The following is a 72,089-nucleotide window of genomic DNA, read 5'->3' on the forward strand; positions in this document are numbered from 1 at the left end:
AATTATACAAAGAACTGGAAACACATAAACCCTTTCTTCTAGATTTACAAGCAATGTTTGCTATTAGCGGGCTCTCCTGTGCCTTTGGGAAAGATGTAACAGCATTATATATTTTATAAAACAGCACTTTTTGCTTTACAGGAGTAATCTCACTTTTATTACCCTGTTTTCCCAAAAATAAGACCTAACCTGAGAATAAGCCTTAGTTATGATTTTTCAGGATGCTCGTAATGTAAGCCCTATCCCCAAATAAAGTCCCAGTCACGTGAAACCCTGTCCTCCACTATTGTGCAGCAACCAGAAGAAGATGACATGACTGTATTTGAATAAATGTAGATTGTTGTACATGAAAAAAAATAAAACATCCCCTGAAAATAAGCCCTACTGGGTTTTGGAGCAAAAATTAATATGAGACCCTGTCTTATTTTTGGGGAAACACGGTAGTTAGTGCACAAGTTTCAACTACCAAATTCTTCATATGAAAATCAATGACCATTTTTGTTTCAACCTATTTTAATTTGAAGAGCATTTTATTCTTCTGAGGACCAGACATTTTGGAGACCATTCGTCCATGCAGTTGTCATTGGTCAAGAATGACTTGACAACTGATAACAATGTTTACTTCTATGCCATGAAAACATTAGCCTGTTAGTGGCCAGATCTCTGTTAAATGGGTAGGATTGTCCAACCTAAATTAGAGAGAGTTTTGTTTTATTTAAAATCTTTAAATCTGTTTCCCCCTTAATCACTTGGCAATGGTTGAGTTGTTTCTTTCTCTCTCTTTCCCTCTCTTCACTTCCACCACTCAAACAACAACAAAAATCTATGAGGTAGATTTTAAAAACCAACAAACAACACACTGGACTTCTTCAAAACTTGTTACAGCTGATTCTATTTATTTCTTCTTTCTGGGGTTTATGTGTGCGAGTGTATGTGTTTAAGAGAAAATGAGGGAGGAGAGGGAGAAAGGAACTGACTATGAATTGTGAAAATTTGCATCTTCATCTTGTATCTGGAAGTTGGCCTGATCTGGTTCTGCTTCGTTTTTCCACAGTAGTATTATTTCATATCATGATAAATGAGAACAGGTGTCCACTCCCTGTGGCAGATTTTCACAAATGAAGGAATGAATTCATGCATTATAATATCTGAAAATGAAATTGGAATGAGAATATATTAAACATAAACCTACTTTTCAGATGATGCTGAACTTGAAAAATATGTTCCATCTTCTTCCATTTTGCATGCAAATGAGATATCTGTGAGCTGATGTTATTGTGGAGGGTATTGAAGTTGGAAAGATGGAAAGACTGGGAGCATGCTGGGCCAGATAGCATATGCAGTTTCTGACAATAAAAAGATGGACCAGAAAAGGTGGCATTTTATATAATGGTCCTTGCATATATTCTCTGAATAGCCACTGAAATGTTTGTTCTTCTCGTAGAATGAACTAAGCACAGCAGTGTTTGTTGAGTTACTAAAACCTCAGACAGAATCGGTTGGCTAATTACACTAGCAGAAGTATAATTACAGTGGCAAATTGTCATTGTTAATGAGTTGCTGCTTGTATTTCTCCTTGTCCATCGGCTCCCATGACTGGCACACAATGAAGAATAATACAAACCATGACTTGCTTACTAGTGGCAACTTGCCTCTTCAATTTATGCCGTTACACTTACATTGAGATTAAAAACTAATATGATTCTCGCCTTTATAAACTGAAGATTTTGGTGATGGTGGAAGAGTGTCTTTGAAAGAACCTTGTTTGGGAAACCTTTTAAATAAGAAGCTATTGGGGTTAAAAAAAGAACTCAGAAACCAGTCCAGATGAATTCATATGATAGGGAACATAGTAGCAGCCTGAATTGGCTAGAATCCAGAAGGTGCAATTAGAGTAGGCCTACTGAATCAGTTGGGATTTAGTAAGTCATCTCCTCCATAAGTTCCATTCATTCAATGGGCCTACTCTAGATGCAGCTTATTTTGTTTGTTTATTTATTTATTTTATATTGCTCCATAAGTGTGAGGCACTAGTCTGGTTCATAAATCAGATAAAATTGAACAGAATGAAAACAATGGTTAATCAAGTAATAAAAGTAATAAAATCAAAACAAGTTATTTCGTTAAAACATCACAACATCATGACTTACAGCTGGATCTCATCCATTCCATACCAACTGAAAACAAACTGTATCTGGTATAGCCCCATGTAGAGACCATTCCAGTGGTTCCCCCATCCCACAGCATTTGCATCTTACCTGCACCAAATGTCAGCATATTGTGAACCCAGCACTGAGGCCACAATCATTAGCACCAGCAGCAACAGCAGTTATCATAGCTGATGCAATGATTTGTATACAGGTCCTTGTGTGTTCTCAGGGATACACACACACACACACAGAGATAACAGAGCCTTTTTTTTCTCTCTCTCCTGTTTTATCACCACGCTCTCCCCAGGGCCTCATCATCATCTTGGTGATTATTTCCACATGGGTTTGAAAAGCAGAACAGATCCAACATGCTTAGCAGTCTGTGCAAGATGTACAGAGGCCAGATGGAAAGACAAAATAATGGTCCAAATGGAATCCCTTCTCTCCCCCTCCCCCACATCATATTTTTATATTTTGCACACTGTGGTGTTTTCCTGTGTATGAACAGATGTTGTAGTGTCTACAGTAAAAGAGGTCAAATCCTCTGTCATTTGAAACTGAGAAAAAGGCTTTATATATTACCTACTCTCTCAGGATATTATTTGCTGCACACTAGGATTCTTGTCTGAGGCAGGGAAGAGAGTGGCTGTGTTATTCATATGATTAGGTCTACTAGAAATTGAAGCAGTATTCTTCTTTATGACTTATGCGGGGGGGGGAGAAAATGGGTTGGAAAATAAAATTTGTCTCTTCAGAGATTTTAAAAGTGCACAGAGCTCATCTATTCGTATGAGAACTGAGACTAGGAGGGAACTCGTTGATCAGTTGTCTTTAGAGCTTGGAAGAGTTAACAATTTTGGACTCCAACCCCTGAGTCAAGTAGAATGTCACCAGCTGGGGTTCTGGGAAGCAGAGTAAGCATGACCGGCTGCTACAGCCATGGCGAGATTTATCAGCAAAACAGTAACCAATGGTACCAAGCTGGGGTGTCTCAGTCATAGACTATTTACTCAACTATCTACCAATGCTTCAAATAAGCAGTGCAAATAATTTGGCTTTGCTTGTAAAAGCTGACATCAAACTGCAATACTAGCATTGTGTTACTATGGTCACATTTCCCATAAACCTTATAAAGCAGTGATTGTCAGACTTTTGTATCTTACCTCCAACAACAATGGTTCCCAACCTTGGGTCCCCAGATGTCCTTGGACTGCAATTCCCTGAAGCTTTCACCAACTAGCCGTACTGGCAAGGGCTCCTGGGAACTGCAGTCCAAAAATGCCTGGGGATCCAAGGTGAGGAATCACTTCCTTAGAAGGAATACAGAATATGGCTGGATATAATCCTACAATCATAGAGTTAGAGAGGCTATTGTATTTCAAAGCCTTGCTTGAAGCAAAGAAGTCACTGCTCTGTCAGTTATATATTTAAAATATTTAAAATGTAGAGAAGCAAGATTTCTGTAAGGTAAGGTATACAAAATTGAAGGAATGGATAGATGGTGCAAAGATGCTTCAAATGGGCTGCTGTTCGGTTATAGCTGGTGTAATACATTTGAGTTCTATGGGGCTATTTGTTTACTTAGACATCCATTGATAAACCTTGCAAACATGATTTCATGAACTGAGACTTTTCTTATTCACAGTTATATAACAGACAACATGGGCAATTATAACAGCAACAAGATGTTATGGTTTGTTCACCGAAGACCTTGGCAACAGCACCAACACAGAAGTTGCTTGTACAAGTGTCCTTTTGAATTCAAAGTCCGACAAAAAGTCAAGAGATCTTCCTCAACTGGGTTGGGCATTTATATAGAAAAATCAGCTCCACATGTAGAATCTTTAAAACTCTGGAATTAAATATAAATTCAATTGCATCTACATGAATTCACTATGTAGATTCACCCCTGCAACACAAACATATAGGAATTATACCTAAACCAACCCTTTTCACTGGCCAACAGTTAACTGAAAGTTCACATTTTGCACTTTCCCTGCTCCCACGTGGGTTTTTTTCAGTTTGTAACTCAAATCTAAGTACTTAAGTCAAGTCAATATTTTCCTATGAGAGCGGTTCTTAAGTCAAAATGTTCTTAATTCGGGCCGTTCTTAAGTCAAGACCCCACTGTACTCCAGTCCTCAGTTATGAAATTCATGCGTGACTCTCTGAAAACGGGAGCACCTGGACCATGCAAAATGCAAAATGGTGTGTGGTGACTGGCACTTCATAATGTTTTCCTTTTTTTGGCAGACCAAAATTTGGTCACAATAAATAGCTCATATTTTAAATATGAGTCGTTTTTAAATTCAGTTGTTGGAGGACTCAATTTGGATGAATGAACTTGAGGGAATTATTTACACAAAGCTTTTAAGAATGCAACAGGATTTTGCTTTAGGTGTGTTACTCCTAATCATTCACTAGGGCAGGTGGTCTTGTTATAACGCGAAATGTTACTATACTTACAGTGAGAAGCTAACAACAGAAATCTCTTGGAATACTGATAGCTCAGTGGCTTAGGCATTTGACTGCAGAGTTAGGTGTTGGGACTTTGATGTCCCATTGGGCCTCCTTGACAGGGGCTGATCATTCATAGGGTCCCTTCCGGCTCTGCAGTTTTAGGATTAATATGACTAAGGACTCAAGGAAGTGTCACTTTCTGCAACAACCAAAAACCTGATAGTCACACTGTCTTTGGTCAGTTTAGTAAGTATATATTTAACAGATAGCATGGTTTTGTGTAATTTGGAAACGATGACAAAATAAACCACATTATCAGAATTCAGAGGTGTGAAGACATTTTCCAAGCAGCTCCTGCCTGCAGAGGGCACTGGGGCACTTTTCCTCGTATTTCAAAGTCAAGGAGTCACCTTCTGACTGAAATGTAATTTCCGTCTAATGACAGATAAACTTTTATATCTACTGGGACTCCATAAAGCCGTGCACTACAGTCTGGCAACTGAATGTCCTTATTTTCCTTTCGAGATGCAAATTGCATTTAATGTTAAAATAAATGGATGAATCAGCATGATTTCTTGTCAAGCAGGTTTTTGTATGACTTGGTGATTGCAATGGATTGACCAAGGTTGGGAAGTGCACATGTACTTTGCCAGTGTTCTTCTACACACACAGCCAGGTCTCTTGGCAATGCCATGGCTGCGTAGAATAAATTGGTTTATTGATGAGGCAGCACAGACCTTTTACTTTCAGTCTCTGCTAGTGGCCAACTCTGTTAGTGCATTGCATCTGCTACTTTGCTTTGAATGTTACTCTGGTCCTACAGAAAGAACCCTTTGGTCCTCTCCCAAGCCACCTGCAAGCTTTCCTGCCAGCAGTTGTCCTCAAATGTTGGTCGCAGTCACAACATTTCTCTTGCTCTGCAGCCATTCCTTGTGATGCATGCTGTAAGTCAATATGGCCAAAAGTGAAACAGAATCCCCCAGCACGGCCATTACAGCGTGTATTGAAGGGGGAATGACAATTATTACTCTGGAATGTCTGATGTTTCATTTTCTTATTTAAGGCCAGCCATGTCATATACCGGGGGGGAAACAATGAAAAAAGTGTGCTGCTTGTAGTGCTTAGGCATTTAGATGGTTTACAATTTTTAATTATGCAGGCCACATGTTGCCCCACCCTCATGAGCTGGGGACTTAATTTACCGACTTTGGAAGGCTGAATGAGCCTTGAGCTGGTACCTTAAATTGAACCCAGATTACAAGCAGAGTTTTGACTGTAGTGGTGCAGTTTAACCACTGAGCCATGAGGCTCCAATGAAAGAGGATGATAGGAAGGATTAAAAGCAGGTACAAGAATCTCTGTGTTGCAGGAAGAATTTTTAATGCATTGCCTCTGGCCAACAGAATAAGAGCAGCATTGAGGTTCTGCTTCAGTCAACAACATAACTTGAGCTGGCCCTGTTCCCTATTTCTAGTAGTTTCACAACAACATAAATACATAGGGAACAAAGGGTGGAATTATTACAGACTTATTACAAGCTTTTTGATGCTTGTTTTCTTTTTGCTGTAAATGTTCAGAAACTCGGATACAGATTAATAAAATACTTCTCTGTACGTGTGTGGATACAGTGTGCCAGGATATGAACAGGTTTAAACTTGTCTGATTTGGGTGGTTGTGTAGAGTCAGGACTTGTGGGGTGACAACAGCATCATTTGCACTGCTAATTGTGTTAATATGGCAGCTGTGAGCAATGTCTCTGTGGAGTGAAAGATTTCATTGTTTACTAACTTTTGCTAATTGCAAACCTGCTCATCTTGTCTGTTTTGGCCTTCTAGTTAAATCCACTGCATCTCCAGATCGTACTAGGAAAGAACTCTGACCCAAATCCTGGAGTACCGCTGCCAGTCAGAGTTGAGACTACTGAGCTAAATGGATCAAGGCAGATTCCTTTATTCCTATGACACTAACGTCCTCTTCAGTAATATCTTCTCATTAGCTTCTTTAAGGAGGTTCCAACCCTATCAAAGCAGAATAAAACTCCACACAACGGAGTGATCTCCCACCACTTGCCCCAGCTCCTGCCAACCTAGCAGTTCAAAAGCATGCAAATGTGAATAGATAAATAGGTACCACCACGGTGGGAAGGTAACGGTGTTCCGTGTCTAGTCACGCTGGCCACATGACCCAGAAACTGTCTTCGGACAAATGCTGGCTCTACGGCTTGGAGACGAGGATGAGCACTGCCCCTTAGAGTCAGACACGACTGGATGAAATGTCAAGGGGAACCTTTACCTTTACCTTACCTACCTTATAAAATCCTTAAGAATCCCCTGATCTTTGCTGATTTAACCTTGAAAGTTATCCAAGACATGAGAATTTTCTCTATGGTTGCTCCAAGGCAGGAGAGTCTCCTTCCAAAGGAATCTAGGGTAATCTGCTTCTCAACCGTAGACCATCTGTCAGCAGGCAAATTCAGGCTGGCTTTTGGCTGGTTGCTGAGGGTGCATTTAAGGCTGGGCTCTACATTGGCTTTATGGAAGCACTTTCATATTCAAGTCTCTTTTACTATCACAGTTCATTTAACTGGGTTTTGATATTATACAATATTATATAATATAATATATTAATATTAATTGTGTTTTAATGTTATAGTACCTTGTTGCATTTCTATCTGTAGCCTTTCCAGCTGATCCTGTTTTGTTAGCCATCTTGAAAACTGCAGTCCAGGATTTGCCATGAGACCACTTACGTAGGCGATGACTCCTGGAAGCTGGCTAGCATGGCAGCTACGACCTTGGCCCCCTTATAACTTCTTCCCAGCATTTCCTGTGGGCATGCAAGCTTTTTCCTGCACTTGGCTGTTTTGAGCACTTGAGTGGTCTGAGAGGCAGGCCTAGTCCATGGGTGGACAAGAATGAAGACGTTTTCACTGTGGTCCCTCTCCTGGTGAGGGACGTATTCTGGCCAACTGGTCATTCTGTTCTGGATTATCTCTCAACCACTCTCCTTTCCTCTGTGTTGGTATATGGGTATTGGGTAACTGGTTTTCTCTATTTTGACACAGCATGGTTAGGAGGATTTTTGAGGCACATGGACAAATCCAGGTCTCTGGAGAAGGACCCCAAAGGGGTGGGACCTCTTGAGGTGGATCCTCTTCATGGGAATGGGGGTGGAGTGTCCCTGCACATACCTGCCCCAATATGTTTGAAACATATCTGTTTCAAACAAAGGCCAAATGGAGAGATGTGTGTACAGACATGCCTATGTTACTTTGTAGAACTGCCTGCCTAAATTGCAGCCATAAACGACAACCAGACTCCTGGCCTCCATCTACGAGAGAAAAGTCTGGTGAATGGCCAAGAACTTCTGGACGTAACACCTAAGAGCAATTTTTCTTGCAAAAAAAACAACATCTTGCCATGTACTTTGGGACTTACGTTCTTCGCACTGGTCCAATTCTGGCAAAGTGGTATTTAATCCACAAAAGCTCATGTATTGTGTGATGATTTTGTACTGGTCTATTAAAAATATTGCCTATTTTTGCATGACTGCTATGAGTTGGACACTTGAGAAAGTGCAGATCTTTAAGCCTGGCCCCAAGTGGTGTTGCATTTTAATGGGTTTACATGATTTAATTGTTCAAAAAGTTTTGAACTATATTTTAATAGGAATGTTGGAGTTAAAATCTAGAAATTCTTCCAGTATTTCACAAAATCATATTTTTGTTTTCATTATTACTTCAGCAGAAGTAATAAAGAAAAAAAATCCCAAACCACAATTCTTAGGAAACAAGTTAAGATACTTTCAAATTTGATTTTCAAAATCTCATTTCCATGAATATGTGGTTGGCATTCATATGACAAATGTTCATCTCTCAGCAACAGTGGTACAATGTATGATTGTAATCTAGTTTGAGACGTCAAAGTCCATGAGTAATGGCGTTCATCAAAGGGCTCACTCTAACCCACAGGTTGGTCTTTCCCCCTTGCTAGTCACTCTAGAGATTAGGCCTGTGCTGCAGTACCTTTCTCAGATGAGTCATTATGAAATGATGCTTGGTTGGTTGAGACAACTTTTTCTTCTTGATTTGATGCTTGCCCCTATGAGACCACATATTTATGTGTTTCTGGTGCAATATTAAGAAATGGAAGCTTATAAAAATGTTTTGAACATCATCATCAGCAATAAATACAAACTCTCTACAAACTCTTCCAAGGCTCTAAAATGAGTTAAGTTAAATATTTGTTACATTCAGGACTTTGTTTGTTGTTGTGTTGTTTTTGCTGGCCGACTCCACCTCTTATTAGACATGCCTCTATCTTCTATGTTGGAAAAGCCATGCGTGACATTTTAATTTGATTCCAACAGCTAAAACAGTTCCACTGGGTCTCTCTTTCAGTTCAATCCCATAAAAGAAATGTGAGTTGCTACTTTTGTGAGTTATTACATAGTGGCAGAGTAGAGCCAGGAGTTGCAGAACTGAAGTGCTGGCATTTTTTAATCAGCATGGTCAATGCTATCATCAGGCACTATGCCATCCCTCTCAGTCTTTCTGGTTCTCTTGGGACTTAGTTGCAATCTTCTCAATGGCTGGCCTGCAGTGGATTTTCCACTTGCAATATATTGTTGCAAGCAAGCCTTTTTGTACAGCAAAATATTTTTTGATAGCTTAGCTTGAAAAAACAATTTGGATCCATTAACGTTAGCTTTTGGATAGACATAAAAGTCTGCTAGAATTGTTTCGTTGATACAGATCATCAACACAGCTGCTTGCATTATGGGTCTCTTGTTGGGGGTCACATATATGGGGAAGGCCATAATGAGCATCTGCATTCCTCACTTTACCATTGCACCACTGCAGTTATTATGACCCAGGGCAGGAAAGAAGCAAATAAAGCCAGATTAAAATATGTAAGTCAATTTCTTGTTACACTTTTCTCCCCCCTCCCCCCCCCATTATAAATTGTGGAAAACCTTCTTGCTGTTAAGGGAGATATCTCCAGCTTATGCCACTGTAAACCCAAGATTGTGAGGAGCAAACACAGACCATTCTGCCCATGGAGCCATTACGTATCAGATTTGCTAACAAGAGTCTTAGTCTGAGGAGTTAAGTCCTTCTATAAGGTGTCCAGGTAGGCCCAGGAAAGAATTACGTCTAAAACCTTGGAGAGCCATTAACAGTCAGAGTTGCTCATGCTGGATTACATGGTCCAGTCAGTGTTTTGATTCAATACAAGGCATCTGCCTGTGCTCTTAAGTAGGCAAAAAGAAAAGAAAACCTATGGGGTCAGAACACTTTGCAAAGACGACCTGTAGCTCTGATTTTATTGAACAGCCTGACATTAGCCTTTTTTTGCTGCTGTTTTAAAGACTACTTGGAATCAGAGGCCAGGAACGGTAGGGTAGCCAAATTAATCCTTAATATTCCTCATTTTTAAGTTGAAGCCTTTCTCCAACTGAGATGAGAGGGAATACTGGAGTCTCTGCCAAGGCTTCACAGAACTGGAGCCAACCCTGCAATCAGAATGAAATAGGCAGCCGCCTCAGGGGTGTCATGAAAGGGCTGTTATTTAGTTTGAGAGTGTTGCATTATTGATCCACAGATGTGGAGGGGTGTTGCTGGTTTTACTTTATGTGACAAAACAAACTGTCTGTCTCTAGGTAATATGCACCTTGCCATAGGCCAGTGAGGAGGGATGCATTTGCTATTTTGCCTTAGGTAGAAAAATCTTTTGCCTCTCTGTGTATGGCTCTGTATGATGGTTAAGGATATGGCCAGGGACAGGCAGGCCAAGACTTTGTATTCAGTTGAGAACTTTCCTCCTCTTGAGTTTATTCTGAAGAGAATGCTATTGAGGTAGGTTGGGCTGAGGGATTGTGACTGGCCCAAAGTCAAAGAGATTGAGGTAACAGTAACACCAGTCTAAATTTTCGACAGTGGTCTTCAACAACAGGGGGATTCAGACACTAGCCTTGCTCCCATTTTCTTTCAGTATAACTCATTTCCTTATTATCACATTCCATAGTGATTATTGTTGTGTTTAGTGTCGAAAATGGTTGTCTCTTTACAGATTTCCTTCCTTCCTTCCTTCCTTCCTTCCTTCCTTCCTTCCTTCCTTCCTTCCTTCCTTCCTTCCTTCCTTCCTTCCTTCCTTCCTTCCTTCCTTCGGCATTAAATAATGCAGCCACCAGTCCACAAAAGATGGCACACAGGATTTTCCTCCACATGCCACACCTGCATTGCTTGTGTTTTCTCTGCCTTTCTCTGCTTCTGTGCTGTAGCAGCACCACCCCACCCCATGTTCCATCTTCTTCAGCTTTAATGAAAAAATAGTAGGAAGGGCAGGTGTGGGTGGATTGACTTCATAGCAAATAGGAAATGATAGAATGGCTTTTTAATGGATGATCTTTGGGGCCCTAAGCAGCTGACCTTCATAGGGTTCATCAGACTTCTGAAGCTTGGAGGTGTAAATGATCCTATGTTGTAGAAACTTGTCCAAACTTTTTCTGATTATAGTAACCTTCTAATATCTAATCAGATAAATTTAAGGGGAGTGCCAGGTCCAAAAGCAGCGAGCAGAGGCTATGTAACAGCTTCTTCCACCTACAGAAAGGTGTACAATTGAGGTGTCTCTTTATCCTTCCTCTGAGACATTTTCTATTTGTATTCAGGCAAAACGCAACAGTTACGTGAATTCCTTTATTGCTTGTTTGGAAAAGAAAAGTTTCTGGAGATAACGGTCTCAGAGAGGGGAGAGGCTTGCGGCTGTACTTTGTCACAGCCAGTTACACAGGAAAATGGCTGTGACCTTCATTATTCTGCCTTCAGAACAATCTGAACAATGTTGTATGATAGCTTAAACTAGAAGTTAAGCTTTACAGTATTTCCTCACTCTAAAAATAAATTCAAGCAACAGAGGGTCTTGCATCACACAGAGTACATCCAAAAAAGAGAAAGCAGACACCTTTGTCTTCCTTAAATATTTGGACACAACTTTATTATAACATCCAGATGCATACATATTAACCTAATAAAGGAGGAGTGGAGAACCCGTATCCCATGGTCCACTCCGCCTACCAATGGTCTGCTGTTCAAGTACTGGAGTGCCCAGCTGCTTAGGGCATTTGGGGCTTGTACCTGAGCCCCTTGCTATCCTCTGCCTATGGCATCCACACCTCAGCTTCCCATGTTTGCCAACATTTAAGAAGCAACACACACACTCCCAATGGAGCTGCTGTTTCAGCCTTCTCTTACATTATCCCTGGCCCCTAGGGAAACAACCACTGTTCCTTTTTACACTGCTGTTCAAGCATTGCCACAACTAAGGACTGACTTTACACTGCCCTTTTTAAAAAAGTAGAAACCACTCTGGTGGAACACATAGCACTTGATTATTTTGTGACATTACATAAAACCATGTGCCATAGCAATGGCCAGTGGGATGGACGGGTATAATGTCTTGTGGTTGCTATCTCCAAAAAATAATAAACAGTTGTAAACCAGAAAGAGTTTATTTAAAACACACACATACACATACAGAGATTCAATATTAGAAGCTGTCAAATTCTCTATCATACTACTGTAAGCCTTTTTTCTTTCTGTCTGTGTAATATAAAAAACATTCAGCTCTTTATATAGGTGTACATGGTTGCTTGTTTTGTCACAAATTCCACTGAAAACACACCATTTTCACTGCTTTTGCACGTACACACAGACTACCCTTCGCTCCAGCCAACTGCACAGGACTTTTTCTATCAGATCCAATTCTTTTCTTTACACACACGTCCTTCTATACAAAACAGCATCTCTCCAGCTAAGACTCATACCAGTCAAGCAGCTCACAGTTCCATTTACAAACATTCTTTCATACCTCTCCATTATTTTAGCAGTCTCTTCATAACTGGATGGCATACAACTGGATAGCACACATCCAAGCTACAATTGTTAATCAAACCTCATGCATGCAGCTACAAACCTTTATATCAAAATATTTGTATAGTATGAAATCACAATAATTCCACACACCATGGGTTGTTTAGCTTAGGTCTTATAAGCTGCCCTGCATTTGCCCAACTCTGCACGTTGGCTATGTGACTACACCATCTGTCCCTTTATGATTAGCTATCTCACCAAAGTTTGGGCTCTGTCTTCTACTTCTTCTTTTTCTTCTTCTTATGCATCAAGTTGTGACCCAGCAAGCAGCAAATTGCAAATGAGAAACACATGTTTTAAAAAAAGCAAAAGCAAAGCGTGCTGCTTATATACTGCCCCATAGTGCTTCAAGCACTCTCTGGGCGGTTTACAAGTTAATTATGCAGGCTACACATTCCCCCCCCCCCCCAGCGAGCTGGGTACTCATTTTACTGACCTTGGAAGGATAGAAGGCTGAGTCAACCTTGAGCCGGCTACCTGGGATTGAACCCCAGGTCGTGAGCACAGTTTTGGCTGCAGTACAGCGGTTTAACCACTGCGCCACGAGGCTCTTGTTAATCTTATATTGCAGACTGATGCTGTAAGATGAATAGAAATGTCCCTCAGGGAAAGTGAAAAAAGATCCCCACTTGGCCCTTGGGCATGGAGAGAAAATGGGCAACCAAAGTCAGCATGGAAAACACCAAGGCTACAAAATAGGGGTGGATGGTTCAAGCTGCTGGCCTGGCTTGAAATGCCTAAAGGCACATGTGACTTGGTCCTTTATAGGCCAGATGCACATCAAATTGCACGAGACATAATTTGTGCATCTGGCATGATTTTGGCCTGAAATTTTCTGGGCCGAGATCTCATGATGGCCAGGATTTCCAAAACAGCAGAGGTCACAAATGGCAGCTTTAGCTGCTGCACTGTCAAAGCTAAGGGAAGAACAGACAGAGTTAATTTTTAAACAGAAGTCTGATTTCAATGTTCATTCTAATTCCATTCCACGATGTTGCATTAATGACTTAATTGAAAAGGGACAATATTCAAATGGTCCACTGAGCTTTGAAGCTACATTTTAATCGTTTTTTGTGAAATTCATTAGCAAGTTTGTAATAATGGACAATTATCACAATTTAAAAAAAAGGCATCCTGCTGTCACAACACAATGATTTCACACGGCTGGGGCCTATTTTACCTTCTCAACTTAAAAGCCTCTTCTTTTCATTTCAGTGGTGGGAGCAATCTGTTCCCTTGAGACCATAGCTAGTTTATGAAAAGAGCAAGGTATGCTCTCTACCCAAAATTTTGGGGTGAGATGCCTTCCCTTGTTTAGATCATGAATACCCCATGCCTAGGACTCTGGACTGAGATATGCGAGTCCTTACATATAATGTTTATTTCTTCTTACATTTATACCATGCCTTTTCTTCCCTCTAATGAGCTCTAGAGGGTATACTGACTTTTCCTGCATTATCTTAACAATAACCTTGTGAGGTAGGTCAGATTGAACAAGGTCCCGGGTAGCTCACTGAGTTTCATCAATCAGTGCACAGTAGAAGCTGGATTTTCCAATCTCAGTGTATAGTAGTCTAACCACTATACCATACTAGCTTTCACGGTGGCTTTCTGCATCTTTCTTCCTTCCCCTTGCCTGAGGCTCCAGGAGTTTCCCCACTGCTGCCTCGGTAATGTAGTCATGTGATTAATGGTGAGGAGGCAGTACCCTGTCTGATGATTCTATATTACTTGTATATAGACATGTGTGATATGTATGATGAGTGACTTGGTTGGATATGTGCCAGCAGGGTATGTAAAAACCAATGGGGAAGGAATAAAACATATATGGATGGGACGGTGTTCTGTCTAACTGATTTGCTGCCTGACTTTCGAGATGCTGATATATGTAAGGTAGATGTTTGTGTGTGTGTGTGTGTGTGTGTGTGTGTGTGTGAGAGAGAGAGAGAGAGAGAGAGAGAGAGTGTGTGTGTGTGTGTGAGTGAGTGAGTGAGAGAGAGAGAGACAGACAGACAGACAGAGAGACAGAGAGAGACAGGGGGCAGGTATTCAGATATTGTAACAGTCAACATTATTTTCTGTATTCTGAATTCCTGTAAGTTTTGTTTTTAAATCCCTGACAAATATGTTTCACTTTTATATTATAATAATAATAATAATAATAATAATAATAATAATAATAATAATAATAATAATAATAATAATAATAATAATAATAATAATAATAATAATAATAATAATAATAATAATAATTTATTGTCATTGTAAGTATATACACATACAACGAAATTCACAGACACCCAGAGACCAGACACATGCACACACATAAAATTCCCAAACACTCCCCACCCACTAAAAGTCCCCCACTAAAAATACAAACATCTACACCGCAGGCCAAGTTACACAGTCCAACTAATTATTCACTACTGGTGGTCTTTAAGCTCATTATTAATTGCAATTATAGCTCTGGGATAAAAACTATTGAGAAAACGTGTGGTCCGAGTCTTAATTGTTCTATATCTTCTGCCAGATGGTAACAGTTCAAAAAAGTTATAAGCAGGATGGGAAGAGTCTCTCAGGATGCTATGTGATTTCCTTAGACAGCGGGATGTGAAGATGTCATCCAGGGTTGGTAGCTGGAGCCCGATGATATTCTGGGCAATTTTAATGGTTCTCTGTAGAGCTTTTTTGTCCGCTACAGAGCTACTCCCAAACCATGCCAGAATGCCATAGGTTAGGACACTCTCAATGGTGCTACGATAGTATGACAGAAGCAAATGCTGAGATAAATTTAACTTGCCGAGCATTCTCAGGAAATACAGCCTCTTCTGTGCCTTCTTCATTAGCATGTTGGCATTTATAGTCCATGAGAGGTCCTCTGAGATGTAAGTACCCAGAAATTTAAAACTACCAACTCTCTCCACTTCCTCACCGTTTATGTACAGTGGTAAATGTACATATCTCTTCCTCCTAAAATCAATTATGAGTTCTTTAGTTTTTTTGATGTTAAGTGTGAGATGATTTTCTTTACACCAAAGTATCAACCTTTGTACTTCCTTTCTATAAGCAGACTCATTGTTCTTATTTATGAGCCCCACCACTGTCGTATCATCCGCAAATTTAATAATTGCATTGGTGTTATACAGTGGGGTGCAATCATGTGTGTACAGGGAATAGAGGAAGGGACTTAGCACGCAGCCCTGGGGAGCTCCTGTACTTAGTACCAGGGTAGAAGAATGGTGAGATCCCATCCTTACTGACTGTGGCCTATCTGTCAGAAAATCCTTTATCCACATGCATATCTCCTGAGGTAATCCCAGGTTGATCATTTTAAAAAACAACCTATTTGGTAGAATGGTATTAAAAGCAGAGCTATAATCCACAAACAACAGCCTCGCATAAGTTCCCTGATGTTCTAAGTGGCTCAATACAGTATGGAGTACAATGGACACAGCATCATCAGTAGATCTATTTTTCCTGTATGCAAATTGCCATGGGTCCAAAGAAGGTGGAAGACTAGCCTTAATGTAATCCAGCACCAATCTCTCAAAACATTTCATAACAACAGATGTTAAAGCTACTGGTCTGTAATCATTGAGAGATACCACAGCTGACTGCTTGGGGACTGGCACTATAATAGATGTCTTCAGGCAAGTGGGGACTGAACACTGCAACAAGGATAGATTGAAAATATCCGTAAAAACTCCAGCTAATTCTGCAGCACAGCCCCTAATAACTCGTCCCATGATTCCATCTGGTCCAGCTGCCTTTCGAACATTAATATTCTGGAAAGCGCGTCTCACATCTGAAATCTGCAGTACTAGTGGTTGTCTGTTGATGGTAGATTCTAGTGATGTATTATAGACAGTAGGTGCTGGAATAATGGTTGTTCCTGTTTCCACCTCAAAACGGCTGAAAAATTGATTTAACTGCTCAGCCAAAAAATCACTGCTGCTACACAGACTGTTTTTGTTACTCTGACCAGTGATTTGTCTTAGGCCGTGCCACACTCGGCGAGTGTCAGAACTTTCAAGGTGTTGTTCAATTCTCTGGCTGTACATAGCTTTGGCATCCTTAATGCCCCTTTTCAGATTAGCTCTAGCCTCTCTGTACTGTAGTTCATCACCAGAATGAAAAGCAGCATTTCTGGCTTTTAATAAAAGGCGCACTTCTCTATTTAGCCAAGGCTTGTTATTAGAAAACACTCGTACTTGTCTGGTAGTAGTAACAACATTGATGCAGCTTTTGATATAAAACAGTACTGTTGAGGCATAAGTATCAACATTGTCCTCCTCAAACAGTGCCCAATCAGTGCTCCTAAAGCAATCTTGAAGTTGCTCAGATGCATCCACTGGCCACACTTGTATTTCTCTAATTGATGGTCTGATTCTTTTAACAAGAGGTCTGTATGATGGAATCAAAAAAAGAGATATATGATCTGACTGTCCCAAGCTAGGCAATGGCTTCGTCTTATATCCATGTATGATGTTACTATATACCTGATCCAAGGTATTTTCCCCTCTAGTGGGACAGTCCACATACTGATAAAAGTTAGGGAGGACGGTCTTTAAATTGGCTTGATTGAAATCACCTGCTACCACCAGCACTCCATCTGGGTAGGCCTGCTGCTGTTTGCTGATAGCAGTTAACAAACAACTCAAAGCTGTGGTTGTGTTAGCATCAGGAGGTATATATACTGCTGTTATTATAATAACATTAAACTCACGAGGCAGGTAAAAGGGGCGGCATTTCACTGCCAAATACTCCAAATCAGGAGAACAGTGAATGTCCAGTATTTTAACATCTGTGCTCCAATTATCGTTTGTGTAAACACAAACCCCTCCACCTCTGCTCTTCCCAGATTCAACAGATCTGTCTGCTCGATGTACTCTGCGTCCTTGTAGTTCAATTACCTCCCCTGGGATGGAAGAGTCAAGCCATGTCTCTGTAAAGATCATAACGCAACAGTCTCGAATATTTTTCTGTAGGGAGATAGTAAGTTCCAGCTCCTCAATCTTGTTGGGTAGAGATATAAATATATATAAATCGAAAAGGAAAAGCTACAGCATTAGAATCCTCATGGTGGTCGCGGAACTTTCTTAGCAGTGAAAGGAAGGCATGACTACACACGGGCATTTCATTTTATAAGGTATGCAAGCAATTTTATTCTTCTAGCATTGGGACAATTTTATGCTACCAAAACAGATAAATAAAGGGTTTTGATGGTAGGGGGGAATTTTATCGACCAGAAATTGGAGAATGAGGCTGCTGCAAGGTCACAGAATACCCACCTACCATAAAATACATATGAAGGAACTTTTTTTTACACCTGGTTATTTAGTTCCTGTCTCAGAGTAGCTAGAATGGATGCAGTCTGATAGAAAGGAAAGTGTTGTTTTGCTGAGCTGGGCAGTTTATTTAATGCACCTTTAAGAGAAAAACAAACAAAACTCTCTCTTGTTGTCCCCTCCTGTCTCTTCCTGTTTTGGTGAGGAAGTTTTCAATTTGTTGTCTTCTTTTTTTTAAAGAAGTGCAACACATCTGAGCACTTAAAAATATTTTTCCACCTCCTCTTCCCCTCCACGGAACCAGAGAATATTAAATAATTAGCTGATAACCTGCAGAGGCTGTTTTTTTAGCCACTACACAACATGGCAGGTTCAAAAAGGAAGACTTGCTTTGGTTTATTACCAGCAATTGCACTTGCTGGAAATGAACCAAAATGGAGTGACCCTACCCACACCAAAGTAGTGAATGCCCCTGACAGAGGCCATAGTGCTCTGGAGGAAAGTTGGTTCACTTCAACAAAGATGCTGTCTTTCTCACTGTAGTAGTAACTGTTCTTTTGCTCTCATAAGTCCCAAAACTGGATTACTGTAAAGGTGTTTGTAATGTGTGTACTGTAAAAATTAACAGTCATATTGATTACTCAATTTTACTCAACATGTACAATTACATTTTTTTCCTCCATTATTTTACTACTGTTAAGTTTGGTCAGAAACACTGAATTAAACCTTCAGAACTAACTTAGCTCCCAGAAACTGACTTTTTGGGAATCCTTTTCTTATTTCCAGACCCTTCTTACTTCATACCTTTGTTATTGATTTCCTTGTTGTTTGATTTCTTTGTCCTGTGACAGAGGCAATAACGGCACCACGGCTGGTTTACAAGAAAAGCTGCAGTGCGCAACATTGATTTACTGTCCTCACCTTTGGTTGTTATGTCACAATTGCCTACGTGGTGGGTGTGCGCACCTCCTGCCTGAAAGGAATGGAAGCTGTGTGATTTTGTACGATCAGAGGTAAAGCCAAAAGTTCAAATTTTTCCTCAGGCTAGCTATAACAATAGGAAAGTGACTTTCGACAGCAGATTTGTACATGATAACATGACTGTTTTTACACCGCAGATGACATATGGGTAAGCCAAGAATCAGACAAACTCTTGGAGAGACTTTTTCATATATTCACAGCAGTAAAACATAGCAAGGGTAGGTGTCACTGAGAAGCAGAGTCATAGACTGTCTCCCTAACTGTCTCTTCCAGCTGTCTTAACTGTACTTTTTGCTCCGCCCCTCTTGCTCTATCCTCTGATTGACAGCCAGGGATGACGTCATCTTTTGGATTCTGTTACAAAAGGTTACAGTGGTGCCTCGCTAGACGATGATAATCCGTTCCACTGAAATCGCTGTTTAGCGAAATCATTGTCTAGCGAAAAACTATTGGTATGCATTGAAACCTGTTTAATGCGTTCCAATGGGGAAGAATCGTCGTTGTCTAGTGAAGATCGGCCATAGGAAAGCCGCTTTGCGAACCACCAATCAGCTGTTTAAATAGCTGTCTTGCGAAGCTTAGGTCCCGAAAACACCTGTTTTGCGAGAGCGGAGGGAGCTGTCAAAATCGTTGTCTAGCGAAAATCGGTTTGTGAAGCAGGGACCAAACATTATCCAGCGAAATTCCCCCATAGGAATCACTGTTTTGTGAATCACTATAGCGATCGCAAAAAGTCAATGTCTAGCGAAAAAACTGTCATGCAGGTAACTGTCTAGCAAGGCACCACTGTACTTTCCTCAGGACTGCCAAATAAGATCCTTTCTTATGTCTCACCTGAACATTTTGGAGAAAATCTACCCTTTGATCCCACTGGAGTGGAGCAGGGTCTACACCTCAACATTTCTGCCATATGAATTTGCTGCCTTTTAGTATCTTTTTCTGAAATCTTTCCCCAGGCTTCCCTGATTCTGATTACTGGGATAGATATTAACTGATTATGGAAAATCATCCAGTGTTTAGCTTTATTCTTTGGAGACCCATGAACCAAACAACTTTCAGGGGAAACCCATTTTGATGGTACACAGATGCCATATTAAAACTTTTTTTTATTTTTTTTCTGTGTGTGTTCTTTTAGTGCTTTGAACTAAATAAATGTCTATTTATTTATTATTTTGCCTCTTGTTTATTTAAGAAATTAATATCCTGTTAGCTACATCAGTATCACTATCCATCAATATCTAAAACACTAAAAATAATTTAACCGTCCAATCTATTGCAATTATTCAATATGAAGTACTGTCCCCCCCTCGCCCCCTTATCGGACTTTACTTGGAAATAACAAATGAACTAGATGCTACAGAGAACTCATTTTTGGAAGTAGCAATTTCTCTTGTGTTCAGTCTGATCATAGTCCCCACAAAATTTTCTGGCACCCTGTACTTTGCAAATTAACTTGCTTTGTTTTGGGATATTTGCTTACCACAATTAAAGCAAAGTTACACTTTCAAAAACCTGCTTTTGAATTTGGTTAAGGAGATTTTTAATTGATTTAAAAATATCTGTTTACATGACGCACAACTCAGTGTCCATATTTTTTTTTGGTCTGGAAAGCAAGTTACAGTATTTTAAACATCCGGGAGGTGGTTGTTTATTTTATCTCAATAGGACTCTGATTTATTTTGAGTCATTTGCATGTGTGAATGCCTATGTCAAGATTCTTCTGCCGAAATAAGTGCCAAGTCCAATGGAGAGGGGAAATGCTTTATCTTTCTTTTCCCTCCAGCCAAGAATGAAAACTCGAGACTGGCAGAGTGGAGCAAGGGGAGACGATACAAGTGGCCACAAAGAAAGCAGCTCCAGGAGGCAAAACAGGAAGGGAAAGGGGAAGGTAGAAATTCAGGAAGCATCAGGCAGGCAGGTGCATGACCATGTGCACATAGTGTGTATGCACACATTGGTGAAGAGGAGGAAGCCCTGGTGACTTGCAGGTGATGGCTGGCTTGTAGGCTTCTCCAGTTCCAGTCGCTTGCCCTGATTTCCTTATCCACACAACTTGTCACCGTAGCTGCAGCAGGCTTTTGGCCAGCCAAGCAAAAGAGGCTGTAGTGGTTGTTGTGGGTTTTCGGGCTCTTTGGCCGTGTTCTGAAGGTTGTTCTTCCTAATATTTCGCCAGTCTCTGTGGCCGGCATCCTCAGAGGACAGCACTCTGTGTTCTAGTGTAGTTGGCTTGGGAGTGCAGCTTTGCTTTACTTCCCAGCTGACCAAACCTTCTTGTGACTTGCGATTAAATACAGGCTCTGGTCATGTTGATGCCACTATCACTGTTCATGAGGACAAGCGCTCTGGATTGTTGTGCTCTGTTCGTCTTAAATGTATTTTTAGTATTTATTTTATTGACCACATTTATTATAATACTTGTTTAATTCTTTTTAAATATTTGTATACTCACCGTTTTTAGCATTTCAATATTGTCTTTTAATTGTTGTAAGCTTCCTTGGGCTTTCTTAGTCCTTATTTGTAAAGCATAGTTTTGATGTGGGTGTATTTTTGACTGTTAATAGTCTGGGTTCCTTATTTATTTATTTATTTATTTATTTATTTATTTATTTATTTATTTATTTATTTATTTATTTATTTATTTATTTATTTATTTATTTATTTATTTACTTACTTACTTACTTACTTACTTACTTACTTACTTACTTACTTACTTACTTACTTACTTACTTACTTATTTATTTATTACACCAACAATCTAGTCAAAGGCTACTCTTAGTATTCTCATTTGCACATAAAGTAAATAATGAGGGCAGGTTGGTTTAAGCAAACAAATCGGGTTTTTATTGAAGGACTACAGTTAATAGAGATGAAGGGAAAGGTGGCTTCTAAGGTGTGAATGACAAAGGTTAGAATAACAGTAAAGTATAAATATATTACTTTTGTACTTCAAGTTCAAATTAATTTCTTTACAGACTCTCAGTCTGTCTTATACTCACCCTCTACGCTCTACAGATAGGCTTTACTAGTAAACTCTGTTACAGACTACTTTTCCTAAAAGATAATGCCCAAACCCTATTGTGTAACTATGCATGCCTAGCTCAAGGTTGCACATGCTGTAGTTCTGCTAACATTGAGGAGGAAGTCGTGTTCTCTGAAGCACTTATGCTGGTGCATTATGCAATTGGTTTTGCTGGGATGCACGACCAACAGCAGAATTCCATAATGCAGTTCCTTCTTTCATAACGCCTGGCACCATCCCATGCTGGCATAACTTTATATTACAGCAGCATGAACAGGATACTGATCTGTAAAGCAGACTTCTAAATCTCTTCGGACTTCTAATAACTCATTGCTCCCTCTAACTTACAGATGTTTGCCCCTGATTTGAACTCAAAACTTGTCTCCTTTTAACTGACACTCCCACAATATTCCAATCATTCTAACCTATCAGCATTCACTCCTTAAGCTGCCAGTCATCCTAGCACTGTGCCCGTACATATCTACTATACAGGCATACACACATATGGTGCTATTCTTATACCAATAGCATAAGGTAATTATAATTATATACATTACGTATCGATGCTCAAAATGAGCAGATAGTGAACACATGAGTGTACTTCACAATGAAAACAAACAAATCATGAAACTGACAGTCATTCTTGCTTTATGGACAATTCTACCTTTTTTGGTTTGCTTGAACTCTTCAAGTGGAAAAGCTGCTTCATACTGCCAATCAAGTATAAGTCCTCTGTAAGCTTTTTGGTGTCAAAACCTATTTGTCTTTTAAACTTCAGTTTGTTTTCTCCATGGCTACATTCAAATCTGCATTGGTTCCATATAGGACCATTTTGTGCCTTGCACTCTGAGTTACGAAGATGCAAAAACATAATCAATGTGGACTGAACTGTGACTAGTTGTCACATAGGGGTCTGCTGAAAAGATGAGGGGATGACTCATGTGCATAATTTGTGCTTCTGGGAAAGCTATTGCATCTTGCTTTACAGTTATACGATCTTGCCTTCATAAATTCATGAAATGTTATGTAGCTGTTTTTTACTCATATACTGTTGCATCTGAGATGTAGCAGTTGCTAAAATGAATTGTACAACTGGTATAACTGAGAGTGAAAGCAACGGCCAAAATCCTGTTGTTTAGTGTAGTAAATCAGCCTAGAATCAGTGGGGATTTGGTCAGTCTACTCCTTTGTAAGTTCCACTAATTCAAATGGGTCTACTCTAACTGCAACTTACTGTGCTTAAATAAATCACACTTAGAGTAGGCCCATTTGAATCACTGTAAATTACAGAGGAGCTGACTCACCAAATCCCCATTGATTCAATGGGCCTACTTTAGGGCAATTTACTACATTAAGAAACAGGCCTGATGTACTGTAATATACATGCATTCAACAAATATCTCAAAATATACTATGATATAGTCAAATCAGAACATTAAGAATGTTAGATTCCAATTTGTATCTTTCAACTAGATCTTGCATGCCATTTTGTGATAATAACGAGCACACCCATCAAATTGGTACATTAGTCTCAGGCCCTGAATATATTACTATTGTATATTACATTCCTACCCTGCAAAGTAGTGCTCAAGGTGGTTTACAATCTTTGTAAAAACAAGTAAAACAAATGTAACCATAAAACCATAAAAACCAAACAAAATTAACTGTATTCTAAAAGCCATTAAAATCAAGGAAGTGTACAAACAGGGAAAAGCATCACAGTAGATTAGCTACTATATACATACCGGTTTTAAAAGGTGTGTTTGAACACAGAAACTTACCACAACTCTGAAGGGAGTACATTCTACAGTCTGCTAACCACAAAGTCTGCCATATTTATACCATAATTCTGTGCACGTCTGCTTAGAATTAAATCCCACCAAATGCAAAATGACTGCCAGGCACAGACTGCTCTTCAACTGGGCAGAATAATAACTTTCATGCAGTACACTCAATGTTCTGCCTTTTTTTTTTTTTTTTGAGTGGAAAAAAAATCCCATGATTTTTTCTGCAAGATTAATATGCAGAAGAAAATGGTAAGAAAAAGATTTAAGGCCACAAATTATTAACCTAGCCTGAAACAAGCCTGCCAAATTTGGACATAAAATGCTGCTTTGTCAGAAACTGTGTGGTTCTGACAAGGTTTAAAATATCTCACCTAGCTACAGCAGTGGATACAGTATGTGTCCCTAGTAAAACTATCATCAGAGAATTCAGCTCCTGGTCACATAAAGAGAATTACACATAATTCCCAGCACCTTAAAGAGGGCAATGATAGAGTCAGCAGTGCCTCCAAATCATGTCATTAGTTATATTCTGTTGGGTACAATTAAGTGCAATGAATCACTTTAAACTATCTTCCTGTACAGGTGTCACGTCTGAAGGACCTGACTATCATGTTTTTGTAGTCTTATATGATGTTTTATATAGGTTTTATAACATGAAATAACATTTCTTCTTCTCTCTAATGCTAAGATTTATTGTGGTGTCTGTCGTGTTTTGCATCCAGGTCTACAAGCTTTTCTTTTCCACTCACCGTATCCCACTACCTAATGTGCTTAATGATGTGGCTTCAGTTGTTAATCCTTCTCTGATGTGGTGGTTTCTAGGCATTGGAGTGATTGAAAGGCCATGTTGATCTACAAGATACATTACTGACACAGAGAGTGGGGAGGCTGTGATGAATTGTTTGCACTGAGATATTTGCTTATCCCTCTGTTGGCCCTACAAATATGGAGAATTGTTTCATTCAGAGTATGAAGCATTTCAAATGTTTAATGCCGGCGGCCCTTCTTTTTTTCTCCAAGTTTGTTTGTCTGGCAATGTGAGGTAGCAAAGTAAAATGAAGTTGAAAAGGAGAATGGATTGAAGCAGCAGCAAAGCATTGATTGGGCTGAGAAAAGAAGCTGCTTACTGGTTTGCAGTGCATTGCCTAGAAGAATAAAGTGCGGAAGCGCCCCATGCTGATATTAAACGAAACTCAGGAACATTTTATTTCAACTGGTAGCTCATCTGTATTAATAAAACTGAAAGTCTGTTTGCTGCCTCCACTATAGCTCCAAGACCATGAAAACCTAGGAGAGTAAAAGTGCGCATAACGAGGCAGCACTCAAAGTGTGCATGCCTCTGGCTTATTTTGCAGTCCCACCTGGATATTTGTTTCTCCAGGCAGCCCCACCTGGCATGTCCTTGTTCAGGATCCCAAAACAGGACTAACAGTTAAAAGAGAAAGGTCATGGGGTCTGGTGGGGCAGAGGACTGAACATAAGGAAAGGCTGGATGAACCCTAAGGTAAGAAGACAGAAATAGCAGAGAGGGAGAAAAATCATTGGTGGGAGGGAAAGAATATAGGGGATGAAAATGCTATTAGAGTGAGGACCTCAGGAGTTTATAACCAATGCAAAGTTGGTTGCTTTTGCTGCCGACTCATAATATTTTTGTTTGATTTATTTCTTTAAGGTATTTACCTTAAAGCAGAAAACATGGGCAATAGGAAAGGTGGAGAAAGCATAATGGTTTTGCAGTCAACCATCCTTTCGTAGTGCTGGAGAGCAGCTGTGGACAAAAAAGCAGTGGGCACAAATATTTCCATTCAGATATTTTTAAAAAGAGTATAAAGAACGTTGACTGTCCTTTCTCGTAGGAACCAACACTGGGCAGGTTCATGGGGCAGCTATAATAAGACGGATATAGAGATTTCTTTAATATGCTCGGGGAATGGAGGAAGGCAGATCAGCCTGCTGGTTTGTTTAATATACCGTTTTCCTCCCAGAATCGGGACCCTAGGTGGTTTACAAAGACAAACTAATACTGTAACAACTTAAACTACAATAATATTGCAAACAATTAAAATACAAATAAATTCATTATGTCATTACAATACAATTAAACTTATGATACTTCAAACTCACATGATTAAAAAACCAGTACTAGTTTGCTTTTAAAAAGAAAACCAGCTCATCCTCCTGTGCCTTTATCTGAATAGTAATCATCCCTCACTGTGGGGCAAGACGTACAGGTAGCACACGTAGGTCAGGAAAGGACAGATAATCCACGGTGAAACATTATTATCATGGGGTTTATTCTTCAGTTTTTTGAAGGGAGATCAAAGGAAAGCCTACCTAGTGGAAAAGATAATTTGCACTTCTTCAGGGGTCCATGACAAATGCAAAAGTCATCTTTCTCAAAGAAACAAAAAGCAGTTGGATGAACTACAAGATCTGCTTCTATCCTATATGAAAATAAAGTTTTCATTGACCATGAAAAAGTTTCATTTATATTTTTTCTTTGCATAGCAATTTTTTAAAAAATGAATCTTTAAGGCATAGTAAGCAAAAAAGCAATATTCCTCAGTATAGGACATGATCCACTAATTGTCACATGTAGACCTGGGGTGGGAGGGAAAGGAGAGTTGTAATATTCTGCTGAAATTCAGTCACCCTCACCAGGTTCCTGGTACCACAATCTGTTGGGTCTGAGTATATATAACAGAAACGGGGTGCCTGGTATACAATAAGGGTTTGTTGATGTACCATCCACGCTATTGGAGTGCTGTAGTCACCTCAGCTTCTTGTGCTGGGGGAGTTCAAAATTGATGCCGAAGCCATTTTATCAGGAGTGGCTTAGGATTTCATATCAATTATAAACCAGAGAAGCCTGTGCTGCAGGGTCAGAAGACCAGCAGTCGTAAGATTGAATCCACGTGACGGAGTGAGCTCCTGTCGCTTTGTCCCAGCTCCTCGCCAACCTAGCAGTTCGAAAGCATGTAAATGCGAGTAGATAAATAGGTACCACCTCGGTGGGAAGGTAAAATGGCGTTCCCTAGTCACGCTGGCTATGTGACAATGGAAACTGTCTTCAGACAAGCGCTGTCTCTACGGCTTGAAAAACGGGATAAGTACCGCGCCCTTGAGTCGGACATGACTGGACTAAAAATGTCAAGGGGAACCTTTACCTTCACCTTTATAATGACTATGGGGCTGTCCTAAGTGATATATGGCCCCACTCATATTGCAGGGTATAATCTGGACCTGGTTTTCTGTACTGGCCAGGATAGCAATGATCTGGGCATAGAGCAACTTTCTGTAGTTATGTCATTGATAGATTGCTATCTGGTACGATTTAGACTTACTGGAACTCTGAGCCTCTGCAGGGAGTGGTAGGCAATTGCAATCAATCGTCTGCCTTGGAAGCTTATGGATCCAATTTTTTTTTCCTGGTGGCTCTTGGGGAGTTTCCTGTTGCCTTGTCATGTGACCTGATTGAAGTCTTCTCTGATCTCTGGAATGGGGAGATGGTCAGGATGATAGAAACAATTGCTCTTATGTGACCCTCCCATGCAGGGGAGCCAAACTTGCTGTAGAAAGGAGCTGGAGGAGAAGGAAAGAGTGAGATAATCATGTTGATAATGGAAATGTTGGAGCAGATCTGATCAGACATGGGCTAGAGCTCACTGAAAATCTTTCTCCATGGCAGTGCTACCACTGCATCTACACAGAACCATGCAGTAGAGATTTTTCAGGTGGTCAAGGGCTTGTTGCACAGAAGAAAGGGATGATGATCATTCAACAGTCCATTGTGAAGATTTTGCAGCAAACTTTGCAGACAAAGTTGTTTTGATCAGCTCTGATTAGGATGCCATAGTTGACACAGGTCCTACTGATGTAAATTTGGGCCTTGTTTGTCCATTGAGAATGGATACTGCTCTGTTCCTCTCTCATATTCTGATAATAAAACTCATCCCAGAGGACTTTCCAATTGTACATGTATTCTGAGAGTATGCATCTTTAATCTTTCTAACCTATTGGTTTCATGTGCGCACTATACTAGATTGCATTTGAAATGAGGTGTGAAATAAGAACATATACCTAGGAGATAGCTCTGTCCCACAGAGCTAATATAATCACACATTGGTCTCAAGTTCATTTCACTCGATCAAGCCAAGCACCAATTTAATACAAGTTCCAGTGCTACTAAAAATGTGAATAAAACCAAACCCATCAAAGGGCAGGAAAAGAAGAGAAAGGGGGGGGGGAGGGAATGAAAGGGCATGAGAGAAAGAAACCAAGTCCTTTAAGAAACAAAAAGGGGGAAGAGAATCAGATTATTTGCATGTAAGCTTCCTCTGCGGTGTTCTCCTTAGCAGGAGCAAAACACAAACTCCTTCTCATTCGAAACAAAACAAAACATTGCCTGCAGGTAGAACAGTTCTAGCTACTGATCTTCTGTCTGCTCTGCTTGGTCTTTCTTTCAAGGTGGATTTTTGAAAACAACTTAAAGAAATCCTTCAGACAGGGAACTCCAGAATGAAATGATATCATTCTTTTGTACTTTCCCAAGATTCTGCGTTCTTCTTTTTCTGGTTCTCACATCACGACATAGACCCAGGTTCTAATGGAGATGTGAATGCACTGTCCTTCCACACCAGTTTTTTCTTCTACCTGGCTGGGCTTGGTTGATATCAGAGTTCTAGTAAAAAGCAAAGTGAATGGCCAGTTCTTTTGGTACTTGAGAAGGGTACCATCAACCCTGGAATACTGTGAGGATTGGAACTCCATTCCAAATACAAAAAGAATGCTATGGGGGCTGACCCACAGATCTGCATGGAAAACCTGGGGGAGGGATTCTGTATCTTGCACCCAACGTCTTCACCAAAAAAATAATAATATTCACAGCTGTCAGCAGAAGAGCAGTAGGAAAAGGATGAGAATATTTTGATAGTTTGTAGTCCATGTAATTTTTAGTAAGTACCTATTAGAGTTTCTCCCCTCCCCAATCATTTTTTGTTGTCTGTAGTATACCATCTCCGTTCTCACCTGCTTCTAAAATGGCACAGGAAGATGATTAATGGCTACCATGCTTCTTGCTTGTAGTTTAATTAATCTCCAGAGCATCATGCCTTGATAAATTTACTTCCAGACATTTCTTGGAGTTCGTCAGCACTGAGGTCAGGAAATGAAAGCGATGAACATCTCAGTCATGAACTTGGTTGTAAGGCTGTGCATTACTTGTTTGTGATAAATTGATGAGCATTGCTTTTAGATGCCATGAATCATTCATACCTTGGAGCAGCAATAGCAGCAACAATGAAAACAAGAACTTCTGAACACAAGTGGAGAAAGTTCCTGCTGACGGGACTTCTGTCCTCCATAACAAATGGAAAACTCAGCTGCACACATAACCCATCCTTAGAAGAGAGGACTCTTTAAGGACTGTTTGTGTTTGCAAAATGCTGACAGCTGGGGACAACTGGGGAAGATGGAAAAAGGAGAGAAGTACAAAACCAAACCAAAAAAGACAACAAAACAAAACAATTTGGCTCCTTGTTGAAACCCTGAATAAGAGACATTAAAATGTATTTGTTGTATTTCCAATTAGGAATAGAAAATAAATTCAGACCATTCACATTTATCTGTCCAAATATCTGTTTCATACTTTCTAAAACTGACAGTGGGACAAAACATATCTTGCTTTTAAAATCTGTATATTACTGGGGCTTGAGATGCATTCTGGCAAACAAAGAGTGTATATAAGAGAGTAGACAGAATCCTGTTCACACAGATCTGAGCCCGTAAGTTTAATGATGTCATCAGCCATGGACTTTAATTTTTGGGGGGAAAATATGCGCCAGTAGAACACTGTAGATTTAAGAAACATGTGCAAACACACTGGCCAAAAGGGTAAAATGCACAAAATCTGTTGTTGTTGTTTCATGCCACCAAGTTAACATGGTTCCTGGATGAGACATTTCAGTCTCGCCTGATTATGGAACAGAGATCTCTCTGATCACCTTGATGGACGACCTATGCCAGGAACTGGATAGAATGTGTGTGTGTGTCCCTGTTGGTTTTACTAGACCTCTCAGTAGCTTTCAGTACTATCAACCATAGTATCCTCCTGACCAGTTTCTCTGGGATGGGACTTGGAAGCACTGTTTTACAGTAGCTCCAATAATTCCTGTTGGAAAGAACTCAGAAGGTGATGCAGGGAGAATCCTGTTTGACACCCTGGCTGCTGGTGTGCAGGGTCCCTCGGTTTTCTGTTTTGTCTCTGTTATTTAACATACCTCTACATGAAACCACTGTGAGAGATTGTCCAGAGTTTTGGGATTTGGTGTCACCAGCATGTGGATAACACCCAACTCTACATCTCTTTGCCATCTAAATCTGAAGAAATTGTTCCATTCTAAAACAGTGTTTGGTATAAGTAATTGACTGGATGAGGGTGAATAATCTGAAACTAAACCCAGACAAGACAGAGATGCTCCTGATCAGTCGAAAGGCAGATTAAGAAACAAAAGTTGTAGCCTGTGCTGAATGGGGTTAGACTCCCTCAGAAAACACAGGTGTGCAGTTTGGAGTTGCTCCTGGATTCATTTCTGAGCCTGGATGTCCAGATTTTGGCTGTGGCCAGTAGTGTTTTTGCACAATTAAAACTAGTGTGCCAATGGTGACCGTTTCTTGAGAGGTCTGATCTGGACATGATGACACATGCCTTAGTTACATCTTGGCTGAATTACTGTAATGCACTCTGTGCAGGACTGACTATGGAAAGTGTCAGGAGACTCATCCAAAGCAGGTCTAAAATGCAGCAACCATATTCTAACTGGGGCTGGTTACAGGATCACATCATACATACACACACCCGCCTGCCGTTACATCAGCTCCACTCTTTGCTGTTCCATTTCTGGGCACAATTCAAAGTGTTAGTTTTAACCTAATAAAGCCCTAAATAGTTTGGGCCCAAGTTATATCAAAGATCATATCTCCCATTAGACAGCCTGGTTACAATAATCAGGAGAAGCCTTTCTCTTGGTTTCACCACCTTCACAGGTGTGTTTGATGGGAACACAGGAGAGGGCCTTCTCTGTTGCTGCTCCCAGACTTTGGAACTCCCTCCCACAGGAGACCAGACTGGCCCCATCTTTGCTGTCCTCCTGCAAGCAGGCAATGACCTTTCTCTTCAGGCAGGCTTTCCGTCAGTGACTTGGCTGCCTGAGTGGGGTTTTTAGTTTGATTGTTATGCGCTACTGCTTTTGACTGTGTTTTTAGTACTGCTTGTGTTTATCATCTCTCAGGGTGGTGGTTGTTTGTTCTTTTTAAATATTTCTATACTTAGTGTTTTTAGTTTGAAATATTGTCTTTTAATTATGTAACCTGCCTTTTTATACACATTGTTTTTAGCCTTATATATCATTTTTTAATTATGTAAACCACCTTTGAATACTTATTGCTTTTAACTTTAAATATTGTCTTTCAATGATGTAAGCTGCTTTGGGTCCTTTTTAAGGAGTATTATTGGGTAAAAATATTTTTAATAAATAAGTAAATAAATATTTTAATAAATCAGTCTTTTTCCCTGTCAGCTTTCTTTACCGTCCAGATCTCAGACCTATACATAGTGGTTGGGAATACTGTAATGTGGATGATCCTAGTTTTAGTCTTGAGTGACACATCCTTACACTTGATGATCTCTGAAATTCCTTCAGCGCTGCCCTTTTGAGTCTCAGTCTTCTTCTGATTTCTTGGCTACAGGCTTCATTTAGATTGATGACTGAACTAATGTATACACATTTTAACAGTTTCAATTTCTTCATTGTCAACATTAAAGTTATATAGTTCTTCTGTAGTCATAATTTTTGTCTTCTTCTTTGTGCAGTCTTGCTTTGGCACTTTCTTTTTTCATTTTCACTAAACGTCATGTAAAGTCATTGCTGCTTTCTGCCAGTAAGATGGTGTCATCTGCATATCTTAAATTAGCCGCTCAGAGTGGTATAGATTTACCAGATGAGCGGGATATAAATCAAATAAATAAATAAATAAATAAATAAATAAATAAATAAATAAATAAATAAATGAATGAATGAATGAATGAATGAATGAATGAATGAATGAATGAATGAATGAATGAATGAATAAATAAATAAATAAATAAATAAATAAATAAATAAATAAATAAATAAATAAATAAATAAAATAAAATTACTGGCATTTTCTTCACCAATATTTGCCCCTCCATCTGATTCTAATCCAGCTTTCCATAGGATATGTTCTACATACAGATTGAACAGGTAAGGGGATGAAATACACTTTTGTCTGACACCTTTGCCTAGAGGAAACCTTTCTGTCCCTGAATTTTCTGTCCTAAGGATAGCTTCTTGTTCACAGGAGAGGAAATGCATCAGGACCAGTTACACTTCAGCACTATCATTTGTTTTATTTTTGACTCTCATCATAGGGTTTACATGGTAAGGAAAGTTCAGTATTGGTTTAACCATTGCCACCTTCTGTGCAATACTAACAAAATTTAGTTTGAGTGTCATTGCTGTTGCCTCCATAACCAGTATCAGCTTCAGCTACCACTGCTGTTCACTAGCTACCATTCCCATCACAACTGGAACCATCCATTCTCTTCTGCTGATGTGGCTGTTGCCGTAAGACAAAATGTGTACGTTTGAGAAGACATACACAGAATACAGAAAATTTCTGACTTCCGGCTTGACACTGCAATGGGACAGCAGCAGGAGGACATAGCTCCATCTCCTGGGTTGAATTCCAACCTGTTTGGGACCACTACACCCCCCAGGGGATTAAAACTACCTCAAAGAGGTGGTGAATTGGGGAAGAAGCCTGTTGATCATGGGGGGGGGGATGGCGGTTATCCCTGTTTTGATCTGGGAAACTCCCCAATCAACCCGCGGGTGGAAACAAGCAGCTGAATACCTCGCTTGCAAGCTGTCGGCAGCTGGCAATAGAGAAGCGATAAATCAGCTAATTAACATTGTTGTTACTACTGGGTGAGATAATTGAACTATACTGCTTTATGACTATCCCTGGAGGAGACAATCCCTATAACAGAATTAAGTGTCTCTTATCCTCACCACTTATAGAGTAGCGGTGAATCTGGAGAGAGAGAAGGAGACACAAAGAGATGCAAAGAAAATAAATTGGACACTAATTAGACATTTAATTATACTTCATGGAAGGAAGTTTGGTATTACTTTGGCATTAGAAACTTAAGAAATTTTTCTCTTAAAATCATTATTAGCTAAACAACTCTGGGAGTTAAAGTTGTTATGTTATGGCTATCTACAGACACAACTCCGGGAGGCAGTGGAAGATAGGAGGGCCTGGCGTGCTCTAGTTCATGGGGTCACGAAGAGTCGAACACGACTAAACGACGATGACAGTGTTGGTGAAAATCCCAGAACAATGACCTTGAACAATCTATTGCGGTCTTAAGCTTGAAATCCTGCCATAAACTGTACTTTGGAATGTAGGCTGACAACTGAGGTCTGAACTAAGACAATTCATCTTGGAATATATATCTGGCTAATGTGGACCTATGTGGACCAATAAAAACATTTGGATGTACCATGGGTCCTGAACCTGACTGGAACACAGGCCGAGATAGAATTAATACTGGAATGGGCTGCTTCTGGGGCTGGATTATAAAAGACATCAGGCCATGAATACAAACATTGCGTGAATTGGACTGTCACTTTACACTTTACATCTGAGACTGGATTTAAATTTAACCCTAAAGATGATCAATCTATTAAAGTGGACTTATTGAAGCAATTATTGATGGAACTGGACTGATTACTTTAAGCAACTGGACAGCTTTCACTTGGCCTTGCTCTGACCATCCTTGGGCCTCAAGCCTACAATTCCATTGGGGGCCCTCAGTCCGGACATGGCGCCAGAGCATCCTTCCCACGGCACCTGTAATTTCACAATCCACAGCGCTGGGAGTTTGGATGCGCTATATCCTTACTTGTGTTCTCACTGGGATTCACTGACCCAACTTGAATCCACACTACTCGTCAGTGTGACCAACCTAGCAACCATCTTTTAATAGCCTCACTTTTCAACCAGTGTGGGATAGGTGAAAAAATCCCTGCCACTAACAGCCAATCAAGCAACGGGTCAAAAATTCTTATCGAGCCCTGAGGCAACCAGTATAACTCACACTGGCTACTGGGTGGTCGGGTTGGTTTCAAGGGGATTCTTTTCTCTAGGCCTAACATGTCCAGTTCTTTTAGTCTTTCTTCATAGGTCTTGGTTTCCAGTCCCTTGATCATCCTTGTTTGTCAGAAGTTTCATCCAGATCTTCTCCTTGAATTGGGTGATCAGTAATAGATTTAACCTACCATGCTCTTTTGGGGTTTTGCCAAAGTTATATTAAGCCAGATGCCTCAAGGAGACAACCAAGCTCATCCTCCTGTATTTCTGTGTAGGAATGTGTATTTTTGACAGATAGTGTGACTCCATCTCCTTTTCTAGTTTTTCTGTTCTTTTTCAACAATTTATATCCTTCAATTGCTGTATTCCATTCATGGTAGTCATCCCACCAAATTTAATTGATCCCTCTCAAGTCGTAATTGCTCTCCTGAACTAAGATTTCCAGTTCTTCTTTTTAAAAAGATTCCCCATATTCTTGGTATTCATATATAGATGCCTGAAACTATGTGATTTGTGGCCTGCTCTCCTTGGTGCATTTTTATGAAGATAAGAATGCTTCTAGAATTCTGAAGGAATGAAAACACACACACACACACACATGCACGCATGCACGCACGCACGCACGCACACGCACGCATGCACGCACGCACGCACGCACGCACACACACAAACCTGACAGATTTTTCATATCCCTATTTCCCACTTGTTTACTTACTAATAGGCAAACAGGATGATATGAAGCGCGTGGATGTATTTCATATACCTGTTTTTGTTATTTAATAACTGCTTGAGGAATGAATATCGAGACTATGGTGGGGATGGAGGGCTCCTCTGCGGGCATGGCTCAGAGTCAAAACAACCCCCCCCCTTGCTGCTGCTGTTTCCTCTTCAAAGGGATGCTTTTGGAGCCAGTGGCAGGTTTAGGATAGTAGCAGGTGGGGAAAAAATAGCTTCAGGGAGATTTCTGTCAGGACTGTAGCATGTGGGGAAATATTAACTCCTACCTTCATCAGTCATGCTCTTCTCGCAGCTGTTACTTTTTTTTAATGCCAGACATTTTATAGGATCAAATGTATCATCTGGTTTGGGTTCCTTATTCTGAAAGATGTCGTATTTGTCAGAAACAGGCACCCTTGCTTGTTTATACAGGATGCTAGATCATTCCCCCCCTTCCCCTTTTTAAAATAATTATTTGCCATCAAGTCAATTCTGACTTACGGTGACCCTTTTCAGGGTTTTCCAGATAGAGAATAAGACAAAAATTATCTGTCTGTCTGTTTATTAAAAATCTATGATACTTTCATTATTGCCCGCTTGTGGAAAATCATGCTATTAACACCGAGTTTTGATTCTTTTACTAATTTGTTATTCCATGGCAGTGCTCTATTCCCCCATCTCCACATTTCCAGTCACGAATTATCTTAGCTATTTGATTCAGCTTCTTTCCAAAGGCTATCTGGATTTGTATTCTCGAAAGCTTTCACAGCCAGGATCCGATGGTTCTTGTAGGTTTTTTTTGGCTATTTGGCTGTGGTCTGGAGGTTTTTCTTCCTAACGTTTTGCCAGTCCTCTGAAGATGCCAGCCACAGAGACTGGTGAAACGTTAGAAAGAAAAACCTCCAGAACATGGCCAAAGAGCCCGAAAAACTTACAACAGCTATCTGGATTGTTGCCAGACAAATGAGCTACCAAAGACTTGTTTCTGAGTGAACACCTCTCATCTCACCACTTTATGCACACAATTTGTATGCAATATAGGCTATTGCTGGAGTGGGAGAATGTGTCAACCCAGAGAAGTGTTTTCCTGTTCATTCTTCCCTAACCCTTCCCAACTTCCATCCCAGTAATAAACAATAATTTGCAGTTGTGACCTCAGCTGCTTGATTTGGTTTCCTTCTATGTGTTGTTCAGGTTGTTGCTGGAGCAGGAGAATGTGCCCCCAAAGGAATGTTTTGCTTTAGATTCAACCCACCCCACAATTTATACCCATAATCTTAACCTCTCAAGTCCATTTCCTTTCATGTGCCATGCAGCATGCTGCTGGAAGAAGAGAGTACACATTGGAAGGAGAATTTTTGGATTCAATGCCTTCCAGATTCTCAGATTCACCCTGTTTTTCTCCCACACAAAGCTAAACTACATGCTACATTAAATATTGGAATCCCGTTAGTAATCCCAACCAGAGCAGTGGTATTGAATCAATGGGATTTACATAAGTGTTGGTTCATCATTCAAGAGTTGATTCAGTGGGCCTACTCTATCTGAGGGATTCCCAGTTTGGTGTAGAGGATACAGTGATGGACTGGGACTCTGGAGAACAGGGTTTGAATCCCCACTTGGTCATGGAAACTCACTAGGGGTGTAAAACTGGTATATTTCTTAATATCTCACCTTGAAAGTCCTGTTAGAGTCACTATTCCAACTTGATAGCACAGAACACATACACTCTCTAGCTGAGACAAGCAACAGGATTTTATGCAATTTTAAATCCTTTTCCCCCCTGAAGGTTATCATTTCCCAAGCTGTTCCTCCCTTTCAAATTCAGCCCTCCTCATCTGGATCCGAGAAATGAGGATTTGTTACAGTTTTGTGTGAGCAGAAGTAAAGTTTAAAATTGTTTTCCCTTGGTAACATCCTCACAGATTTTTAATGTTTCAGCATTTGCGTATGGACCTGATTTTTAGTTTCCATGAAAATTGGTTTTTCTTAATCTTATTCTGACTAGCAAGTGGAATCCCATAAAAGTTTACAATTATTGGATCAGATGTGATTTGGTGCAATAATAAGAATATAAATGTCGGGTGAAAAATTGAATAGTTGTCATAATGTGCTCACTAATGATGGATGCTATTTCTGCAGTTGCATGTGTCACTGGAAAATAGTTTATTGGAATACTTTATATATTTCAGTTTATTTTAATAAATATATTTCCTTGCTTTAGAAGCTCCTGAAGAGGGAATTATATCACTGAAATCTTGGTATCAATTGAAAGAATCAGGAACCTTGCGAGCTGTTTCTTTTTCAGCAAGACACAAAGGTACTACTGTAATTGTTTCTGTGTTCTCAGTCTGGTTTGGTTTTTTTATCTGTCCCCTTCCCCCTTCATCCCTCATACCATGCCCACTTTGTGCATTATCATTGATGTCATCTAGACATACCCAGCAATAGCCCTAAATGCTTGATATAGGCGATCACATAAGCCAAAAGCAAGACAAAATAACGTTGGAAACACTACAAAAAAACTATCATGCCTTGCTGTTCAAACGGAATACGCTATATAATCATGCCAAAAAGATTTACTCATGATTAGCACTAAAGTTGGTCAATCAACAGAATAAATACTGAAAGCAACAGAGAGAAACACGGCTTAAACAGCTAGACAAATACCTGTCTAGTTTCTCCCTCCTAAAGAGAACCTGGCAATCACACCCTTCAGAACATGCAAAGAAGGAAGTTGATTCCCAGTGGGATTTACTAGTGTAGATGTCTGCTTTGAGGTTGATTGTAATCTCACCTGTACAGAGGAAGTTTGTGTGTTAACACCAGAATTTTTCTTATGTAAAACTGTGATTCCTAAAGCAAGAAGGGAAGGGGAGATTGAGGGAGGATGACATTACAGCAAGCAACTACTTTGTGATAGTGTAGTATTACGTAGTTATGTTGTGTGAGATACCAGAGTGTATAGTATGAGATAACTGTTGTACAATCTCACAGCTGTGTGTTCTCATTTTTTTAACTTCCGCATATGTGTTCTTTGTGGAACTGAACAGGCCTTCTTTTTAAACTGAAAACCTGGAGATATCAAGTGAGATAAAAGCAAAACACGACAAAATGGAAAGTTCTAGAAGAAGAGGTGCAGAAAGCCTTTGACATTTTAATTACCACCACAGAAAGAGTGGCTAAAAGAAAGAAAGAAGAAGAAACACAGATACAGCCTACTGATTGGACTTTGAGGGGGAAAAAAACCTGTAACTCTTAGATCTCATTGAACAGTGGTTCCCAACCTTGGGTCCCCAGGTATTCTTGGACAAAAACTCCCAGAAATCCTGTTGGCACAACTAGTGGTGAAGGATTCTGGGAGTTTTAATCCAAGAAATCTGGGGACCCAAGTTTAGGAACGACTGTCATAGAAAAACATCCCTTTTAATCCTAATGTTCCATACCATGTTTTTTTATAATTTCTCCCAAGCCTTGATGGGCTGGACTGACTCTGCCTGAAAACCTCTTGCTGCTTTCTACCTCAGGAACTTTTATAAGCTATAAGCATGGAAAACTCTTTGTGCTTATTATTAAAAATTAAATCAATTTTTACAAAGTTTTTTTATTTTTAATTTTTAATAATGAATTTAAAATCCCAGGAGTTGAAACTGATGTTCAGGGAGAGAAGGGGTGTTGTGAAGGTTTCTTTTAAAAAAAAACCAAGGGAAGGGTGTAAAACCCTAAAGTCTGGGAATGTTTGCTGCAGAGAGATGTGATAGTATGGTGGAGTTCCGGGGACTTCAAACTTTTCACATGGAAGGCCACATAATATATTTGTGATATTTTTGAGGACCGAAGGAACGTGCGTGCACCCGCACTCCCGCCCACCTGCATGCCCAAACTCCCACCGACATGCACTGGTGGACATAACAATAAAATTAGTGTATATACTCAATGTTTGTGCTCTATTGATCAGAAGCTCTTCTCTTTGAGTATGCTTTTAATATTGCTATTGATCAAGAGGCTAATAAAAATTGTTCTTGATTGGAAAAAATCTTTTGAAAATACTGTACTGTTCTTTTACTGAAAGCTGAGTTACTGATCTAAACAACAGTTACATGATCACAGTTGTGTGCAAGGGGGAAATGACCAATAGTTTTCTGTTTTATAGGGTGTATGTTGACAAACTTCCCATTACATTCAACGAGAGACCTACCTACACCACTCCTGGTTATAAATTCTGTTGGTCCTATTTTGAAATTTCCAGGGATCTGATCAGGCAAATTTTGGATGGATGGGCAACTTATTTTATAGGCAACTTTTACTGCAATCCTGATCACAAAGTTTACTAGCTCCTTTTATTGCCATGAGTTACACTTCTGAGTAAACATTGATTGAGTATAACAATGTATCAGTTTTCCCCCCTGTCTTATTTTTCCCCTTAAAACCTTTCACTGTATAACACCAGTCAGTGCTGTGACACAAGGATTATACAGTGTCATCAATAGAAGCCAACCTTTGGTGTGTTTCATCAAAAACATCAACAGGCAATGTGAAAAGGATCACTGGCTGTTTGCCTGTGCTGGCAATAAGAATAATCCAAGGGAAGGAGATTTTAAAAGTTACCCCAAAATGCAGTGTTTTGGAGGTGGCTGGCATTTGAGAGGCAGCACACCCACAGAAAGGGTTGTGTGTGGGTGCCTCAGCAACCTAGCCTGTTTCTTCAGTACAAAATAATTCCCAGTGTGTAATAATTAAAAATGAATGGGTGAATTTTAATTTAATTTTTAATCATTAAAATTCCTACTTATGTCCTTATGCCTATATCTAACTATCCTTGTACCTATAAAAATCACACATGCTCCTTTATTTGTTTTCTTTCATTTTTAACACTAATAGCCACTGCTATTTAGTTCTGCTATGTGTGGATGGGAGGAAGCTACTCAAGAAGAAATGCATTCTGTGAACATGACCCATATTACTTAGATGGAAAAACTCATGTAACATGATTTTGTGGGACTTGACATTGTTCTATGCTCAATTGATCCATACTTCATTTCTCTCAGAGAAAAGCAGGAAATGAATTAGATGCTTGATTAGATCTTTTTTTTGTCTTTTTTATTTTCTCCTTCCACTTCAAAATGCCCCCTATACTGATGAAGGAAGGGACTGACAACTAATCAGAGCTGTAACAATGGATGGACTGACCTCCAGCAATACAATGTCTTGGAGAGTCTTTTTACCTGGGACTTGTCCCTGATACATCGATCTTGTGCATGACCAAGACATGTCAAAGAACAATATGTGCCAAGAAATAAAAATTGTGTTCCTTCTTCCAAATTGTTAAGAGACCAACAGTGGAGATGCTCTCTTCCCTCTTTGTCATGATGTCAAAGGTGCAGAGAGTAATTGAGCCTGCATTTGTTCTTGCAGCCAGCTTAACGCCATCCAAAAGTTTCCAAAATAATAGTATGAGCACAGATGCACAAATGGAATTCAAGGTGGGAGCCACATCAGAATGACGTCGAGTACTCCGATTCAATTACCAGCCTGAATAGCCCTGGTTATAGTTAGGCAGGCAGCCATACGAGGACACTCTGTTTTGGGGTGAACAAAGTTCGGACCTTTAGATATTGTTGGATGATGTTTCAAGGGGCAGAGAAGAGGCTTGGGGTATGTGTGATGTGGCCTCTGTCCCAAGGGAAGCTGCTAACTCCTAGTCTAACTGATTTGGTTATGGCTAGGTCTTTCACGGTTGTGTTTTAAATAAGCTTTATAAAAAATTTAAATGTTACATCTGGATATTTTGAGCTGCCTGGATAGCTCAGTGAGTTCAGTACCTGGCTGCAGAGCCAAAGGTCAGGAGTTTGGTTCTGCATTGTGCCTTCCAAGAGAAAAGCCAGCCTGCATAGCCCTGGGCAAACTGCCCAGTCCCAGAATGCCCCAGAGGAAAGCTATTGCCAATCATCTCTGAGCATTCTTTACCTAGAAAACCCTGAGAAAGGTCACCGTAAGTTGGAATCCATGGTATGTAATCATTATGATTGCATCTTTTGTATCTCTTCTGCTAGAAAAATGTTGCTTGCACAATCATCTTTTGCAAGCAGGATGCTAAGTGTAGCTAAGGTCAGCTTGTTGACCTTTCTTTGGCAGGGCTTGGGACCATTTTTTCCCCTTGATGTCTTACTTTAGTCTGCTGGGGTGGGTTTCATCTCACAAACCTTCTATTTAGGTTGTGGGCAGTGTCACTATACTTTTTGTTTGCTAAGGAGGAGAATCTGGGTGTTAATTTATTTCTTTTTTCTTTGGGCCAAACTGCACTTTACAGATGGACCATGGTTTTGCTGAGGGTGCGATCAGATGGTGCTCTAGAAAGGGTGACTTCACTGGGAGTGATTTCCTTTAAGTGACCTTTTCGTGTGTACAGGAATTGATCTAGTTCAGCTTTAAAAAACAGGAGCCCTGCTGCTGGACTGAAATGGTCTCTGGTACATTATCTGGTCACCAGACTATAAGTTTTCAACGGACTGTGCCACAAGTGGTCCAAAATACAAGGTACTTCTCTGTCTGATTGCACTGAGGAATAATGTTAGTGTTCCAGAGACCTGATTTCACTAATGTTTATGTCTGAACAGTTTTACAGATGAGGGCTGGCCTTACCTCCCAATGGTCAATCTTTCTTCCTTTAAATCAAAAGTTATTTCTGCCTTGGCAATGCTGTGTTTTGAGTGCTTTTAGCTGGCAGCTACAGGAGACAAGTGGTGTGCTTAACATCTTCTTTTCTCAGTCTGTCCTGTTGTGAATCATTTTGGCTTACAAGTCTGGTCTTGTTGATCTTGATTTTTACTTTGCTAGATGGGTCATGCTAACAAATGCCGGTTGTAAATCCTGGATTTCTGAATCTCTGACCTAAGACTTTGAGCAAAAAATAGTTGCATTGTAGGACCTTTCTGTAGACAATTGATTTTGTCATATTATGAGCTTAGCTATAAAAATGTATCTATGAAAAGTAATCAGGTCTCTGATATAACATCATGCTCATGGATCCCTTATTCTGTTACAAAGCAGCGTCCTCAATGTGCACCTGCATACTTAGGTTCAGGTTTATAGTGGGGCAAAAATGTACAAAAGTCCAGGTGGAACTTCAGCTCTGTGAGGCCAGAAGATAACAAATTTCATTAACAAATCATAGTAAATATAAAAGGAAATATCTTCTCTTTCTTTGCCTTAGAATAGAAAAAATGTATTTATTTTTCTTCTTCATTTTTTACTACTTTTCCCACAGAAGCACTAAGAAAGTTTATATAAATCTTAGATTCAGGTACCTCACAATTTCTACATCTTTTTTTATTGTACATGCGGGGTAGGGAAAGTACTGGTGGAGTTCTAGTTAGCACAGAAATGAAGAAGCGGTCCTATCCTGTTGTTGTTCACAAATCTCTGCTCTCCTTCACTAATCAACCAGCAGCCGAGAGAACTTGTTCCTTGTCAGACAGCATTTCTACACAACTGCCATGGACAGAAAACTCCACTAGAGCAAAATTCCCCTGGAAGGTCATTCTGACATGTTACACAACCTATGGAATGGAAAGAAAACAAATACAAAGCCAATTTACATTAGATTAGACTCTCAGCCTGGAGGGGGGAAATCACATGGAGGTTTTCACCTTTTTAAAGAATTGGAGTCTTGACGGAGCAGTCCAACGTCAGAGGCTTCAACTTGCCTGCTATTCTGCAAATTTTAACCTTCCAGAGTGGAAGTGAGGGAGAAAATCTGTTACCATTGTTCCCCCTTTCCTCTGTGGCTGCCTCTATTTCTTTTAAAAACCACTTCCCTCCCAATGAAACCAATGGGAAGGAATTAAATTATGCTTGCTGTGGTGGTGGTACAGATGGCTGACCAGGGCTGTGTCTAAATTGGTAAGATCATTGCAGAGAGATAGATTTTTCTCTGCCCCTTCATTAGAGTTGTGACAACAGCTAAGTAAAGGCTGCAAATGTTTCTGAGGGGGTCGTGGGAGGAAAGATTTGATGCTGGATTGCCTTTTTGGCAAAACTACTCTTGGTGGAATGTGAGCCTGTCATTGTAGGAACCATTTCTCTGGTAGCAAAAGACCTCTCCCAGATGCCAGCATTGTATTCAGACCGAATATCTCTACCTGCCAAGATGAAGGCAGGGGGCAACTCTGAGCAGAGATTGTAAATGGGACTTTTTTAGAATAGGGAAAAACACACACATATGAACTATATTTGACTTTCTGAACATTTCCAGAGCGACCAAATGACAGAATCCCATGTTACATTTGGCATTTGCGTAATTAAAATGTTAAAATTTAAGAAGACACAACAGGATTATAAGTGGAAAGAGCAGCTATGGACGGTGAGCTGGTGCTGGTGGATGACAGTGTGCTCATTACCTTTACCTTAGAAACGAACCTTTCTCACCTTTCCTGCTGCAAAGCCATTGACTAAGTCCTGAAGCTCTGTACTGTTGAAAGATGTGTTTCTGAAGTTGTCCAAAATCTTGTGCCCTTGTGGTCAGAGAGCAACAGCAGAAGGGGGTCACTGCACCACTGATCTCAAATCCAGGAAAGAGTGAGAAGAAGAAGGAGCAAAAGAGGAAAGACAGAACTCATATACGCAGACTCAGCGAAACCATCTGCCATGAATTCTGGGATTCTGACCTACGTTTTTTTCAGAGCTATCCATGGAGGGGGAGTGCATGGGCTGAGAAATCTTGCAATTTGTGTGATTTTTAAGTCATTTGAGAAAGATATCACTTTACTCTTGCGTTTGTGTAATCCTGAATCACATGACCTTCTCCTAACTCTTTCCAGGAAGTACAGAAACAGGATTGGAAGGTTTCCTTTTCAACAGAAATAAAACAATTATTATTTCTTGTTTTCTTGAACAAATCTACTGATTAGAACTGTTGGATAGGATAGCTCAGTGGTTTAGGGCAGTGGTTCTTAACCTTTGTTACTCAGATGTTTTTGAACTGCAACTCCCAGAAACCCCAGCCAGCACAGTTGGTGGTGAAGGCTTCTGGGAGTTGCAGTCCAAAACTCCTGAGTAACCCAAGGTTAAGAACCAGTGGTTTAGGTCTCTGGCTTCAGAGCCAGAGGTTGGGAGTTTGATTCCCCACTGTGCCTCCCTGACAGGGGGCTGGACTCAATGATCCATAGGGTCCCTTCTAGCTCTGTAGTTCTAAAATAAGATGCAAATTACTTCCTGTGCTGATGGCTGGCAGAAAAGAGGGCTAAGAAAGGGAGAGGATGCTGTGAAATTCCAGGTGGGGCGAAGGATGAGAAGGATTGCTGTCTTGCCCTTAAGGAGGAATGAAAGGGTCATGCTCACTGCCCTTTCAAAATCCCTCCCTCACCCTCTTTCCCTTGGCTGTCTTAGGAAGCTGCTCTCCTCACTGGTGAGACTGGGGATTTCTCCTAGCTTCTGGGGGGGGGGGGACACGTGCGGGGAATAAAACAGAGTGCTCGGCTCTGCAGACAACCATTGCCCTCGCCAGAAACACCTCTGTTCCACTTCTATTTCAGCCCCCCCCCCCAAAAAAAACCTTGAGGGCTGGTGCAATTGTACCATTTGTTCTGTCTGTGACTTGGCTTTGCTGTTTTCATTTTCTGAAATAGTTCCCCCCGCCCCCCGGAGGCCCAAAAATGCACAAGCACCAACATGGACCTAGACAAGGATTGGATCTGAGTGTCTCCAGAAAGTTATAGAGTGGGTCAGGCACCAACTTGTGTTCCCTTATTAGCCACTAATGTGGCTGGGGGAGCAGTGCGCACGCATAACTATAATCACTACAGCACCTTTCCTTCTCAGTTAAACCAGTATATAAAATAGAAGGCTGGAAATAAAAGGAAATATCTGACAACAGTGTTAATCTGACGTAAGGTACAGTCTTTATTATCATCATCAACATTTAGTCTGCATACAAGCTTCCACTTTAAAAACCACAAACCTCTCTCTTTGAATAGCAGGAACATCTCCCAGAGGTCTTCGGCAGCCACACAGAAATTTTATTCTTACATACTATGTCAAGACCTACATTAAAAAAATAGCATTGTCCTGTCTTCATAATTTATCTTTTTCTAACAGATATTAAAAAGAAAAATAATAATTTTCCATTTTAAATCCACTGAATGTATCACATCCCTGCATTTTACTTATAGAGGAAAAACGGCCATGCACTGGATGCTCCGATTCACAGTAAGGTACAAGATATGTGTGTAAAGCCAACATGCATCGGCTCTGCAGTGCCTGCACAGCAGAATTTTTTCCCCTTTCCCTCCCACGGCCATTGCTATTGCTTAAAAGCCAGCTCTGAAGAGTTTCCCAGCCCTGTTTTGGGGAAGGCAGGTTGCATCTCCCTGTTCCACTGAGGGATGCATTTCTATCAATGGACACACACCCAAATGGATCCTGGCCATGGGATGGAGAACATACTACACCTTAGATGTTGTCCGTCTCCAAGTCCCAACATCCCTCTCACTGTCAGCTATGCTGGCTAGGGCTAATGAAAGATGCAGTCTAAGAACATTTGAAGGGCCAGATGTCCCCAGCCCTGGTAAAAGATGACACAAGGGCAGTTGTTAAACACAGAAGTTGTTTCATGCTGTTGTGGGTGTGATCTTGTCTGATAACATAAAGTGTTGTCCTTTCCATTCGTCCTGAGGGCGGCAGGAAATGGCATTGGCTAACTGACAAAACTTTCGCAGGAGGATCTTCCTGAGCAGCAGATAAACCCAGGGGTCCAAGATTTGATTCAATGAAGCCAAGCGGATGGCAGTTAAGAAGAAATTGCACTCAGGCTGCAGTATGTTGCTTTGGGTTTGGCTGCAGGATTCTTTGCATTGATCCATAGAGGTGCGGTTGAAGGTCACTTTCAGCATCATAAGCTAAGAAAACAATACAGAAAAGGTTGAGAGTCAATCATTTAGCAACATTCTTTGAGATGAAAGAATAGTAAACAATGCAAAGGTAATTTGGTGACATTCCCAAAAGTCACTAGGATTTGTCAGGCAGCCTCAAGATTACTGCCCTGGCTGTGTTACCTGGTTGTTTAACATAATTTAAATTCCAAATTCAACTCATATTCCTGGCAACTGTGTCCAGGATAATATGATTGATGATGATGATGATGATGATGATGATGATGATGATGATGATGATGATAAACATATTTAAAAGTTTACAAATACACATTTTAGTTTGTGTTCAATTACTAAAAAAATTAAATTAAAATAAAAATTAAAAACTCAGGACACAACTGTAAAAAGAGCTGAAAGTAATACAGTACCATATAGCCACTGTCTGATTTTCTGGTACCATCATATTTTTATCCAAACGGTGCACATTTAAAAAAAAAAATACTAAAGAAAAGTGAGCATAGTGACTGATGCCTTGGGGTCAAATCAGATAATACATCACTCTGGTGTGTTTTATTTGTTTGTTTTTGCAGAGGTGCTCCTCCAAATGATAGAAGATACCTTTTCGTCATAGCAAAGATTTTTTTTTTCACCTATATATCTTGCATTGAGAATGTTTCATGTTGTCATTGATTCCTGGAAAGAAAACATGGACTTGACATACAAGTCTCATTTCTGAGAGTACGCATGGATCTCTCAGAAGATTTTATGGCTGGAGGAAAAATATGTTAATGGACTAGATGTGACTCTTAGTTACTGTATATCCTTGGTTGGATTACTGGAGTTTGTTTTATACAGGGCTATCTTTGACGAGTGCTCAGGAATTGTGTTTGGTACAGAAAATAAATCTGAGAGAGCTGGAAGCTGTATACTTCTTGGATCATGTCACATCTTTCTGTTAAGGGTTGCTCCAGTTACCAACTGGCTTCCAGATACAACTCAAAATGTTGACAATGACTTTTGAAAAACTCAGGACTATATTTCTGTAGCGACCACCTTCCCTCATACCAACCTGTCTGAATCCTCACAGCTGACTGTGTTTCTCTATGTTCCAACTACGGTAGAAGGACAATGGATGGGGATAATGGAAAGGGCCTTGCTGGACATAAATTGTGGAAACCTATGCTCCACAAGACTAGGTTTGCACCTTTTCCAGCAGTATTCCACTGCATGGTGAAGAACTTCCTGTATAAACATGCCTTTTTTTTTTTTTTAGAAAATGATGAGCCTCTCAAATATTTTGCTTTTAAATATTTATCACATTTCTTTATTCGTTTCATTTGCATTTGCACATAGTACGAGGCGGCATCATACAATTTTTCTCCCTATGTTATCCTCACAACTCTGTGATGTAGGAGAGGTTGAGGGAGGCAGAATGATTGGCCTGAGGCCGTTCAAGAGTTTCAGGGCACAGAGGGGGCTAAAAACTAGATTTTTTTAACATCCTAGTCCAATATCCTAACTTCGATCACACACTGCTTCTTCACAACTTATATCTGGGGCATCATCAGGAAAACAGGGTTTGCCATTACTTATTTTATTTTATTTATTCCATTTTTATACCGCCTGTCTGGCTGCCAGGCCACTCTAGACGGTGTACAAACGAGCGACAACAACAGTACTGACAGTCATGGAAGTTAAGATCATCTGTTGCTGCTGTAAACTCATTTTCTCCATGTAATAACCATGCAATGTGATAAGCCTTTAAACAACTCTTCGATCTAACTCTTCTTGATGCGATTCAGACAAACATGGTGTGCATTCTCATGAAAAGCAGATATTTATTTTTCCATGGCTTAGCTGGCATTCATTCTCTGTTCTTCCCTTTCCTAAGCCCTATCTATAATAACACATATACTTAGTGCCACTTAAAGAGTCCTTGATAAGCCTCACCAGAGTTAAGATTCACTGGGTTCTGTAGTTACAGAATATTTTAAATCGTTATTGTGTGTTTTAAAACCCATAATTAAATGATGACATTTGTGGATATTTTCAGGCACATCACTATGCCAAGATAATGTATTTGAAAGGAAAATAATGAAAAGTGAATTAGCAGTTTAACTACCACAGAGGAAAACAACTTCTGGCCGTTACTTTTGATCCATTAACTGGGCTGATCCTCTGTGGAGACAACAGAAAGTTTTTGTTTGAAAATTAAATAAAATCTATTTTAAAAGGCCCAGCATGCATTAGGCTTGCCTCAGTGTTCTTCTCCTTGCAACTAACATTGCAGGGAGCAGAAGAGGAGGATCTGGCCCCATTCCCCCTCACTGTCCATGTGTTGTTCAGATCTCAACCGAGCATCCTGCTCTGCAAGCAGAAGTCACCCACTATCACCTTTCTTGCTGAGAACCATACAAGGTTGCAATAGGAGAAATGGTCTTACCGTGTGGAATAGGCTGACCTCTTCAGACCTCTTTTAAAACATGGGAAATGGAGCAAAGGCAGTGGGGGGTATCTCCACATGCTGATCATCAACAGTGTGGAGCAAGGATTTTGCAAAGTCTCATCCTTGATGGCAACTATGGGGAATTGTAATTTTTTTCCTCCTTGTCCTGCAAGAGGGATGGTTTTACACAAACTGTGCAACAGTGTGAAAGTTGCTGCTTCGTTTCATGGCCTTTTAAATATATGAACCACTGGATGGGTTGTTCCAATCTTTAATTACTATTTGCGAGCCTTCTCTGGTAATTTTGTGCTTTACATGAGCATTGTGCTTCTTAAGGGCAAGGACACTGGCTTTGTGCTGATTTGCCCCAGAGGCATTCTGTGTAAATTGTAAAATCCTGGCTCTGCTGTTGCACTGGAGAGACTCTCCCCACAACCACCTTGGTGTCACCTCAACACCTCCAAAGAGCTGGAGGCAGCAACAGATGCTCCCTTTCCACCATTTTGTGAGGCCGTGTCTTATATGAAAATTACTAAAAGTTAAAGTTATCATGCAAAAAAGTGGCGTTATCCCTCATTAACTGCATATTGTTAATGTAATGTAAATTATTTGCACATATATAAAGTAATAATGATTTTGTTATTAGGAAAAATATTTACAAGTAATACATTATTTGTAACTAGTTACTTTCAAGCTCTGATAATGGGTACATGAAAGGGGCATCTGATATTTGTTCTGTTAGGAAGGACAAAACTATCAATAGGGAGTATGGCTGTTTTTTCTCAAGCTGAAATCTCCATACAGGCTAAAGGCTTGCCCAAACTGACTAGACCATTAACTCATTATTGAAACATTAAATTATCATGATCACAGCTAACATATTCCCTTGGTTCCTAACCTTGCCAATTACTGCCAATGGGTCTCAATGGTATTTAATGCTCTGTGATACATTTATTTGTTTCAGCTTCAATGCTACGTTTTGCTTAAAAACATATTAAGAAATGGAAGTCATCTCTTCCTCTGTTTCAAATCTAGGGACTTAGTACTGTACTTCAGTTTTTGTATTTACTGAGAGCGTCTATTCATGCAACATCTCCTATCTATTTTAGGTAAAGGTAAAGGTTCCCCTTGACAATTTTTGTCCAGTCGTGTCCGACTCTAGGGGGCGGCGCTCATCCCGCTCTTCAAGCCATAGAGCCAGCATTTGTACAAAGACAATCCTTCCGTGGTCACATGGCCAGTGTGATTTAGACACGGACGCTGTTTACCTTCCCACCGAGGTGGTACCTATTTATCTACTCGCATTTGCATGCTTTCGAACCGCTAGGTTGGCGGGAGCTGGGACAAGCGACGGGCGCTCACTCCGTCGCGTGGATTCGAACTTACGACTGCTGGTCTTCTTACCCTGCAGCACAGGCTTCTGCGGTTTAGCCCACAGCGCCACCACGTGCATTATAACAAATGTGGTCAGGCTCAATGCTTCCAAGCAGACCATACCTCATGCTGACAATCAAAGGGCCTTCTGTACAACTTCTCACTTTCCCTTCTTACAGGGCTAACTCTGTTTTATTGCCTGAGGCAGAGCAAACCTGAGCCACCTGTTTCATTAGTCATTATATTGCTCATGGTTTTTCTGGAGAAAAAAAATGGAGACTATACAACCTAAGATTTGAACAAGTCTCTCCAAAGTTCTCCCAAGCTTTTGTTTTTCTCCTCCCACAACAATGTGAAAAAGCAACACATAAAATGGCATGTGTTGTGCATCAAGGTTGACTCAGCCTTCCATCCTTCCGAGGTCGGTAAAATGAGTACCCAGCTTGCTGGGGGGGGGGGGGCAATGTGTAGCCTGTATAATTAAAATTGTAAACCGCCCGGAGAGTGCTTGTAGTGCTATGGGGCGGTATATAAATAAATAAATAAAATAACAAAGTTAATGATGTCGTCAGTACAACGCTGTACAAAGGGAATGTTGTTATGCCACTATGAAACAAACAAACAAACATGAGAGACAGGTGTGTGTATTTGCGAGGATTTATATCTACATTCTGAGAGAGGGGTGTGATGGAACGATAATTCAGGGTTGTTGTTTTTTTAGTCCATGCTTTCCTACCTTTCTCTTTATGAATCAAGCACTGACTTTTACTAGAAAAGTTCCCACCTCAAATATATGGCAGCAAAAGGTAACTCTGTTTTCAGATGTGCTTTTGTTGGGACGGTGCAAATATAGCATCTGGTTCATAAAGACAGGGGAGATGTAGCTGCCCCCCAAATTTTGTCAAGAACAGCGAAGAACCGCATCTTAGCACAATTAAGAGACAATTCACATTAGTGCTAAAGGACCCTTACATTACCTGATGTGCCAGCCTTCTTCAGCACACATCAGCTCCAGCCACAACATGCAGTGGTTTAGGTGGCAAGAGGTGTACAGTATTACAAAACCCAAGAAAAGAATCCCATTGGGGAGACTGATGAAAGCTCTGGAGAATCCAAGTATCATTGAAACCAATGGGGTTTTGTGGTTGTTCTGGGTTTTTCGAGCTCTTTGGCCATGTTCTGAAGGTTGTTCTTCCTGACGTTTCACCAGTCTCTGTGGCCGGCATCTTCAGAGGACAGTGACCAGAGTACAGGTTGCTGTCCTCTGAAGATGCCGGCCACAGAGACTGGCGAAACGTCAGGAAGAACAACCTTCAGAACACGGCCAAAGAGCCCGAAAAAACCCAGAACAACCATTAGATCCCAGCCGTGAAAGCCTTTGCGAATACAATGGGGTTTTACTTACTTTCCACTTAATTTCAGTGATCCATTGCTGCCTCTCCAGTAAGATTTATGGAGAAATAATTCTTGCCTTTGGCAAAACACTGCTAGCAATCATATTTTTCAAGATATGAAAGGACCAGATTTTAAGTTTCACTGGGAAAAGCAGAACTGTTCAATAGAAAAAGGAATAGAAAAAGCCCATTTATAACATTTATAATTATTTGCACTGTGGATTTTAAAGGCAGTAAAGAAATACAAGAGGCAATGTGTCATCTACTACTGTTCTAACTTCAGTTATTGTGGGAAATTTTGTTTCTTGGACAGCTGGGATTCTTCCCTCACACAATCAGAAAACGTATTTCTTTTGTTTCTTGTAGGGAGCCACTTCAAACAGATTTCCTTAGGCTCCTGGTTTAGTTAGATTATTGCTAGCACCAATGTTAGAAGCAAAAATATCAATCAGGGTAAGTTAATAAAGGTAATTTAAGAGGAAGTGTCTTTTCCATATGGACAATTGTGTCTGTTTGCCTACCTCTCGTAGAGTTAGACCCCACATGTTCAAGTTAATTCAGGTGCACATTTTTATAGAGTCAAGGCCCAAAGCAAGGTTCAAAGTCTTAATACTGGATATTCTCCAAAACCAACTGCATCCCAGACAGTGTATTTTATGATGTTTCTTGCATTACTTTTATTTTATCTTATTTATTGCTCATCAATTGGGTGAACAGCTGCCTGTCTGCTGTCAAAATGTGGGAATATTCACTTCCAAACCTTTACTTCACTTTATGTTTTAATATCTGAAATGGAATAGGGTGGATTATAGTCATGTACTGAACATACTGCACTTCCAACAAGCAAACAAAAAGCCTTAAAAATTGGGGTAACATGGCCATCTTAATGCATTGTGCAAGTCTAGCTGAAATAATTCCATATTCCCTTCTCTTTCACTAAATTTCTGTTGCTTTGGTATACATGTGAAAAGTTAAAGGATGTAACATTTAGTTCATAGCCAGCAATTAACAAGTCGCTGCTGAGAATCTCGTGTGGCGGGGCAGCCACACCTGCTGGCTCGGTGCATGTTCAAGAATCTGATAAGAATGCAATATTTATCACTATCTATGGAGCCCCAGGGACCTTATCTGCTACAATCCAGCTAAATAGTCAGCAATTGGCCTGTGAAGAAGATAGATAAATAGGTGTCCAATTAAACCACGACTGGCATCTCTGAAAAAGCAAAGGTGCCTAAGCAGAGGCACTCTGGGTACGACATGAGAAGACAGACTCATAGGAAAAGACAACAATGCTGGAGAGTTGAAGGCAGCATGAAAAAAAGAGGAAAACCTAACATGAGATGCATTGACTCAATAAAGAAAGCCACAGCCTTCTGTTTGTAATGGCTGAGTAGTGTAGTTAAGGATAAGATATCCTGGAGGTCACAAATTCACAAGGTGATCATGTGTCAGAAGCAACTAAAAAACAACACCCTAAAAAACTTGCATTTTTCTGACAATTAAGTCAAACATTACTTTTTTTCTCCTAATCAAGAAGTAAGTCAGCCACCTAAGGTGCAGCATATTTACCTTCTGTATAAATCAAGCACACCTTCCCCATCATTTTGTGATTTTTGGACATAGGCTAGTAACAGAATCTCGGAAACAGGATTTGTCGTGCTTCTGGTGATACACTGGAGATACACTGTCTCTTAAAGCCCCAATCTTCAGAGAGGATCAGTGGGCTTCGATACACCTCTAAATACACGTTCGCAAGAACTACATTCAGACAGATTGACAAAAGTGTATGACTGTTTAACAAAGACTACAGTGATTGGTTAACATGTCTCTGGGAAACAGTCTGTGATTTCTTCTCACCTTTATTTAAAGTTTCAAGTCCCTTGATGCTATCACCCTGTCTCAGCCTTTCCCCCTCCCTCCCTCAACTATTTAGTTTTTCATCAATTTTCACAGCATTTACTTCCAAGTGGTCTCAGAATGGAACTAAATGCCACCTGCTTTTGCATTTAATGCTCCTATTAAAAAAAAAAAAAATCAGCAAGCACCACCAGCTGTGTTGTGATCATTATTGGGATTGGATCAGTTGCAGGGGATATATTTCATGTTTTTCTCCCCTGCAGCTGACAGCAGAAACTTTTCCATGAAGCTGATCTTTGCTTTAATGGGAAATCCCTCATTGGCACGAAGAGAGGATTTCCCACTGCTACTAAGAGTGCTGTCATAGGACGGCTTCTCCATATCCTATGCAAAGGAACACAGCAAAGGACGAAAGAGTTATACATTTCTTATCACTGACCCACACAGATCTTAAAAATGGCAAACTGAAAGAAAAGATACATTTATTACTATCACATCTTGCTTGGCTCTCAGTATCCAGCCTCAGATCCTTGTCTCATTTAATCCCACATCATGGGGTGCTCACTATACAATCTCTTCTCTGCCCTGCTCAAAATTTCCTATATTTCATCCCTAAGCAAATTTCCCTCTCAATTCACTCTTCCATCAGTATGTCATGCCAGTCTGGCTTCTCAAGCATTCTTATTTTGAGTTTACTCTCAAAAGAAAAGTCAGAGAATAAAATATATTGAGAGTTTTGCCTTAATTTCAAATTTATTAAGTCTTCTGTGGCAACATTCTTTCGTTTTCTGTCAAAATAAAATATGAAAGTGTTATTCTATTTCATGCTGCAGAAGAATAAGCAATACACAAAGAAGTCTGATTTTTGGCAAAGCAACAAAACAGCTAAGCCCTTTTTGTCCAAGATGGTATTATTCCAACCAGTTTCTTTCCTTAGCAAGGAAATGCATTTACTTCCTAGTTAAGTGTCTAGCTAAAGAGACAGACAAGCAGCAAATGCCAGCTAACACACCCATGAACCCAGGAAGCAGGGTTTTTATGTGCATAATCCCTAAATGGGTAGAAAAGTTTTATACACTCAAGGATGCTGGCCGAATGATCGTCCAGGCTCACAGACTGCAAACAGAAACCAGGCCTACAAGCCATGTCAGATACTTGTTAATTGGACTGAAGAAGTTCAGAAAAGAAGCTTTGTCTTTAGCCACAACGCATCACACTCTTGGAGCTTGGAAAAGTTACTGTTTGGACTACAGCTTCAAGAATCCCCCAGCCAGCATTACCTGTGACAAGCTGCCAAGGGTAACTTTTCCATGTTTTGCATTCATTTGGGAGCAAATTTGACTGGTACAACAGCACTTAGACGAGCTATGCCTGGGCCATGCTTTCCCAGCTAAAGTTCTCTTACAAGGTCTTATGGACAAGGAGGAGCAAGCAGGTCAGTGTTGTTCGGTGTGTTAAGGCAGCTGGATGTGGACTGGGGAACACGTGGGCCCAAACTGTCGGTCACGAAGCTGAGCCGTGGCCCTATGCCAACTAATCTCTCTTTTCACAACTGACCTTGTATTATGAAGCTGAGGGGTGAGGAGAAGGACCCTCAATAGTTTTCAACCAGTATGCATTCTTGGAGGCAGAGCACCATAACAATTTTAAGAAACACATGGAAAAAAAAAACAGGACTGGTTCTCAGTGGCAAGGAGGCAGCCGAGAGCCCCTTTTGGTTATCTTGCCCATGTCAACATCCCACAGGAGATCTTGTCTGTCGCCAGCAGTGGCAGCAGCGACTTTGGAGTTACAGGACTAGAAATGCACTTCCCCCCTTTGTATCATACTAATGAGACTGGCAGGGAGAAACAAAATGTTTACCTTAATTGTGGCTATATTTGCTGAACAGTATAATCAGGGATTGAAAGATTTCAAAGCAAAGGCATGTTTTTTGCTACACTAGCCTAATACAAGTGCAGGTGGACTAGAGGGTGGCAGAGCCATATGTTACTTTTGATTAAATGAGGAGAGGGAAGCCAAACGAAACAGAAGCCTTGTTGGGCCTGGGAAAGCTGGAGAATTCATTTCTAGCCATGCTTACCTTCTCTCACTCTCTCCCTGACGATATCCGGGGCCCCGTTTCCCCACCCCTGGTTGAGACTTTCTCCAATCTGGTGCTCTTTGGATATCTTGGGTTTCAGTTTGTATGATCCATCACAACCTGTCCTGTTCACTACATCTGACTGGAGTCAATAGCCCAAAGTATCTAGAGAGTATCAAGTTGGCAAAGGCTGCTCTGGAGACCCACAGCTACCAAGAATCAAGAACACTGGGTAAAAAAATGAACAAATACTCTGATATAACAGCAACCTGTTTTTCCCTGGGGGAGGAGCGGTTATGCTTTAGGGGTCTCTCACAGTTACATCTCTGACAGAAAGCTTTTCATGTTGTTTCAAACACCTGTAAAAACTGTTTGACTGAAAACATCAGTGGAACAAAACAAACAGGTGTAAGTATGAATATTAGGGGAGCATTTCAGCTACATTCAGATTCTAGTTTTAAAAAGTAAGGAACATGAAGAACTCCTATCTTTGCTGAGAACTTTAGATAGTGGGAAATTTAACAAACCGAAAGACAGGCTATAGGTTCTCCTCTTCCTTACTGGGCACTGAGAAGGATGCTATCTATTTCATTCTCGTATGCACATGTGCACACTTAACACACACAGCATTAACAAGCCCTCTGAAAAACTGTGAAAAGTTAGCTTGTTATCATCAGCAGACAAGCAGATAGTAAGATCTCTGTTGACTGTGACACTTTATATTCATTCTTTTCTGTCAAACTATTATAAGCTAATCTACTTCCCCCCCATAAACACAAACTGGAAAAAGTGCATTTATTTACATTTGTGCAAAAATGTGTGGTTCTCAGATTTTACACTGAGAACGTATTTTAAGGCCTCTGGTACTTTCATGGAGCAAACTTCCAAATGCATCCCCTTAAAAGAAGACCCATCAGTCCTCCGTTTACAGCAGTCAGACACACATGACAGAACATAAGGCAACCTACCAAGAGTGGGGACCAGCAGGCAAAAAGGACACACATGATCCCCAAAAGCTGGAGCAAGGTCTCCATGGTAATCCTGCCCCACTGCTTCCTGGACTGAGAGGCGGAGCTTTTGGACCGGCACCGGCACACCAGAGCAACGATGGTTGCCACGTTACATGCCACAGTGATGGCCAACGAGAAGAGGCCCAAGAAAGCAAACGTTGAAGCAAAGATGAGGTTGCCCACTCGAGGACCTTCTTGATCATTGGTGCTAATGAAGCACCAAGTCCCTGGCCACTGAAGAGTATACTTCCCGACACCAAGGATGGGCAAAAGGGCAAAGGCGAAGGTGGCCAGCCAGATGCTGAGGAGAACCGACTTGGTCACCCTGGTCTTCATGTGGCCAGTGTACCAATGTGGGGCTCGGATGGCCAAGGTCCGCTCCACAGCCATGGCGCTGGCAATGAAGAGGGGGCAGAGTCCGAAGACCGTCATGCTCAAGCCGAAGAAGGAGCAGAGGTGCCACGACGGGTCCACCGCCCGCCACCTCCGGTTGGCCAGGTACACCGAGATGACCACGGGGCTGGTCAAGAGTTGCCCGGTGAGGTCCGTGAGGGCTAAAGAGCCGATGCAGAGCAAGAAGGACTTCTTGCGCTGGTTCTCCTTCTTGTGGTAGGCTCGGTAGACGAGCAGCAGGGCCAGCCCGTTGCCCACCAGGCCCGTGATCATCATGGTCAAGGGGAACACCACCGAGACGGAGCCGCACTCCTCCTCCTTCGCCTCCCCGGGGAGAGCGGTGGCATTGCCCTCCTTCTCCGCAGCGCTCTCGTTGAGCCGCCCCTCGCGCAGCCCGTAGTCGTAGGGAGTCATCGCGCTCGCGGGCGGCCGAGCAGACCGAGCGGCAGCCGCGGAACCAATGGCGAGGAGGAGGAAGAGGAGGAGGCGCAGCCCCAGCCCATCGTGGCGCACCCGCGCCGGCCAGCCGCCTCAGCCCCGCACGCCAGGCGCCCCGCAGCACTCCGGGCGCAAGGCGGCGAGCGGCGGCGCTTTTAAAGGCGGAGGGGGCGGGGCCTCGACACACACACTCACACACACACCGCCCCGCGCGCGCCATTGATGAATCCACCGCCCTGCCTCTTTTTCCCGCGCAAGGGAGGACCTGAAGCTCCGCTGAGCGGAGTGGGCACTTCTCGCATCGCCTCCACGCGGAAGGTGGCTATTCCCTCCTGCTCTCCGCAAGCAACTTCGCCACGCATTTTTTTTTTTTTTTGGCCAGAGGTCCTTTAAACTCGACCATGAGTCCAGACCTCCAGATCTTGGGTAAGCACCTGCGAACCGCACAACAGCCTTCCCTGGTTCCGCCTTTATGGTCCGCGCCTCTCTTAATCCGGCGCTTCGGTTTCTGCTACGAACCGGAGAAACCGCCTTGGAAAAAACCTCCCTTTGCAGGGTGAAGCCCGCCGCTGTTTCGCTGTCCATCGTCCTCACCAACTAATTGGCCTCTGAAAAACCAGCAATAAGTTGCAACGAGGTTGCGGCCCCCTGGAATGAGCAGAGGTGTTGGCTCAGCGGATCTCTGCAGATTCTGCGGGGCTGCTGTAGCTGTCAGTCACTGCTTGATTTCAGCCATCGCCTTGTTAGGTCTAAAAAGTTTATAATCAATCCCAAGGGCGGAAGGAGCTGGAGAATCGCCCTCTGAGTTTGAGGCGCAAACCAGGCAAGAAGCATATACTTATCGAGCCAAAGTATATAGAGGCAGCGACGCCACCTAGCGGGGAAACCCACCCGTCAAAGTTGCCCCCCCCCATCGCCTGGTACTGCTTGAGGTGGTCCTCTCACCACATCATAACGGTCTGACGCAGAACACACGCCTCAAGGCCCATCCCCGGACCTAAATCTTGATATCCAAGATATAATTTGGTTGAGTTAGAAAAACACAGCAAGGAGATGCCACTTTTTCACTGGCAGAACGTTATGATCTGGTCTCTCCGCTGCATTGTCGATCCAGTCCAAGGATTAACTCTCCCTGGAAAAGACCCTGATGTTGGCAAAGTGTGAAGGCAAGAGGAGAAGGGGACGATAGAGGATGAGATGGTTGGACAGTGTCATCGAAGCAGCCAACATGAATTTGACACAACTCTGGGAGGCAGTGGAAGACAGGAGGGCCTGGCGTGATCTGGTCCATGGGGTCACGAAGAGTCGGACAAGACTAAACGACTAAACAACAACAACCTGTAGGACATGCTTGTAGTGGTAGCACCCTCCTGATGCTCAGCAACTGGTATTCCGGAAAGCACATGCTCGCTGGCACTTTAAATAATTTTGAGCCAACAAGACAGCTGTTTAATTGCCTCCTCTTCCTTGAACCTGTTTAATTCCCCCTTTAAGTCCAAGTCGGGGACCATTATCCTGTATGTATACCTTCTGATAGGTAAGTTTATTGTTTACGGTAGTAAACTGTGGAAGTACTTCCTTTGATCTGTTCTGAATCCACTAACACCCTTTTACATTCACTGCAGAAGCCCGTCTTCCATGTTAGAGGTCTTTCTCTACACAATGCTTATTTTAAAGCCTTCTGTATACTCTAGCAGGCTTCTGCTATTGTTTACTATTACTTATAAATTCTGTTACTTATATTACTTTATATTACTTATAAATGCTTTTGAATTGTGGTGCTGAAGGATGCTCTTGAGAGTCCCCTGGACTGCAAGGAAAACAAATCTATCCATTCTAAAGGAAATCAACCCTGAGTGCTCACTGGAAGGACAGATTCTGAAGCTGAGGCTCCAATACTTTTGTCATCTTATGAGAAGACTCCCTGGAAAAGACCCTGATGTTGGGAAAGTGTGAAGGCAAGAGAAGGGGACGACAGAGGATGAGATGCTTGGACAGTGTCATTGAAGCAAACAACATGAAATTGACATAACGGGAGGCAGTGGAAGACAGGAGGGCCTGATGTGCTCTGGTCCATGGGGTCACAAAGAGTTGGACATGACTAAACGACAACAAATAAATTCTTACTGACCCCATCTTGGGTTAGAAACTTCTAGCATTAGTATATAAACACCCATATGTGTTTATACACACCCATTCAAGATATCTCTCTTCAAATATCTCCAGTATATACTTTTTTGCTATTTACCTTTCAGCCTTTTTTGACTAGCTGTCATCTTTTAAAGCTTAAGGAAGATAGGAGGGCCTTCTGCTCCTGAACAATTCAAAACTGGAACATCTTCAGTACTTGTGCCAACTTTTGGATGTTAAGTGTTAGCTGACAATCACCCATTCTGGGTGAACCTCATCCTGTTTTGAATAAACCAGTTTGTCCATAGTTTTCTCCAGTGCCCAACAATTCTACAACTCCCTTCTTTACCACCACAATCTCATACACCACAGAGACACCCCAGCCTTTTGTGCTTAGTTGGCCTTACACATCAGACTGGTAGGATTTCAGAGAAAGCTATTTGAGAAGCTCTAGCTTTCAAACTCCTAGCAAGCTAAGTTTAGCTCCTGGACTTCTGCAGAAACAAGGGAATGCAGCATAGAAAAGAGACAGAGAAAGCAAATCATCTAAAAAGAGGATAGGTGGGGAATAAGTGTCCTTCAAAATTCTGACATTCTGGATGCGGTGTTGCTTTTAAATTGTGCTTTACTTAGTCAACTTGTTGCAGAATTATCACTGGATAGTTGGTTAGCTTCCTCCTTGATAAAAACAAGCTCACATTAGGGACTGAGATCACTGAAGTAATAATGCCCAGCCTGCCTGAGATTTGCTTTCCTCATGAGTATGAAGTTTGTGTAACTGCTGGATGGATGGTCTGCACATAAAACCCCTTTATTAAAAAAAAGCCAAAGATCAAATGGAATTGTAACTACAGAGTAGAAATACTGCAGAGATGCATTTTCACACATTACATTAAATTTGTGTATATTCTGTACTAATTAACTTAGTAGCTAATATGAATTCCCCTCCCTTTTTTGCCACAATGGCACCTGCTTGAAAAATATAAAACATCAATGGATAAAATAAGGGTGCAAAGGAAAGTGCCGGCAGTTACTTCTACCTACAGTAACTCCTGCAACTCACAATCTGCCTAGTTATGCTAATTGTTGGTAAAGAAGATGTGACCATATACAAACAGATCGTTACACATCTGACTCAATACTGTTGACTCTGAGCTGTTCTCATAGTGGATTCTTCCCTAGCTATCCATGAGATTCAGCAAATTAAATCTCCATTTTTCAGCACACAACACATCCACTATTTCTAAGCTCTCTCAATAATAAAACCACATTATCAACATGTGTTAAGACTGAAATACTCCCCTCTGTCCACTCAAAATGTCTTACTGTCTTAAGATGATGGCATGTATCACGGGATCCCAAGGCAAGGTGGAGTGGATGTTTCCCCGACCCAACTTCTATTTTAACCTTTGGGAGGCAGTGTAGCACTAGCAGAGGTTTTAGCAATAATACTTCTCTTTCTCCTGTTTTCACTAAAGAAAAATATAAAGGGTGGTTGGTTGGGGCTACAACCCTACAAAATACCACGTTCAGCTATTTTCTCTTCTAAGCTTAAGTAAACGTTAGCTGAACCAGTCAACTGCTGATACATGGCAAATGGAGGAACCATAGAAATGATTGCCCTCGTGCTTATGCACCCCACAAAAGCAATGGCTGTTTTCATCCTTCACACCAAAAATACTTAAAATGCTGTATCACAGAACTGCAGCCTTGACCAAGTGGCTGTCATTACTTTTTTTTAAGTTGGTGAGCAGAGATACTGCTAGGTTGCCAGTCAAGGATTACAGAGTTGAGACTTATCAAGACAAAAATATGACCTATGAAGGACTGAGAAAACATCCATTAAGTGTACTGGAATCTGAGGCCAAAATAATTATGCTGAAATTTTGAATTAGTATGAGTGCCCCCCCCCCCCAAATCAACTAATTTAGAAATGTGGTTTTGATGAGCAGCTTGACAGATACCATGGATGGTCAGGAAGATAAATAAATGAACATGAGATCAAATCATGTTTATACTATTGGGGGGAAAATAAAATGACTACATTGAGGCTGTCATACTTTGGATAGACCATGAAAACAACAGTAATGTTAGAAAAAACTGAAACCCTCAGGGACAGAAAACCGAACATGACAAAGACTTGATTTAATACAGCCACAGGCATTACTTCACACAACTCAAGCAGATTTTTAATAGGACCATTTAGAGGTAACATGATGCAGAAATTTTGTGATAACCCAGATGAGTTTTTAATTTTACTGTGTCAAAAGACTAAACGTAATCCAGCTCTAGTACTCAGAGTAAATTCCTAGTCTTAGATATTTTTCCCAATTCTGTACACCCTTCTGTGTTAGGGAAGTGGTGGTGCTGTGGGTTAAACCGCAGAAGCCTCTGTGCTACAAGGTCAGAAGACCAGCAGTCGTAACATTGAATCCACACAACAGAGCTCCCGTTGCTTGTCCCAGCTCCTGTCAACCTAGCAGTTCGAAAGCATGTAAAAATGCGAGGAAATAGGTACCACCTTGGTGGGAAGGTAACAGCGTTCTGTGTCTAGTCATGCTGGCCACAGAAACTGTTTTCGGACAAACACTAGCTCTATGGTTTGGAAATGGGGATGAGCACCACACCCTAGAGTTTGACACAACTGGACTAAATGTCAAGGGGAACCTTTACCTTACACCTTCTGCACTTGGCTTTGGCTGGTACATCTTACAGTTAAGGAAAGAAAAACAATATATCCTGAAGGCCTAACACATGCCCCTCTGCTAAGGGCATGTGTAAGCATCCTTCAATCTCAAGAAACTATGGTATGAATAGAGGTCTTGGAATGTCTAGTGTGGCTGAGAAGGCCAATTCAAGAGTGACAATCTCTTCCACACTGAAGACAGATACAATCCGTCCTCTGTCCAGCTCCGATTATGCTGGTTTTGGGACTGCCTCTTTGCCTCAGCATGCTGAACAAATTTCTCTTCAGAATTTCCCTATCATACAGTACAAGAACAGTGGGTTGAAACCAATTCCTTAAACATGGCTTCAGTCTCCAAAAATAAGTTACAAGTAAAGGTTCCCCTTGACAATTTTTGTCCAGTCATGTTCGACTCTAGGGGGCAGTGCTCATCCCCGTTTCCAAGCCATAGAGCCAGCGTTTGTCCGAAGACAATCCTCCGTGGTCACATGGCCAGTGCGACTTAGACACTGAACGCTGTTACCTTCCCACCTAGGTGGTCCCTATTTATATACTTGCATTTGCATGCTTTCGAACCACCCAAGTATTGACCACAAACTGTGGTCACAAGTAACTGTCCTCTGCCTACAAACAGTGGTGCTTCTTTATATTAATGCTGCTAGTACCGAGATGCACTGCTCACCATCTGCAATTAAAAACACTGTAGAGTGTGACACAGCCTCAACTCGCAACCTACATCTCTCTTGCTTTTAACCAATCTTCATAAACATAAACAAGGAAAAAATTAATGTAGAAACCATCTATTATCTTGAAAATAAAATCCGTTATTTTCGTATGTCAAAGTGATCTAATAGGCAAGCTGAAAATTATAGGCTAAAACTCACATAAAAACCAATTATCTTGTAACTTCTATAAAGATAAAAACTATCTGATTGCTGTCTGAAGTAATATTCCAGTAATACCAGCTCTGTCCTAGGTTATTCCATCCCCTAGGAAATCAAGTTATCTGTTTAAATTACCCCCATCAGATTTGTATCTTTCCATACTACAGTGGTGCCTCGCATAACAAGCGCACCGTTTAACGACGAATCTGCATTGCTATCTATTTTTTAGATCGCTAAAGCGATCGCATTGCGATGTTTTAATGGGCAAAACATCGAATTGCAATGTTTTTTAAACAGCTGATTGGCGGTTCCAAAATGGCCACCACAACCATTTTTGCACGGTTTCCTTGCTTACCGAGGGCGCAAAAATGGCGGCGCTATGGAGGATCTTCGCTGAACGGTGAGTTTGGGCCCCATAGGAACGCATTAAACAAAGTTTAATGCGTTCCTATGGGTTTTTCCGTTCCGCTTAGCGATGTTTCCACATAGCGACAATTAATCTGGAACGGATTAACGTCGCTATGTGGGGCACCACTGTACAGATATTCATCAATATATGGCTCTTATTCTGTTGTTAGAATACTTTTGATTTGACAGTACTTTTAAGGGAAACCAATTAACTTATACAAAGTTACCAACTCTGTCTCTATACCATCAACACTGCTTTCCAAACTACAGTAAAACAGTCAAGAGTATGCAGTGACAAACATCTGCACATAAACTTTGGACAAACATGTACTAACAGGTTTCACAAAGAATTTCGTTCTCAGAGTAAGCACATAAATAGTTTTATTAATGTATTTATGATGTTGAGAGGCAAAAACATAAGGATACTGACATCCTCAGTGCACCACGATTTGTTTTCAGGTAATGCAAGAGAAATAGTTTTTTTCATTAGACCTTTTTATCTTGAAGTTGCTGGGGATATAGAGCTGATCTCATCATTTGCTATTTTGCCTTTTCTCATCCAAGATTAAGATTGCCACCCTTAGTGATCAAAAGTATTGTAAATTTTATAGGCCTGAACAGGTCCAGACTGTAGTATTGATGAACTGCCATAATGAGTAACTGTGTAACTACTGAGTCACAGTGACTAAGAAGATGATGATGCAACACCCATGTAAAGGAAGATGATGCAACCCTTAAAGTGATTGGACAGAAGCATCAGTTCAACTGTATATAAGGGAACATTGTGAACATGAATGTATCTCCTTCTTTCCTGCACACGCTCTTCACCTGGAAAGATGTAAAGGTTCCATGCCGGCCCACTGAGCCTGGAGACCCCACGTGGGGCCAGAACAGAAGAACATTGTATTCGCTATTTTTATTCCTGTATCTACCTGAAACCTTCTAAATGCTTATCTTCGTGAGTACAATATAGATTTCTTTCTTTTATACAAAAAGGCCTCCTGAGTATTATTCTTGAATGCTAGTGTTTGGTGAGGGGCGGGTACAAAGGGAAACTTCTAGCTAATTCTGCCTGAACCGGCTGGCACTTCTGCTGTGCATTTGTACTGGAATTCAGTACAGTACCAGAACTCTCAACATAGTGACCCGGCGCTCACTATGGAGTCCCAAGTGGCGTCGGTGGTCCATACCGCCTTTTTTCACCTTAGGCGGATAGCCCAGCTGCGACCCTACCTTGATGTGGGGGCTCTCACTACCTTGGTACATGCGCTCGTAATCTCCAGATTAGACCACTGTAATGCGCTCTACGTGGGGCTACCTTTGGGGTTGCTGCGGAAACTACAGGTGGTGCAGAATGCGGCGGCCAGATTAATCAGCGGTGTGAAAAAATACCAACATATTTCACCCACTCTGGCCGCCTTGCACTGGCTGCCCATCCGTTTCCGCATCGACTTCAAAGTGTTGATGCTCACGTATAAAGCCCTAAACGGTTTAGGGCCTCGATACTTGGCGGAACGCCTTCTCCCACCAAGATCTACCCGTGTCACTCGCTCGAGCCAGGAGGTGAGGTTGAGGAGCCTAACGCCGAGGGAGGCCCGGAAGGAGAAGACAAGAAATCGGGCCTTCTCGGCGGTGGCTCCTCGCCTCTGGAACAACTTACCTCCTGTGATCCGCAGGTCTCCCTTGCTGGGTGTCTTCAAGAAGCAATTGAAAACATGGTTGTTCCGGCAGGCCTTTCCATCATTCTCCTCTTGACCCCCTTTTTTTGTTTTTGTTTTTTGCTTTGTGTATTATATGATTTAATGTAGTGCCTTCTTTCTTTCTTTTTTTTTAGAATTGTCTGTCTACGTTGTTTTATATTATCTTTATGGCTGTTAGCCGCCTAGAGTGGTCCGTGTGGACCAGATAGGCGGGGTATAAATCAAATAAATAATAATAATAATAATATATACTACTATCCTCTATGCTACTTTGCTTATATTTCTGCCTGCCACGCGCCGAAGGTCTACTTTGTACATTTGTATATATTTGTTAATACATGTGTCTTTTTGTAGAAGAGTGTGTGTGTTTTTCTTCAATCAGAGAACTCTGCACATTAAACAGCAAGAAGCTGACACATTCCTTCTAATTTCCAGGCACATTGTGGAGCTCTGCTTCTCATGCACACTACCCCCCCCCCCCAGGCACGTGCCACACCAAAACCACCACCCTCCATGCAGGGTTCTGTCACAACCAGAACAAGAGGGGCTGAGAATGATCACTGTGGGTGAATGGAGGAGGGCAGAGATGCACACCTTAAAGTGTACCTTGTTAGTAATAGTAAATTCTGGTAGCCCTGCACTGGTGAAAGCAAAACACAAATATCTACAATACCTCCAAGTGATTTGAAAGTGCATTCTGTGGTCTGGAACTGCTTTTACCTCCTTTTCTCTGGCCTCACAATTGGTCAAGGTGATGGTGCACATCTCCATTTATATTTTTAATGCAAAGAGGAAAAGCAACATACAAGGGAAAGGGGCATCATCTCATCAAAGGCATATTAAAATGGTGCCTGGTTTATCTCATCTGCCTGACTCTGCCCGCCTCAATCATGCTTGCATGGAGAGAAGCCCAAGGACAGAACAACCTCAAGCTACCCTACCCAAACATAAGGAACTCCCATTATTACTGACTGCTGCTGTTGCTCTCAACACTACAGCGGCTGAGACTGAGAAACCTGAGTCTAGAGATGAGAACATTGTAGAAGAAATGTATCTGACTACCTGGAGATGAAATTTAATGGCTCCTTCAAAAGCTGTCTTTTCCTTCACTAGGGGAGTTTTCTGTTACTCAAAAATTGGTTCCAGAGGGTTTCCCAGATTTTCAGAGGCTATTTTATGGTGCGAAGGAAACATGAGGTGAGGTGAAATGGGAAGAGGGATTACTCACCTCTACTTCCTGACACCCGGTGTTAGACTCTGCTCAGAGGACAACTATTACATGAATACATTGAAAGAGACTAAGCCAAGAGCAGAGGAAGTGGAATAACCTTGGTAATTCATCCATACAGACTTTTTTTTTTAAAAAAATTACAAATCTGTGGAAAACTGCCTCCCTGTAGCAGATGCCTCTAGTAGATTTTAGTCTTTTCCACAAACGGGGCCTGTTGTTCATGTAAAGGCAACTCTAGATTTATGCTCATATTGACATTGGTTACCAATTGCTGCCCGGGCCCAGTTCAAAGTACTTGTTTTGACATATAAAGCCCTAAACAGCTTGAGCCCTGGATACCTGAAGGACCGTCTCCTTCCATATGAGCCTACCCAGCAGTTAAGATCTAGCCAGGGGGCCCTTTTGAAAGTGCCGTTGCTCAAGGAGGTAAGAGGGATGGCTTGTAGACAAGGCCTTTTCGGCAGATGCCCCTAGACTATGGAATGCCCTCCCGACTAAAATTCGTCTGGCGCCAATGTTGATGACATTTTGGTGCCAGGTCAAAACCTTCCTGTTCCAGAAGGCTTTTAATTGAAATAACATCAACTGTGGGTCCTGATGGCAATTTTAATTGTATTTTTAATCATTTTATCTTTTATTGCATTTTAATTGTATTTTAATTGTTGTAAGCCACCCAGAGACCTTTGGGTAGAGTGGGCGGCATACAAGTTAAATAAACAAACAAACAATAATAATTTTCCAGTTTCATTTTGTGCTCCTTGAAAAATCACAGTTCTACGTCATGTTAGGTTTTTAAACACTGCAGGAATATGTTAGGTTTTTAAACACTGCAGGAATACATATGGATAACTCCAAAACACCAGATCTATTATTCATAAATGTTCTGGGAGTTGAATTGTAATGCATCTAAATTGTAATTAATCTAAACTGAATATGGTAGACAACATTAAATATGAAAAGGCATAGAACACGATAATATCTGGGCCTCATTTGGATGCAAAATACAAATTAGTTCAACTTACCCCCCCCCCCCAAATGGAAATGTTAATGTTTCTATGAAATGTTCCATATTTTGAAATTGTTTCGACAGGTATGATTTGAAAGGCAAGTAAATACACTTTCTTTGATTGGCATGCTTTATTTACATATGTCTACAGAATTATAGCTTCATGGAACAAACCAGTACATTTTAATCCAAGCCGAATGAAACCCATAATTTTCCTTTAGTCATTCTAGCCTAACATTTGCCAAGTTTAAACACTTGTTAGGTACAATACTTAGGAATATCAAGCACAAGGATAACAAACTTTAACATGTAGCATCTAGCAAATCTGTTTTTCACAATTTTAGACAGACTTTCAAGAAGTCAGAGGCACAGTTACAAGAGACTAATCGTTCTTGTGCGATCTATGCTAAATTTAGCGAAAGACAAGGGATATCTAAGAGAAAGCAATAGAGGATTGCTAGGTATCTTTATGCAAATTTACCCAAAATATTTCAACAGCAAAAACATTTTGCTTTGTCTTTAGTCAGTCCAAAATAAAAATAAAATTAAGATGTTCATTAAAAGATTTAAAAAAAGATAAGTTCCAATCAGTTGTTATGCAGTTTACTTGACAAAGCAGATGTTACAAACAAGTAACTGATAACACACTTCTTTCCTAGAATCATTAATCTTCCTTAACATACTTACCTTGGGATGTCACTGAAGATAACACATATTTCTCCCAAGCAAAAGGAAATTAAGAATGGTCAGTATTTAACAGATTGCTAGTAAAACAAATTTTATGGAGCATGTTAAGCCATAAATTTTTATTAGTCCAAAATGACTATCTGCAGTGATTTGTTGTTAAAGGACAATACTTTAGAAGAGTTGTGGCATTTGTTGCAAACCTGAAACAGAGCCTTGCTACTCTGATTTCAGTTTTATCAGGGGTGTGATTTCAATATTACATCCTCAATCGTCTGCAAAAGGTTTTAGAAATCCCATGTGGCCTGGCTGTTTATGCTTTATTCTAATTCCTTAACCATATGGTGTCTGTTAATTTTTAGTGGGCATAAATGTTTTAACATGTGCAGCAGAGAAGATGTCCACCAATTTCCAATCGTGGTTACAGCCTCATGCACCATGCTGAATGTCTCACGTCCTCCAGAGGCAGCTTTTGGAGGAAGGAAGCACAAGGCCAAAGACTTGTCTGGAGAGCCAAACAATTTCCTTTGGATTCAGATTTTTATTTTTTGTATCTAACAGCGTCTCAGCTGTAACTAAGTAACTAAGGCGTGGATATCAAGTGCAAAAGTTCTTAGGAAGCTGAAACTTAAAACCTTAGAAGTTAGATGCCACCATAAAGTATTCACAAATGGAATGCTCAGTAGAAAACAACACAGGATGATTCTCCCTCCTCTTTACCAATGTAAGGTAGCTTATCTACTGCAACTGAGGATACATGGAGAATTACTTTGTCACTTAGGCGAAGAGAGAAATTTTTCATTTAGAAGCCAGGGCTTGTAGCTGTGGAAGATGGCTATCCCCTTCAAGTATCACTCTTGCTTTGCAACTGAGGCACACTACAACTACAGTTATTTTTCATTATCCTTCCAAGGCTGAGGGAACAAAGGGAAACAGATCAGCATGTTTTAACATGAATTATGCAGTTCTGTCGACAGTTCTGCGACTTCTGCAGAGTAAATGACAGAAGCTGAAGTCAAATCAACAAGGAGGCAGATATTTTTGAATGGGGAAAACAGTCATACTACTCACCTTTCTGAGGTAAATTTATGGCTTAATATATTCCATTACATTTTGTTTCATGAATTAAAATAGCTGCAGTTTTCCATTAAACATGCACCTCTACTAGCAGGATTTAGCATTTCTGACCAAGTAAGACACCAACTTCTTTAAAATGTCTCATGCACTGGATTATATTTTTCTGTTTTGAGTTTTAATATATTATTTCTTTTTAGAACTTGTACGAGATCCAGAGTGAGAAGATCCAGACGATGACCTGCGATTTCTGCAAGATAAAAATGGGAGAAAGCATGCAAACAAATTAAGTTTAAATTGTTAAAGGAAAATATTAGATTTTAAAAAGAAAAATAAAGTAAAATAGATAAGGGCAGGAAATGAACTGTGAATATAATTATGTGGGCTTCATCTCCATATTGCAACTGTACAAATACAGAACTTCTTTTATTTGTAAAGTTCTAGAAAAACTAACCATATCATGACTGTTTTGGAGCAAAATACTTCCCCCCCCCCAGACTAGCATGTTTGTGGTAAGTATCTATATTACAAATGATAACCGAAAGAATATGAAAGAGCATTTAAGAAGACTGGTCTGAACAGAATGAAGTCTACAAATATAAAACTATCTATGTTCAAACACACAATACTAGCACATTAAGTTCTTTTTCTAGTCCTCTCATAGCCAACATTGAAAGAATGACCATTCTTATTCTACAAAACCCAAACCTTTCAGGTGACCGTGATCTCGTTCGCCTTTTTTTGCGATCACCAGATGAAGATCTAGATCGGCTTCTCTTTCTGCTTCTCTCAGGAGAGGATGACGAATGAGAGCTTGAATAAGATCTCTTTCTTGGGGTTGAAGAACCCCTGATGGACCTGGAGCTGGATCTTTATCAAGAAATAAATCAGACTTAATTCTAGTGCATGAAATGGGTGTAACCAAATCCAAGAACATTCAGCACAAGCATACACTTATAATGTGGAATCAGTACATAAGAATTCAGTCCTCTGCTAACAAGGACTTAGAATTCTGATTTACTATAACCAAGCATGTAACACAGAACCCCCTAATGTAATTTTTTCTTCTCAATTCTGTAATTGAGAGATGAGCATGAATAATTTACTTTCCCATGTAAAAACTATGGGAAATCAGATTAAGAATTAGAGGTTCAAATGAAAAGCATTTTGCCACTGAATAAAGGGGGTAAGAAAGCCAGTAGCAACACCCATATGTATACATGTGAGACTATTGGTACATAACAAGAGATCTCAGTTCAGAAATCTCTTCTGAATAAGAAAAACTGAAAAGCCATACTATTTGATCATGTAAAGAAAATTATTTTATGCTAAATGGTAATGAGGCTATAAAACATTTCAGCAATAACAACAGTCCAGAACAATTTATCTGCAAGGGTAATAGTTCTGGAGAAACACTACTATTTTCAGTTTTTGGTTAGCTTCTGTTGGAAGCTAAATACTAGATTAGAATAAAACAGGACCTTATGTGAAACCTAATGGAGGGAAAGTCTTTAGTTATGTACAGTGGCAAATTATTCACTACAAATGTGCTCCTACAAACTTCACCACATAAGTCAAGACTCTAGCTAACAGCTCCTGCACCTCAATTTCTTTTCAGATTCAGTGCTTTATGACAGAATATGCAAGCTCAGCTGTGAATACACCACATATTCAAGGGAACCCTTGAGACCTCTAAGAAAAGTTGTCATTTACTAAAAACAGGCAGTGTCTTCTAAGCAGCACACTAAAGATGCATAATTGCCTCATGTTAACCTACAAAGTCTTTTTACTTATTAGAGGATCAGTTTGTTTTTAAGGCCTTTTAATTTAATAGAAAACTCTTATGTCACAGTAATTGTATTTGAATAATGTTTAATAGCATTTCTTGTATACATCTTGCTGCATTCAAAAAAGAAAATTATTTGTGAGTTGACAAAATAGTAACTTCTGTTTGCCTTTTAGTCTCTTTCTCTCTGGCAAGCAGAGAGATTGCTACCTCATTCACCTTGATTTCGACCCACGAGATCTAGAACGTTCTCTGGAAGTTGAATGAGATCTGGACCTTGAAGTGGAGGAGCTTCTTGACCTGAAACAACATGGAGATTTTTTTCGAGGAAAAGACAAAAATCAAATGAAATTTAAATTTTAGTGTAATTTATAACTGAAGCTTATAGCTGAAGTTAAAGTAAGTTTTATCTCCTTACGCAGCGGCACAACATTTTGGGTAGATGGGTTATTTTGAAAGTGAATGGTCAGGATGCATTCAGCTTCTTTCATCTGCATACCCAAAGTCCCATCATGTTAGAAACTGTTTCTGATATATACTTCTGTTCCAAAAGCTGTTTGTAATGTATGACAGGGAGATGCCAATACATCTTTATGGCATTACGAACTTATAGAATGTTGGGTTCACTGGGTTCTGGCCAAACAATTTAAAATACAGTATTTATAAACCAATAGTGTTTTCTTGCATATTATTTACATTAAAATAGGTAAAGTAAAATTTATTTACCCTAAAAATAACACTAACCAGAAACTTCAGCGTGTGATCTACGAAAGTATATTCTTTAACCTTATGTTAGTAAAAACTGTTCGGGTTGAAGACAGGAAAAAAATTAATTTAGATTGCATAAAGACCAGAAACCAACTTTGGATGTTATCCTCCATGTATCAAATATATAGATACTAGGATACTTTGAAAACAAGCTTTAACGTGCCAATTGTGCTGTCTCACTGAATACTTAGCAATTTTTTAAAAAAGGTTCCAGAGAGTTTTTAGTTCCTGAGTATTTTTCCTAGGCTTTTTAAATTCCTGAGTAAAAATGTAGCTAGATGCCTACTCACATGCAAACAGCAATGATTTTGGTGGGCTTTCTCCCAGGTAAGCACACATAGGACTGCAGCCTAAGCATCTTTTCTGCCACTATCAAGATGCTATTATTTAAAATTTGCATGAATTCCAGCTGAAGGTTCACAATAAACATTATGACACTTTAACTCTTTCCCTTGGCCCTCTAGAGCTCCTGTATTTACCTTCAAGAAGGTTGCATTAATATTTGAGAAAGTGTTTTAAAAGCACTGTTGACTTAGAATATGATGTTCCTGCCTTAAAATTAAATGGCATTATGTTCTCTTTCTTGGTAGCGTAATTTACTCAAGTGCACACACACACATTTGTTTTCCCTCAAGTACCCTACACTACTATTCAACAACAGAGAGAAAGCATTCTTTTAAGGCAGTTTTTTAAGGGGATGAAAGTCCCTGAGGTAGGAATTGCAAGGAAAGGACAGGATAAAACAAATTCAGTGAGCTTGCAGAAGCTAATCAAGATGGTCTTTGGATATGACACAAGGATTCCCAATTTTAAAATGTTTGATAATATTCCATGTAGTATTACTAAACGTGCCAATAAATTTCACCCCAACTTGAGAAACAAACATTTTGTCCAAATGATTTGTTCTGCACTAAAACTTTCTTCCCAAAGAAATTACCTACTACAAAACATATTAAAAACCACCACTCTGTCAAATATCACATTTGTTACTAAGTATCCAAAGTTATAGTTGCACCAAGAAACTCAGAAAAAACTGTACTATATTTTTGCAAAGTTCAAATATCTGAACCAAGTAACTATTTTTAGTACTTTAAATTTTTCACAATAAAATTACTCCAAATTTATTTTTGGAACAGTTTGGATCCAGATTTTTGCTCACCTTTACCAACAGGAGGAAAATGTGATTTCTGTTAACTCCCTTTACCTTCTACAGCCCCGAAAATCTGCACAAGAAGATTATGGGGCTTTCTGGAACAATTTGGGAAGTAGTATGGGTGGGATGGGCAAAAACTAACATTCCCTTTGGCAGGAATCACTCTTAGATCAAAGGCCCTTCCATGAATGGACCCTGCTGTTCA

At 40.6% G+C, this 72,089-nt stretch overlaps 2 protein-coding genes across 3 annotated transcripts in view; both read right to left on the reverse strand.

Annotated features, from left to right (window-relative positions):
• Positions 1 to 44,387: 44,387 nt before the first annotated feature.
• On the reverse strand, positions 44,388 to 56,491 carry PTGER3 (prostaglandin E receptor 3). The gene is made up of 2 exons (XM_020795273.3): positions 55,502 to 56,491; positions 44,388 to 45,406 (listed from the first exon to the last, which is right to left on the reverse strand). The coding sequence occupies exons 1-2, from the start codon at positions 56,348 to 56,350 to the stop codon at positions 45,119 to 45,121; spliced, it is 1,137 nt and encodes a 378-aa protein (XP_020650932.3). The 5' UTR covers positions 56,351 to 56,491; the 3' UTR covers positions 44,388 to 45,118.
• Positions 56,492 to 66,531: 10,040 nt separating this feature from the next.
• The window catches only part of ZRANB2 (zinc finger RANBP2-type containing 2), a 12,896-nt gene continuing 7,338 nt past the window's right edge, over positions 66,532 to 72,089 (reverse strand). The window contains exons 8-10 of one of the 2 annotated variants that reach the window (XM_020795251.3): positions 70,183 to 70,263; positions 68,886 to 69,047; positions 66,532 to 68,427 (exon numbers count right to left, since the gene is read on the reverse strand). In XM_020795251.3, coding sequence (XP_020650910.1) covers positions 68,364 to 68,427; positions 68,886 to 69,047; positions 70,183 to 70,263 — 307 coding nt within the window. In that variant the 3' untranslated portion in view covers positions 66,532 to 68,363. Of the gene's footprint in view, positions 69,048 to 70,182; positions 70,264 to 72,089 lie in introns of both variants that reach the window. The other variant, XM_020795250.3, reaches the window with a different exon arrangement.

The sequence above is a fragment of the Pogona vitticeps genome, chromosome 4 (assembly GCF_051106095.1).
Source record: "Pogona vitticeps strain Pit_001003342236 chromosome 4, PviZW2.1, whole genome shotgun sequence".
NCBI classification, from domain to species: Eukaryota; Metazoa; Chordata; class Lepidosauria; order Squamata; family Agamidae; genus Pogona; species Pogona vitticeps.

Coding starts and splice junctions, on each gene's coding strand:
- PTGER3 (XM_020795273.3), bottom strand. CDS start 56,350: ATGACTCCCTACGACTACGGGCTGCGCGAGGGGCGGCTCAACGAGAGC. Junction 45,407..55,501: donor CCTGCTGGTCCCCACTCTTG/GTAGGTTGCCTT, acceptor TTGTTTTCTTAG/CTTATGATGCTGAAAGTGAC.